This window comes from Bufo gargarizans, chromosome 9, assembly GCF_014858855.1.
Source record: "Bufo gargarizans isolate SCDJY-AF-19 chromosome 9, ASM1485885v1, whole genome shotgun sequence".
Taxonomy (NCBI): domain Eukaryota; kingdom Metazoa; phylum Chordata; class Amphibia; order Anura; family Bufonidae; genus Bufo; species Bufo gargarizans.
This window is the reverse complement of record NC_058088.1, coordinates 28,460,509-28,532,026: the sequence shown is the minus strand read 5'-3', so window position 1 is coordinate 28,532,026 and position 71,518 is coordinate 28,460,509. Positions and strand designations below refer to the sequence as shown.

General features: G+C 44.7%; 4 protein-coding genes and 1 pseudogene across 4 annotated transcripts; 3 read left to right on the top strand and 2 right to left on the bottom strand.

Annotated features, from left to right (window-relative positions):
* Window positions 1-6,493: 6,493 nt before the first annotated feature.
* LOC122919751 (NTPase KAP family P-loop domain-containing protein 1-like) lies at window positions 6,494-22,889 on the top strand. The gene is made up of 6 exons (XM_044268935.1): window positions 6,494-6,541; window positions 6,739-6,791; window positions 14,459-14,514; window positions 16,561-16,692; window positions 20,235-21,949; window positions 22,439-22,889. The coding sequence occupies exons 1-6, from the start codon at window positions 6,494-6,496 to the stop codon at window positions 22,670-22,672; spliced, it is 2,238 nt and encodes a 745-aa protein (XP_044124870.1). The 3' UTR covers window positions 22,673-22,889.
* On the bottom strand, window positions 22,752-28,602 carry LOC122919750 (annotated as a pseudogene).
* Window positions 28,603-30,918: 2,316 nt separating this feature from the next.
* Window positions 30,919-44,699, top strand: LOC122946422 (NTPase KAP family P-loop domain-containing protein 1-like). The gene is made up of 5 exons (XM_044306043.1): window positions 30,919-31,115; window positions 31,628-31,683; window positions 33,722-33,853; window positions 41,977-43,676; window positions 44,167-44,699. The coding sequence occupies exons 2-5, from the start codon at window positions 31,671-31,673 to the stop codon at window positions 44,398-44,400; spliced, it is 2,079 nt and encodes a 692-aa protein (XP_044161978.1). The 5' UTR covers window positions 30,919-31,115; window positions 31,628-31,670; the 3' UTR covers window positions 44,401-44,699.
* Window positions 44,700-50,521: 5,822 nt separating this feature from the next.
* Window positions 50,522-61,863, bottom strand: BLOC1S3 (biogenesis of lysosomal organelles complex 1 subunit 3). Its single transcript, XM_044306416.1, has 2 exons — window positions 61,713-61,863; window positions 50,522-51,197 (listed from the first exon to the last, which is right to left on the bottom strand). Exon 2 carries the CDS (start codon window positions 51,169-51,171, stop codon window positions 50,617-50,619), a length of 555 nt encoding a protein of 184 aa, XP_044162351.1. The 5' UTR covers window positions 51,172-51,197; window positions 61,713-61,863; the 3' UTR covers window positions 50,522-50,616.
* Window positions 61,864-61,966: 103 nt separating this feature from the next.
* TRAPPC6A (trafficking protein particle complex subunit 6A) lies at window positions 61,967-69,091 on the top strand. Its single transcript, XM_044306418.1, has 6 exons — window positions 61,967-62,294; window positions 63,463-63,530; window positions 63,787-63,904; window positions 65,692-65,775; window positions 66,169-66,262; window positions 68,107-69,091. The coding sequence occupies exons 1-6, from the start codon at window positions 62,214-62,216 to the stop codon at window positions 68,136-68,138; spliced, it is 477 nt and encodes a 158-aa protein (XP_044162353.1). The 5' UTR covers window positions 61,967-62,213; the 3' UTR covers window positions 68,139-69,091.
* The last annotated feature ends 2,427 nt before the right edge of the window (window positions 69,092-71,518 follow it).

Here is a 71,518-nt window from a genome sequence, read left to right as displayed (position 1 = left end):
CAAATAGTCATATGCACCCCAAAATAGTGCCAATCAAAATAGTGCCAATATGGAGAGACTAAAACATGATTTTTTGTTTTGTTTCAAAAATGATATTATTGTGTAAAACTTAAATAAATAAAAAAAAGTATACATATTATGTATTGCCACGTCCGTATCGACCGGCTCTATAAACTAAAAAAAAAAGTGCTAAATAAGCCATTTTTTTGTCACCTTACATCACTAAAAGTACAACACCAAGCTATCAATAAGGCGTATGTAATAGTACCAATCTAACCATCACCTCATCCTGCAAAAAATGAGCCCCTACCTAAGACAATCACCCAAAAATAGTCATATTTGGTATTATCGCGTCCGTGACAACCTGCTCTATAAAAATACCACATGATCTTACCTGTCAGATGAATGTTGTAAAAAACAAAAAATAAAAACGGTGCCAAAACAGCTATTTCTTGTTACCTTGCCTCACAAAAAGTGTAATATAGAGCAACCAAAAATCATATGTACCCTAAAATAGTACCAACAAAACTTCCACCTTATCCTGTAGTGATGGGGTCACTTTTTTGGAGTTTCTACTCTAGGGGTGCATCAGGGGGGCTTCAAATGGGACATGGTGTCAAAAAAACAGTCCAGCAAAATCTGCCTTCCAAAAAACGTATAGATTTCCTTTCCTTCTGCTCAATGCCATGTGCCTGTACAGCAGTGTACGGCCACATATGGGGTGTTATTGGGGTGAAAAAATTAATTCAAATGGAAAATCTGCCAAAAAAGTGAAATTTTGAAAATGTATCTCTATTAATTCTTATGGAACACCTAAAGAGTTAACAAAGTTTGTAAAAGGGGTGTAGTTTGTAAAATGGGGTCAGTTTTGGGTGGTTTCTATTAAGTAAGCCTCACAAAGTGACTTCAGACCTGAACTGGTCCTGAAAAAGTGGGTTTTAGAAATGTTCTGAAAAATGTCAAGATTTGCTTCTAAACTTCTAAGCCTTGTAACGTCCCCAAAAAAGAAAATGGAATTCACAAAATGATCCAAACATGAAGTAGACATATGGGGAATGTAAAGTAATAACTATTTTTGGAGGTATTACTATCTATTATAAAAGTAGAGAAATAGAATTTTGGAAATTTGCTAATTTTTCAAAATTTTGGGTAAATTTAGAATTTTTTTATAAATAAAAATTAATTTTTGGGATTCAATTTTACCACTGACATGAAGTACAATACGTGAAGAGAAAACAATCTCAGAATGGCCTGGATAAGTAAAAGCGTTTTAAAGTTATCACCACATAAAGTGACACGTCAGATTTGCAAAAAATGGCCTGGTCCTTAAGGTGAAAAATTGCAGGGTCCTGAAGGGGGTTAACCTTTTTCATTGCTATAAAATCAATAAATATGATTTGATTCACCAAAGATGTGGAGTATTTTTTTTTACTTGGAATTTTTTTTCTATTTATTAAAACTTTTTAACCATTTAATTTTAAAATATGTTGCACTTTTCATGCAGTGAAATGTATTTTACTGTCAGTGCTATATTGACATCCACCAGCAGGCTGCGCCATAGAGGAGCGGCCTGCTAGGACTTGCTGGAGGCAAGCTTGAGGCCTTCCCTAGGGCCCAGCCTGCATGCACAGACATTGGCACCCTACAATCTCATTTGTGAGGTGCTGATGGGAGACAGAGGGGGTCTGCTCCCCCTGTAGCCGCTTACATGCAGTGGGTGCTATTGTCTGTGGCATCTAAGGGGTTAAACGTTCCAGATCGGCACTTCTGCCAGTCCGGCCAGAGCCGGAGCGTGGCTCTCGTATGAGAACCAAGCACATACTCTCTACTGCACTGGAGACAGCCATGCTTAGGCTAGGCTGCCGTAAAAAGGCAGTGGCCTAGCCTAAGGCATACCTCTCAAACGCCCCCGATCCGGCGGGACGGTCCCGGATTTCAGTGGCTGTCCTTGTACAGAAGAGCTATGTCCCACTTTCTGACAGCTGTCTATGCTTCCTGCATTATGATGAAGCAGAGAGCTGACATTGGCTCCCTGCTCCATCATTCTCCCCCCCTGCACAGCTGGACATATTACTGGGGGCACATTTGCGGAACGGCGCAGACAGCTATTAATATAACTGCCTATTTTTGTCCACAAAACGGACAAGAATAGGACAGGTTATATTTTTTTGTGGACCACGGAACGGAGCAATGGATGCAGCCCCATTGAAGTAAATGGGTCTGCATCCAAGCCGCAGATGCTGCGGCTTGGATGCGGATCAAAACAACAGTAGTGTGCATGAGGCCTTAGAATGAGGTTGTCATGTACTATACGATGTCTGATTTTCATTTCTAACATTAATCGTGGGATAACCCCTTTAATAAAACATCAAATCGTTTAATGCAAAGTTGTTGTCATGTGTTTATTACTATTATCATTGGTTATGTTATTATGTTATTATAATGGTGCATACATTGTCAGACATCAGGTCTGAAAAGCGGTGCTGCTATCTTGGCTGTTGGAAGAGGAGCCTGAGAACATAGAGGCTCTGCTCTCTCTACAACTGCTGCACCCTTTCCACTTTAAGGCTACATTCACAAGACCGCATACTGGCCGTGTGCGTTCCGCATTTTGTGGACCGCACATGGCCAGCGCTATATAGAGAATACCTATTCTTGTCCACAAGAATAAGACATGCACTATAATTTTCGCAGGGCCGCAGAACGGAACTTTGAAATAAAATGAATGAATGGGAACGGATGCGGATCCATTTATACGGTCGTGTGAATGCACCTAAACCCTGCCATATTTCACTTTAAGGACCAGACCGTTTTTGGGAAATTTCATGCGTCACTTTATGTGGTAATAGCTTTGGAACACTTTTACTTATCTTATTGTTTTCTCGTGACACATTGTACTTTATGATAGTGGTAAATTTGAGTCTATATTTCACTTTTATTTATAAAAAAAATCCCAAATTTACCAAAAATTTAGAAAAATTTGCATATTTCCAAATTTCTATTTCTCTGCTTTCAAAACAGATAGTGATACCTCCTAACATAGTTCTTACTTTATATTTCCCATATGTCTACTTCATGTTTGGAGTAGAGGAAATTCTGCTCAGGCGCAAAAACCATTACTGTCATTACGGATGTGGCAATACTCAATATGTCTGTTTTTACATAGTTTAACATTTTATTATGGAAAAGGGGATAATTTTATTATGGGAAAGGGGATTTTTTTTTTCTTTAAACTTTTTTTTTATTATTATGAAAAACTCTTTTTGTTCCTTTTTTTTGTGTCCTACTCTGCGACTTCAATTTCTGGGTGTCTGATCCCCTCTGCAATGCATTGCAACTCATCTGTATTGTATTGCATTGCCTGTCAGCTTTACACTGACATAGAGACTATGAGACCCAGCCTAAGGCCTCGTCCACATTTCCGTTTTTCACTGTGCTGTCCGCATTTTCCATGGACAGCACACGTACCCATTGATTTAAATGTGTCTATTCACATTCCAGTATTTTTTTACTGACCGTTGGTCAGTAAAAAAAAATCACATGGTCATTTACTACTTTGATCCGTGATGCGGACCAAACACGCTCATTGAGGTCTATGGGTCCATGAAAATCACTGACACACATCCGTGTTGTGTCTGTTTTTCACTAAAGACCAATAAGAGAATCTTTGGAAATTAATTTTCGGCTGAGCAATGTCAGTGAATTACGGATGACACACGAATGGCAAAAATGGACACACAGTCCAACCACGGATCCTTCAGGGACAGCTTCACGGATGAAACGTGTACGTTTTTTTTTCACAGACGTTATTCTGACTCCGATTGTTGTAATAGCAATTTATCCCTAGTGAAACCTCTATGCCTGGCCTGTATAAGCAGATAATCACTGTGGACAATCGTTATCAGATAGCTTGAACTCACCAACACAGAGTTTATCCATGTAAGTTGCTTTATTCTGTAAGCCAGATAACCGAGTACAGCAGAACAGATGGATTCTGGTATTGTGCAGTCAAAAGATGATGCTTTTGTAAGCATACATGAGAATACATGTGTACCTTGTGCAAATGCCTGGAGCAGAATGAAGATACAGGAAGTAAGGTACACAGAAGAAGGGGTGGAGCAATGAAAAGAGATGAGTCACAGATATAACAGACAAACAAGTGCATTACCAGAAACGACAACTCTCCACATTTAAACTATATAGATTTTAACTGCGTAGCAGCAAACTTCCCGTCTGGCATTGAAAATGTCCCTATTTAAACCATAACGGTATTTATATAATTGCAAATAAACAATAGTGCAATTTGTTTAATGTCCGAGGACCTGAAAAACATAAAGAGAACAGGCATATAATGCAACAACTAAATGTAAGGCTTCAAATGTAACAAGTAAAGTTCAAACACTTCTTGCTTGAAGTTTCAGGCAGGATTCAGCAGCCTAGGCAATAAGTTCATTCTCCAAAGGGCAAGAGCAGAATAAGTTCCGTGATAGGCCTGATGAAAGTCCCTTGTCTTGCAACTTTCACCTCCACCTTGTGTACCTTACCGTCATCACTAGGAACGCTTTTAACAATAAGTCCCATAGGCCACTCGATTCTTTCGGCATGCTGGTCCTTGAGCAGAACGAGATCTCCAACTTTTATGTTAGGGTACTGTCGTTGCCATTTCCTGCGTCCTTGCAGAGTGGAAAGATACTCCATCTTCCAACAGTTCCAGAAGCGGTTGGCAAGGTTCTGTACTCGCTTCCATTGATCAAAGCACAGATTTCTGTCTTTAAAGTTTCCAGGTGGAATAGGAATGGGCCCAAGCTTCTGGGTAAGCAGGGTAGCTGGGGTAAGGATAGTTGGGTTCTCAGGATCCTTGTCAGGTTCTAGAAGACCGAAGACGTCAGCCGTGGTCTCTTCTGTGTGATCCAGCAGGAATTCAGGACCTGTTAACCAGGAAGAATTTGCAGACACTGGCCTAGTAGCATAAGCTGCGATTTCTACAGCTATCACAGTCCCACAAAGTTCAAGCCTAGGAATTGTGTGCTCATTCTTAGGTGCTAATTTGGCTTTCCCAAACAGAAACCCTATGTGGGTTTGATTAGAAGAGTCTCTCACCTTGAGGTAGGCAACAGCTGCAATGGCCTTAGTAGATGCGTCTGAAAAGATGTGCTCTTTTCTCCGGCTTGTAGCAAGGGAAGCTGAGGTGTAGCAGCGTGGTATATGGATTCCATCTAAGGCGTGTAGAGATTGCTTTCAAGACTCCCACTTTGAAAGCTTGTCAGATGGCAGTGGAGCAATCTTTAATAAACTCTGAGAGCTGTCGAAGTAAGGCTTTACCTTGTATGCTGATTGGAGCCACAAATCCCATTGGATCGTATAGGCTGTTTACCACTGACAGAACACCATGCTTGGTAAATGGCTTGTCTGTAGAGCTGACTTGAAAACTGAAAGTGTCCTTTAATAGGTCCCACCGTAGGCCCAGACTTCTCTGTATAGGTGGCATGTTCATTCCCAGATTTAAGTCCTTAAACCCTGTGGCATGATCGCCAGGTTGAAAGGCTTTCATAACAGCAACACTATTTGAGGCCATTTTGTGTAGTCTTAGGTTAGCCTCAGAAATCATACCTTGTGTCCTTTAGAGCAGGTCTATGGCTTCTTCATCTGTAGGTAAAGACTTAAGTCCATCGTCAACATAAAAGTCTCTCTCAACGAAGTGTCGAGCATCCGCGCCATACTCCTTTTCTCCATTAATGGCAGTCCTTCGTAAACCGTATGTTGCAACAGCGGGTGAAGGACTATTTCCGAAAACATGTACTTTCATGTGGTATTCAATAATCTCATTGTCCATGTTGTTGTAACGGTACCACAGAAACCTTAGGAAGTTCCTATAGTCTTCACGTACAATTAAGCAATGAAACATCTGTTCAATATCAGCAGTTATGGCAACTGGTTCTCTTCTAAATCTCATAAGCACGCCTACAAGGTTGTTGGTTAGATTCGGGCCAGTGAGAAGAACATTGTTTAGGGATACACCTTGATGCTTGGCACTGGAGTAAAATACTATCCTGATTTGTTTTGGCTTACGTGGATGATACACTCCAAAGAAAGGCAGATACCAGCACTCATCGTGTCTTTGAAGTGGTGGCGCTGGTTCAGCGTGATCATTGTCTAAGATCCTTTCCTTAAAGGCGATTAAATGGTCCTTAATTGCAGGCCTGTTCCTTAGTGTTCATTGAAGTGAATTGAATCTGGATAAAGCCTGTTCACGATTGGTTGGGAGTTTGGTCCTTGTAGCACAAAGAGGTAATGGTGCAACCCAACTGTTAGACTCATCCTGAAAGAATTCCTTATTCATTATTTTGATGAATTCTCTGTCTTCCACTGACAAGGCTATTTTGTTGTCCTCACTTGTAGTACAAAACACTGTAGAACCTAGGTTGTCATCACAAAGGACAGGACTAACATCAGGTACTTGGATGATGTCAAGAAGCTTCTCCTTTACTTCATAATGGTGAGGGCACTGTTTGAAGTGGGATGCACGTCCGTTTCCCAGCACGTAAGTCTTGAAGGAGTGGATCTCAGATGGCGTACACATCCTGTCCAAGCATACATCACCCACTATTACCCAGCCTAGGTCAAGTCTTTGTGCATAAGGGGCGTTGTCAGGCCCATCGCACTGATTGCGTACTTTATGTACTCTGAGAACATCCCTTCCTAACAGGACTAAGATTTCAGCACTCTTGTCCATTGCAGGAATCTCCTCAACAAGGTGCCTTAAATGAGGATGTTGCTACGCAGATTCTGGAGTAAGAATCTCTTCCCTTTCGTCTGGTATCTGGTCGCACTCGAATAACATTGGTAGGGGTATGCCCTCTTCCTCGTTGATATAAGAGAGCATGAATCTATCACCCTTCTGCCGAAGGTCTCTACATGACCAGAACAGGTTCTGAGAGTATATAGTGTTGCGTGACCCTCTATGCCAAAGAGCTCAAAGAATTTAGGCTTAACCAGGGATCTGTTGCTCTGTTCATCTATTATGGCATATATCCTAGCAGCTTTTTCAGGATGATCCCTTGGGTATATCTTGACTAGGCATATCTTGGCACAGCATTTGTGGTCCTTGCCTTCTCCACAGACTTCTGTACATGAAGAAGAGACATTATCTTTGGTTGGAGCATGACCTTGTTGCTCCCCACCATGATTTGAGACGGGAGTGGAGGTAGGAAGCTGCTGTGGGTTGTCTGGAACTGGAGTAGGATGCATAGCTGTAACATGTCTATCACTACCGCATTCTGTGCACTTGATGACAACTTTACAGTCTTTAGCAAAATGGCTATAAGAAGCACAGCACTGTGTAGCATATGCCAAGTTTCTGGAGAATCTCCCTGCGCTCTTGTAAAGTCTTTGCCCTAAGCCCACAACATTTCTTAAGAGGGTGAGGCTTCTTGTTAATAGGACACTGATGATTAGGGTCTTTATCTCTGTCATACACAACGCCCTGCTCAGTAGGTGAGATTGTGGAGGGTGAGACGTCTGTCCTTTTAACAGCCCTGTTCTGCCCATTTCTCTTGTAGGCCGTATGGCAGTTTAGACACCACTGGGTTGACACCATGAGCGGTGTCCAGGAAGCTTAGTCCAGGTAGACGTGGGTCAGTCTTTGCCAACTCTAGCTCCATGAGGAGGTCACTTAGATCTTGGAGCTTGCGATAGTCTTTGTTCCCTATTTTTGGGAAGTTTTGCAGTCTCTTGAATAGAGCGCTTTCTATGGCTTCAGAGCTACCATAGGCTTGCTCAAGTCTTGACCATACAGCAACAAAATCTGCATCTGGGCGATTAACATGTACTGTTCTGAGTCTTTTAACACGACCTGCAGATTATGGTCCCAGCCACTTTATGAGCAAATTAAGTTTTTCCTTAGCAGTAAGGTTGAGATTGGCAATAGTAGCCTTGCAGGTTGATCTCCAGGCCCTGTAGCTTTCTGGACAGTCGTAAAACCCTGAGAGGCTGGTGTTAATGTGCTCACGGCGTACCATGTATCTGGCAAAGTCATTCATGTCTGGTCTCTCACTCCTTGGTGTCAAAGTAACTTGTGGAACCCCTTGGGGCGTGAAAGTTCTCTGGTGATGTAGGGTAAGGTTTACCGGGGTAAAATGATGTTGCATGAGCATTTAACTGTGTTGTAATCTCTAAGGCTTGTGCTGGCTTTGGTTTGAGCTGCGGCTTATTACCCGAAGTCACCTTGTTGTTGACATGAGTTGATCCGGTTTGCTGCATAGATGTACTTGCGTTTTAGACTTGAAGAGGCTCAGGCATATAGAGCTGAGAGGTCTCTACGTTGGGAGTCAGAACAGTGTTGTTAGTAGGAGGTACAGGAGATGACTCTGTATCTTTGCAGATGTTATGTTTTAGAACGTATTCACTGGTGTGTTCAGCTGGATCTTCCAGTTCAGCTGGGATAAGGCAGTCTTAATTAGTACTTTGTCCCATTCCTTGTTGAAGGACTTTCATTCTTGCTAGGGAAGCTGCTTCCTCCCCTTCCATTTGCAGAATCTTTATTTGTAAATCTGCCTCTGCTTGGAGAGCTTTGCTTTGAGCTTCCATCTTGGCATGTTGAGCTGCCCTTTGAGCTTCCATCTCTGCTTGCTTTCTGGTAACGGAGCTTTGCGCCTTTTTTGATTCGGCATCAGCGCGGGCCTCTATTAACTTCTTGCTTAATGTTGATCTTCTGGAACGAGATCTGTGAGATCTGGTCTCCTGCAGTTGAGTAATGCGGAGTTCTGACTTAAGCTTAGCATTTTGCACTGCGATATCCCTTTGTTGGTTCAGTGCATCAGTCCTGGTCAGTTCTGCTGAAGAATCCTCTATATTAGAGTCCTGCAAGAAGGCAGAGAATTTTGCAGACAGCTGCTGGTACCGTACATACACAGCAAATAAGTGATTTATAGAGTCTCTTATTTCAGCTGGTTGATCATTAGAGTGTGACAAAACTGACATGCAATGTGAGGTTCTGTCCCAGAGGTCTGACAGATTACTGCAGAACTCAACTCTAGTGGCTTGATAGTTTTCTCTGAGTTTCTGTGTTGGTTTTATTGTACGTTGGGGTCTTACACTCTGTTCGGTAATATCTGCAGAATCTGCTCCCTGTACATCTGCCGGTTCAGAGGCATGATGTATCTGCGTTGGTTCAGCCATAAAAGAGTGTTGAGAGCCTTGTCTAGACATTTTTTACGGTTTTACGAAAAAATTGTACTGTCTCTTTAAGAAGACGAACAGCAGATTAGAAAGGTGAGGTAACACAGTGCAATGTAGAGAAACAGTTTTGAACATTCACTTGAAGTGCAGTAAGCTTGTGCGACCATGTGCTTTCACAAGATGGCGGATGGCACTGAGCTTGATAGCAGATTAGGCACACACATATACACAGCAGGCTGTAGGAATTCTATGCATCTTTTGACTATTCTGACTCCGATTGTTGTAATAGCGATTTATCCCTAGTGAGACCTCTATTCCTGGCCTGTATAAGCAGATATAATAACTGCGGACAATCGTTATCAGATAGCTTGAACTCACCAACACCGAGTTTATCCGTGTAAATTGCTTTATTCTGTAAGCCAGATAACAGAGTACAGCAGAACAGATGGATTCTGGTATTGTGCGGTCAAAAGATGATGCTTTTGTAAGCATACATGAGAATACATGTGTACCTTGTGCAAATGCCTGGAGCAGAATGAAGATACAGGAAGTGAGGTACACAGAAGAAGGGGTGGAGCAATGAAAAGAGATGGGTCACAGATATAACAGAAAAAAAAGTGCATTACCAAAAACGACCACTAGATGGGAGCATATGACCAAATATAGAATATATTAATGGTTCAACGAATTAAACCATATAGATTTTAACTGCGTAGCAGCACAGACGTGTCACTGATACCTAAATGTGGATGAGGCCTAAGGGGCTGGATCTCACAGGATCCCATAGAAGGCAGGTCCCGATGCCTATGGAAGGCATCAGGCTGCCTTCTCAGCAATCGGACCCCCGTCACTGCAGCTTGGGGACCCGATGGGGATGAGGAAGGAACCCGTACCCTCCGCAATCCAAGCTGAAGAGTGGGTATAATCATTTTGTTACTTAAAGGTGACGCTCAATTTTGCGCCTTTTCATTGCCGACCAGATCACAGTGCCTCCGGTCGGTAGATACATTTTTCAGGGTTCTAGGTCTTATCTACGATGACCCAGATTGGATCGCCATGGCCGAGAATAAGTTGCGTGGCTTACGGCAGGGAGAGCGTTCTGCGGAGACCTATTGCTCTTAATTTAGGAGATGGGCTACAGATACGGAGTGGAATGATCCAGCTCTCCGTAGTCAATTCTGTCAAGGGTTATCCATGTCGTTGGCGTTTTACGAATATCCTGAGTCATTGAAAGCGGCCCTTGCTGTACGTATTGATAGACACCTGAGGGATCTAAGGTTCCTCACTTTCAGGACATACTATCATATAATGTGGCGGCCTCCTCCGACACTTTGGGTAAAGAGACTCTTGAGTTCATGTCTGGTGATGAACCAATGCAGCTGGGAGGAGCTACTTCTGGACCCGGTGATAAGAATTTTAGGCTTAAGAAGAGACTCAGCTTTTTCTGTGGAAAAAGGGGACATTTTGTTAACGTATGTCCTTATGTTCAGTGTCAAGGTTTAAAAGAAAAAACAATATATAATCCTCATCTCACTTGGTGGTGTGGGTCGAGAATCTGAGAATTTACTTTTGTCATTTGCCGGTAGTACCCGATTTCTCCTGTTTGCCGAGGTGGCGCTAGATTTAAAAACTGTGGGAATTGAAGTGTTTATTGACAGTGGCACAGGGGTTAACCTAGTTGATGGTCAGTTTGTCCGTATGCATGGGTTGACAACAAGTGCATTAGACAAAAATATTTTGGTGTTTGCAATTGATTCCACTCCACTCACACAGAAATGTTTGTCACAAATGGTGCAGGACATCCATTTAAATGTGGGTTATTTTCATCAAGAATCCATTTTATGTTTTGTACTGGAGGGTCTGCCTGCTCCCTTGGTGCTATGGTTACCATGATTAAGCAAACATAATCCTACTATCGATTGGCAAGCGAGACAGATTCTTGATTGGAGTGATTATTGCATAGACAACTGTCTTAGCACATTGTTTCCTGTTGTAACAACTAAAGTTGTACCTTCGTTTATTTCAGATTTTTCTGATGTATTCTCTGAAAGTGGAAACCAGGAGTTACCTCCACATTAGGAGTATGATTGCCCCGTCAACCTTGTTCCTGGAGCTTGGTTGCCCAAGTCTTGGTCATATAATCTTTCTGACCAACAGAAGAAATGGCATTGTGTTAAACAAGCAGGAAGTGCTCAAACCCATATGCAGTTGTGCATGTGTATACAGGGGAAAAAATCCTGCACTTGTAGCCCGTTGCTAATAGCGACCCCCAGCAAAAATGCATACATGGGGGATGTACCACAATAGGCATCCTACACAAGACATCTATTATGTTTTTGATAACCAATATAACAATATAATAACATTTGCAAAGCCAGATGCACTCTGCGGTCTTACTAAACCCTCATACTGATGTTAAAATTGAGAGATTAGCCAACATATCCTACTATGGAGGACATGTCTGAGCCCGAGCACTGCACCAAGGTTTCTCAAATAGCTCGGGACCTAACACTCACTTAACTGTGCCATATGGGCAATACCAGGAGACAGTACTTAGTAATTTGCCCAGTGACTCCTGATATTGCCCATACGGTACAGGTAAGTGAGTGTTAGGTCCCGAGCTATTTGAGAAACCTTGGCACGGTGCTCGGGCTCAGACATGTCCTCCACAGTAGGATATGTTGGCTAATCTCTCAATTTTAACATCAGTATGAGGGTTTAGTAAGACCGCAAAGTGCACCTGGCTTTACAAATGTTATTATATAATCTTTCTGAACCCGAAAGAGCAGCCATGCGAGAATATATCACCGAGAGTTTGGCTAAAGATTATATAAGACCATCCAAATCCGCAGGGTTCTTCTTTGTTAAGAAAAAGGACGGAACTCTTAGGCCATGTTTGGACTTCCGTAAGCTTTTTCGCATTACTGTCCGTGATCCTTATCCCCTTCCTTTGATTCTAGATTTGTTCAATCAGATTGTCGGTGCAAAGGTGTTCTCTAAGTTGGATTTGATAGGGGGCATGTAATCTGGTAAGGATCAAGGAGGGGGACGAATGGAAGACGGCCTTTAAAACCCCTGAAGGTCATTTTGAGAATATGGTCATGCCTTTTGGGTTAACCAATGCCCCTGCGGTTTTTCAACATTTCATCAATGACATCTTTCATCATCTGGTAGGCAGGTTTGTGGTGGTGTATCTGGATAATATTCTAATTTAATCTCCTGACATGGAGATGCATCAGGATCACGTGAGACAAGTGTTACAGATCCTAAGAGAAAATAAAAAATGTATGCTAAGTTCGAAAAGTATGCATTTGCAGTTCAGGAAGTGCAGTTCCTGGGTTATTTACTCTCATCTTCAGGTTTTCGTATGGATCCAGAGAAGGTCCGTGCTGTGTTGGTCTGTGATCAAAACAAAAATCTGAAAGCGCCTATGCGGTTTTTAGGGTTCACCAACTACTACCGTAAATTAATTTTGAACTACTCAACTGTGGTTAAACCTTTAACGGACATGACTAGGAAAGGTTCGGATGTCTCAGCCTGGTCTAATAAGGCATAAGCCTTTTCAGCGGTGAAGGAATGTTTTGCTTCTGCTCCTATACTGGTGCAACCGGATGTGTCATAGCCACTCATTGTGGAAGTTGACGCATCCGAGGTAGGGGTAGGAGCAGTCTTGTCACAGGGCCCTTCACCTAGTAAATGGCGCCCATGTGCTTTCTTCTCTAAGAAGCTCTCAACTGCTGAAAAAAATTATGATGTAGGTAATAGAGAGTTGCTAGCCATTAAGTTGGCTTTTGAGGAATGGCGTCATTGGTTGGAAGGAGCGATTCATCCTATTATGGTAATTACCGATCACAAAAATCTGGCTTACCTGGAGTCGGCTAAACATCTGAACCCGAGGCAGGCCAGATGGTCTTTGTTTTTTACCAGATTTAATTTCGTTGTCACCTATCGCTATGGGGTTAAGAATGTCATTGTGTCACAGTTTTTTGGGGCATATGGGTTCCATCCGTAGTTTGGCACATTTTCTGGTATTTAGACTTCTGGTATACCTGAAGAGGAAAGATGTTCCTCTTTTTTTGTCATCTATTTGGCGGAAAATTCAAAATAATAAAAAAAATATGGGAAACAAGTATAAACTGATGGCTGACAAGAGACGTATGAGTGGTCCGGACCTGAGAGTGGGTGATTCTGTGTAGCTGTCCACAAGAAAAATTAAGTTGAAGGTACCTTCTTGGAAGTTGGGTCCAAGTTTTTTTGGTCCATATAAGATCTCTGCCATTATAAACCTGGTAACCTTTCGTCTTGAACTTCCGCAGGCGTCAAAAATTCCTAATATTTTCCACAAATTATTGCTGAAGAGATATGTCGAACCTGCTGAACCGTCCTCCTTGCCTCCCGCTCCTGCCATGTTGGACGATAATCTTAAATTTGAGTTTGCCAGGATAGTGGATTCACAAATTCTCTGTATATCCCTTTAGTACCTCGTTCACTGGAAGGGTTACGGTCCAGAGGAGAGAATGTGGGTTCCAGCGGCCGACGTTAATGCTAGTCGCCTTGTGAAAGCCTATCACAGGGTCCATCCGGATAAGATCGGTCCTGGGTGTCCAGATGTCACCCGTAGAAGGGGGGGGGGGTACTGTCACGGTCCCTCCAGTGACAGAGGTTACAAGATCTAAGAGAGTGACTGCACATTAGGTTAACTGACAGTCTATCTGTTTTTACTTGTTGCAGTGTTGTACTTGCAGTGAAGTGTACTTCTCTTGGTATTTTGTTGCTACCATTTGCTCGTTGTTTACTAGCCCTCAGGAAGATGCTGGTTCATTTATCTGGGAAGGAACCAGTAGTCTCAGACCCTGTCACTAATCCTAGGGATTTTCAGGGTTACTAGGGCCTAGGTTTCCGGTGTATGAATATTCCCACCTTCATACCCACAGGAGTCAGGGCTAGTTTAGGGTTTCCTTAGGTGGTCACCATTTCCTTTTCCCTAGCCTTGAGGACTAAGGACTAGTTCCTGGGCATTTTCCTTCTGTTGTCATTCTGGTGTTACTCCCCTCCCCCTACACTGTGACATTTATATGTTTTAATGTTAATCTGTATAATACATACATCTCCCTATGTATACATATGTCCATCTGAAATAATAATGAACGCATAAATTATGCTATATTCTGTTTGCACAAGGCATAATTCTACAAGGGAGGAGCACAAAGGGGGTATATGTGCGGTTGGTCTTGATCTGACCGAGAGTTCTTGTTAATAGAATTTTCTCTGTTTTCCACAGGTATAAGGTCCTCTGGAGAAGCTGCACATTACAAAGCGATGACATGGTGTGTCCTGGTAAGGAGATCCTTTTTTTGTGTTATATACTGCCTTTATTCTGTTTTCCTCTCCCCCCATGCATACATACTTCTCCCACTTAACTAATTTCTACATAGTCATGGTCGGTGTTAATATTGTCTCTCCATTAGAGTAATGTTATCTCATTTGGAAAATATTCACACACCGAGTTTTCCTTATTAATCCATAGATTATCCCATTTTTTTTTCTAAAGCTTGCCATACTGCTTTGATGTATGTCAGCCGAACCTGCCGACGATCTAGTGTGTATGTGGCCTCCCGACTCTCCCCTGATGGTAGATGTTATGGGGAGATAAGGATCGGCATTGTTGGATTTCAACTGCTTGATCACTTTGCTCCTAAATTTTTAGACGGTCAAGAAGAGACACTTATGGTTCACTGTGTGCAAGCTACATTTTTTTTCCTGCACACTTTTACACAATATTAGCACAAAAGTTATCTGAATATAGATTTTTTAAGAGCCAACTTGCACCAAATTATGGAATAATACACATGCCGGAGTCTAATAATCAGCTAGGAACCAGTTTTTTTAACTAAATGGTGAGTTTATTATTGCAAATCTATTTTCCATGTAAAAAAAGAGGAATATTTAAGGAGCAAAGAGGGACAGAGGGACTTCGGTCAAAATGAGGGACTGTCCCTCCATAATAGGGACACTTGAGTGGTGTGCATTTTATTCTCAGGGCGACAGGGAGCTGCCAGAGGAGCCTTGCAGTGCTTCCTCTCCTCTTCCTACTAGAACATGTTTGGTTAGGGAGGCAGCTGTGTGGGAAGCAGGAGCTAAGTGGGTGCCATCATCTATATGAGGTGCCCCTGCTTTACACGTTGGATAATCCCTCTAACTAGCATTTGGCAGACTGCTATCTTAAAGGTATCTAAAAAGAAAAAAAAGGAAGCTTCCTCCGGGGCTGAACATGCTGTAAAAAAAGAATATATGGACCATCCTTGTCTTCGCTTTTCTAGTGGTCCATATATTCCATGGTCAGTGCCCTGGAGGAAAATTTTGGGCAGTGCCATCTCTCTATTACCCCCATTATAACAGCAGATCACTGATGTTTTCCAGGGTCAGACCTGCTGCGATCAGCTGATCTCTAGGACGGTTTTCTTTAGAGACGGAGTCGTCTCTTGAATATATCGCTTTACTGTAGGATATTAGAGTCAACAGGACCCTTGAACCTGTACACTCACCAAGTGCCAATTTTTCAGTCCCAAGCACACTCTCTATTGTGAAGTTGTCTTGTGTTTGCTGTCAGGGCCGGACTGGTAATACCCCCGACAGGGAGATTTCACGGTGGGCCGATGCCCAGGGGGGGCGCCCAAGCCCTCCTCTCGACCGTTGGTGGGGTACATAATGATCCTATGCTCTTAGCATTCATTAATGCTGGAAGCAATCAGCACTTATGCACCTGGCTTGGACCACAGGTGTCCTCCTGCACTCAACTGTATCATTGTCCTCAGGACAGCGATACAGTTGAATATTGTGGCAAGGGTAGCAGTATTTTGTGCTAGACTATGGTATTGCTGGCCCTGCCTACTGCTGTTGTCCGTGCCTACTTGTGTTGGTCCTGCCTTCTGTCAATTTGAACCTGCCAGTGCGACTTTAAATGACCCCTATAATGACCCCCATAATGTCTAGGCCCCTCATATAGATTATATTTATCCCACTCCCCGGCACCCATTGTCACTCCTGCTCCCCGCACGGCTGCGACGGGGATGAGCCTCTCTAGTGTCGCCCGCGATGCTAGGGAGGCTCGTCCCAGTTGCGGCCTGCTATTGGCTGCAACCCCCCCCCCCCCCTTCCTGGATGTTTTAATCCGTGCATGTGGGGAGCAGGAGCAACGCAGGTGTCAGGGAGCAGAGTAAGTATAATCTATATGAGGTGTCTGGGCATTACGGGGGGTAATTATAGGTGTTGGATAACCCCTTTAAGTTCCTAGTCAACCCATGTTTGCTGGTTCAGTTTACGCGGCTATGCTGTGTGCATGCACCCTTTAGTCATACTCTCTTTCTTACTCTCTAACTTAAGGTTTTGAGACAAAAGATGACATCTACTGCTACTCTCTGGCGAAGGCTTTGCATTACGCTGTATCTCCTCTGACAGTCGGGTTTTACGCACCATGGGGTAGGCGCGAAGATTTCCTTATCAACAAGGTTGAGTGTGAGTATATGGCTTTCTTTGTCAACTGTATGTTGTTGGCGGACTACCTAGGAAAAATCTGTTATAGAAATGGCACACAGAACCATACACTTCATACCACCTTATACCTGACACTCTTCATTTTTTAGCTTTATTATGTATATGACTGTTCTGCATACACCTGTTCCCCTGAATATACCTACAGGTTGTCATGTGTTTTACAATCTATTTGAATGCACAACCAAGCTGGGCCATATTCTAACAATAAGCCAAATTGTAGACTAGTAGACCTCCATAAAGCTGCACCCCACCGGAGGAGGAAGTTTAACTTGTATTAGGGCTCATTCAGACAACCACATCCGTTTTTGCAGTCTGCAAATTATGGATTAGCAAAACGCGGATACCGGCCGTGTACGTTCCTCATTTTTGCGGACTGGAACAGCCAGCCATATGAGACAAAATGCGTATTCTTGGCTGCAATTGCAGACAAGAATAGGGCATGTTCTAGCTTTTTAGAAATGAATGGGTCCGCATCCGTTCCGCAAAACTGTGTGCCGCGCTGTAGTACCATTCATGGTGACTACCCAGCGGTGGTGTTTCAGCAGACAGTCCAGCAGACAGATGATCTAAGGGGGGGTAGTAGTTGGACCCTCACCGATCTGATAATAATGACCTATCCTATGGCTAGGTTGTCAATATTACAGTCCCGGAAAACCCCTTTTAAAGGAAATACTTGAGGAAGGAGATAAAACCAGTTGTAATTATCTAGGTGCCCTTTGCTGATTGCAACTACCTTTACATTGTTGGCAATAGCGTTCACGCAATAGCGTTCACCTGTACTAATTCCATAGCATCATTCAAAGGGATTCTACAATTTAAAGCAAAATTCCACCAAAACAGAAAATTCCATAAAGCAAAAAAAAAAAAAAAAAGTTTATACTTTGCGTAACTATTTTTGTATTGATTAAAAAAATTCTCGCACTTTGAGTTGCAGTTTATCAGCTGACTATACAATATCTAATGTATTGTTTCAACAGTTTATGTTAATGTCAGACCCCTGCCGTGCCTGCTTCAGTTTACACAAGTTATGTGGTTCCTTGTCATATCCGTGTTCCCTAACTGAGCGCAGTGTAGGTCACATGCAAGTAAAACATCACATAATTATCAAACTGAACAACAGAGCAGGCCATGCATAATGTTACTTACGTTCTTGTGAAAACCTAAAATGAAGGCAACCCTTTTTTATAGGAGTTGTCTGATCTGGCAGTAAACTGCGCGTTGCACTCTCCATTAATATCTGTTGGACTTCTGAAAATAGGCGAGTGACTGGAGAGCATGCCGCGCATGCGCTTTGTGCTCTTGTTCGTTTTGGGGATTTCATTCTAGAGATAGGTGCGGGTCCCAGAGTTGAGACCTGTACCTATCTGACATTGGTAGCATATCGCTAGGATATGCCTCCAATCTGTGAGATGGCACAATCCCTTTAAAGGGAGTCTGTCACCAAAATATTACGCTATACACCACTTACATGGCTCTCTAGCACACCTATCCATGATTCAAATTAATAGCACCTTTGTAATTTTCTTCTGACTTTCACCAGCAGGAAAAACGCAGTTTAATCCATATGCAAATGAGGGCTTGCAAGTGCCCAGGGGCAGGGTGCGGTGTGTAGATGCCCAGGCTGTTCTACATTTTTTTTTTATATTACTCCTCCCCAGCCTCTACCTTGGCCCGCCCTGCAAGTCCCTTGAGTCATCTATAGGAACGGCCGATATCCCGCGCCTGCACAGTGCACCGCCGGCCCCGGCATGCGCACAGTAATGGCCATTGTGGGCACGGCATCGTTACATTAGTGCTCATGCGCCAGCAAACGGCATGAAACCAGTGACTAGGGGGCGTACCAGAAGCAAACAGGAGGACTGGAGGCCGGACCACTACATGTAGAGACTCCGTGCCCACAATGGGTATCACAGTGCACATGCCCGGGCCGCCCTGCAAGTCCCTTGCATCATCCACACGACCAGCCGAGGAAGAGGCTGGGGAGGAGTAATGTAAAAAGAAGGCAGAGCAGCCTGGGCACCTACACACCGAATGCTGCCCCTGGGCACTTGAGAGCCCTCATTTGCATATGGATTAAACTGCATTTTTTCCTGCTGTTGAAAATCAGAAGAATATTACAAAGGTACCATTTGAATCATGGATAGGTGTGCTAGAGAGCATGTAAGTAGTGAAAAACGTCATATTTTGGTGACAGACTCGCTTATGTCCAACAGAATAAGGACCGCTCTTTTTGAGTGACTCTCCATTCTTGTTCATTAAAGAGGTTACCGAGTGTGGGACTCTCCTCTATTATGCCCATTTTAATACAACTCAACCTTTGAATCCCAAATGGCAGGGCATTTCAATTGCCACCTTTCCGGGAAATACCCCCAAAACGGTCAGAGATTCTTTTTTTGTGCAATTCTGTATAAGTTCTAAATCTGTTAAAGTGAGTCTGTCACCTGCAAAATCAGTAAGCATGCCCCATGTGAGGTGCCCCTAAACATAACCATACATTTCTTAAAGAGTCACTGTACTTTCATACAATTTTATTTTGTTTAATAGAAAATTTCTAAATTACTTCATTTAAAAATCTGCCTGCATCTAACTAAAAAAAATAAAAGCCACTAAGGGTCTCACTTCCACGATTAGTTGCGGTCCACTGCCTTTTGTAAGAGAAGAACCACCCCTAGTAACACAGACTCAGAAGATGGCTGAGAGGAAATGGGAGCGTGTCAGAGCTAGCTGAGATCCTGATAAAAGACCTGCTTCTACACTGCTTCTAAGGGTCACAGGAGTGTCCTGCCTTTCTGTGTGATCTTCCCCTCTTTATCTGTTTTGTGAGCTCCAGAGCAGAAAAGAATCAAAGTGGGCAGTAAAGGAAAGGACGCTCCAGCTGTATAGTGCTGGCAGATTCCACATAAGGGAGATACCTCCTGCTTGTGAGAGAAATGCAACTAGCTGTGCAGCTGAAGAAGGTAATAATTAGACTGAAAAAGACATTAAGGAAGCCCAAAAAAGACATATTCCTTCACAGGTTTGATTGTACAATTAAGCACAGCTATTATGCCAACTTTTTTTTTTTAAAACTCATGTACGCTTTAGGAAAATTAAGTCCTGTAATCCTTAGAAATGCATCTTTTTATTTTCATGCAAACAAGCTTTTCGGTGGGACCATTCTCTTCAGTGTCTGCATCATTGCTAGAGGCTCTGAAATCTTAGGGACTGTCAATCTAATAAGAGTGACATTACTGACTGAGAAATGGTGCACCAATAACCTTATTGGCATTAAAATAAAAATAAGCATTTCTCAGGATTAGAGGACCGAATTTTCACAAGAAAGGTATGGTAATGTTTTGGGGTACCTACCCTACAAGGAGGTATATTTGGAGCCATTTAAATGAACTGAATAGACGGCAATGGTAGTGATGTCACATTTTAAAAATTCTAGGAAATAATCGGTCACAAAATATTAATAAATAATTCCTAAAGATGTAGAATTTCATTTTACACTTTGGTTGCAGCGTACCTTTGTATTGAAGGATGGAAGAAGGATCGACTAGAAGAAGAGAGAACTGGACTGAGGATAAGAAAATGCACAGGAAAAGACCTCATCAAACTCATCTTTCTTATGACATTTTACCATCCAGTAATCACAGAAACACACAAGCAGCGAACGAATATACATTATTGCTTCATCCGCTTTAGTGCATGGGAGTTCGCTGGTAGTGACCAGCTTTGGGCTGGGCTAGTTACCACACTTTGTGATGGTATTGAAAACTGTTTTGGGCTGGCACCTATGAGCATTTATAGAGCAGTAAGTGAAAAAACCAAAATCATAGATGCTCCACTCAAACAGGAATGGGTTAGTAAGAAATTCCTATGTCTCCCACTTTGGGTTGCTATTCTGTTGGCGATCTTTATTGCAGTTGCAGTGGGTGCTTCAATCCTGATTTTTGGCTTTCCATTGGGTGATCTCTCAGGAAATATGTTAGCTGCTGCTCAAGGTGTTGGGTCATCTGTGGTTGGCATATCTTTGGTAATAGCACTAAAACTAGGTTTTAAGGTGGTCAAAAATGTCATTGTCACTCAGAAGGGTACAGTGCAACAAAAAATGAATAGAACAGATATGAGCTCCCAGTTGGGTTTCATGAGTGATGTGAAGAAGGAGGTTAAAACCATCACCAGTTACCTCCAACTCATGGAAGTCTTCCAAAGGCAAAAAATTAGAGTCGTCCTTGAGATCACCAACTTAGACAAATGCATGCCGGACAAAGTGGTTGGGGTTCTAAATGCCATGAATATCCTCCTCTCTGATGCAAATGCCCCATTTATTTGCATTTTGTCTGTGGATCCAAGTATCATTGTAGAATGTGTCGAAAGCTCTGACCTCTTGAAAGGTATGGCCAACAATGGCTATGAGTTCTTGAATCGCATAATAACATTACCTTTTTGTATCCCGAAAATGGACTGTGACACGAAATTATCCTTGCTAAGAAGTATTATTGAAGGGACAGATGAAGTAATTAGAGATAAAGAACAAGAACAAAAAAAAACGAACACAGGTGTTAATACCGTTGATATGCCAACAGCAGTAAAAGGTTCATATGAGCTGGAGCCAGACAGCTCCTTCCTAGATAAAGGACCAAGCGCAAAAAATCTAATAGATGAAGCCCTTGGGTATTTTTTTCAGGAGCATATGCGTGAGTATATTACTGATAACGCTGTTCATATCAAAAGGATGGTAAATACTATCACCATAACCATCAGACTGATGATCCGGGAAGTACCAAGAAGCCAAATACAACCACGCAAAGTTACAGAATGGGTGCTCCTGGCAACCCACTGGCCATGTCGGCTCAGCTGGATATTGCAGTGCATTGAGGATGAGCAACAGAATATTTCCCTGGAAGGACAACAAACTGACTCTTCATACTCCAGAACGTTCCTTTGGGATGTTTTTGAGAAGACTTTGGAGGAACTTAACGCCATAAAGACAAGTCTGAAACAACTACTGGAGTTGGATGGTGATCCACAGATCTTCCACCATTTATTACGTGATAACTTTACTGTAGAAGATGCCAACTTCTTTCTGCCATTTACTGTTAATTTAGACACCTCCATTAAAAGACAAATGGAACTGCTAAGAGGCAGTAATAGCATGTGGGAATCCAAAAAGAGCAACCGACTTACCGTAAAGTCTCTGCTGAACATGAGTGTGGATGAGGTGTGCGAAGAGGTAAGTGTGAAATCTTTTGTCTGTTATTTACTATTATATTAGGCTGGGTTCCCAACTAACTGAACTGAATGGAGTAGAACAGACCCCATTGACTATAATAAGGTCTGTTTGGTTTCTGTTTAGGGTGGCTTTTTTATTTTTTACCAGACAGAGTCCTGCATATAGCGGAACGCCGCCGCCTCTTCATAAAAAAAAAAATATTAAGCAGCACACGGAAGGGGAGTTGACAGAGAAAAATGGAGGGAGGGGGACTCAAGTTGGGTAGAAAGCCCCGAGTCTATGATGCACTTAATCCACCCTTGAGCGTAGGGCGAAGGTTGGCCAGAGTAATGCCTCATACAGGTCCGTTACTGTATACTGGAGCTTGTGTTTACTCTTCTACTCCAAGTCCTGAAATAATGGATTATCCACATATTTCTATCTTTGATGAGCATCACTCATCCAGTGCAATGCTTCTCTATGATAAAACCTTTATTTTCTATTTTTCAGATGAACAAACTTGGTTTTCGAGAAGAGAACGTCCAAATGTACAAGCAGAAGATTAAGGACCACAACTTGAATGGCAAAGCACTTGTCTACAGTGATATTAACGAGATAAAAAATGTGATGGAAATGGGTCTCGGAGACTGGACATTGTTCAGTGTGTACTTCTTTGGGGCTCTTCCGTCAGCTCCTACCGCCCCTGCAACTGCCCCAGTTATTGGAAAGCAAGAGGCGCCATAACTTGCTGCAGGATCTACAGAGAATGTCTTAAAAGGGAGTAGGATCTCTCTGTATTTATCAGATGAGAACTTTTAACATTTTACATGTTCGTTGAATCCTTACTCTCATTATCTAAGTTCTGGTTAATAGAAATGGATAAAGTCATATTACACCCTCTCCACTCCAGGGCCAGGTGCAATGATGTTTTCACAGCCTGGTCCTGTCAATCAAAGTGCAGAGGGCGCGGCAGTTGCAGAGAGAGTGGAGCCTCTAAGAGTAAAGGCAACGTCCCTGTTGCTCCTAGAGGCTCATTTGCATATAATAAAACATCATTTTTCTCAGCAATGTAGGCACATATGGACATGGGACCAACACAGATGTCTTCAGCTGCTAAGCGCACATGTAATAGGTTAGCCAGTGTCATAGGTACAAATCATCTGACAGATGCCCTTTAAATATCATTATTATATATATATAGTCATCTAATGGCAGGGGGTAAATAGTGAAGCACATCACATACTCCATAGTTTGTTACATTTTTCCAGGCATCACATCACCTTCCTTTATAAATTGTTCTATTAAAGGGAATAATTGAATAAAGATTCCTGTAAAAAGATCCTCTTCAACTATCCCAAAGAGACCCACTTTAGGCAGAAAAGGTATTGAAATTCCAATAATCTTAGAAAGGTCTCTGATCTCATGCAAACACCTAGGATACAAGCAGCAAATGAGATCCGACCCATCTTACTTAATCTGAGTGGTGTTAGCATTGATTAACAATATAGAGGTGAATACGTTGATTGTTGGTTGGTAGGGGGAAAAATAAAAATTATTCCAAAACTTCATGAAATGTTTCATTTTCATCTATTCAAAAGGGGAATGAGACATTTTTGCCATAAGTAAATGGGAAAATAAGGTTGAACTTAAACCATGGGGGCCCTCAGATTTGTTGGATGCCAATCAGATGATCGGCAGCACATCCCTGATTACATAGAGATGTGCTGCCGATAATCAGCTATTTTTCATCCTGATCAAAGATTCCCATCAGCTGATGAACGAGCGTTTGCCCCTTCAGCTGCTCGATTATTCAGGCAATTATCGGGAACGAGCATTCGTATTCCTGATAGTTGTCCTGAAGTCGTGCAGTCTAATAGGGTCGTAAGAAAAGCCTGGAGGCTTTCAAACGACTTTGTGAATAGGCCTCGGGGCCCACCAGAGGATCCCATGTCACCCTAAATCTAAGATGTCTTAATAGGCCAATGAGTCGTGTGTGAAGAAACCCAAGTTTGTGCAGGTAACACCATGAAAACACATGGAGAACATCAAAATGATATGCATATGCTGACACTGGCCAGATTCCAACCGAGGACCCCAGTGCTGAGCACTGAGCAAACACAGATATGAACTAATAGGAAATGATGACTATGTGGAGTGCTGAAGAAAAAGCACAAGGCAACAGCATTCTGCAAACCAAATAAAGTACAATAATGCCATAATTATAGAAAATATTCGTTGCTAATGCTACGCTTATTTTGTAAAAATGAAAATGTATTTGCCAAGAATCTCAAATTTACTAAATAAGCGTAGCATTAGCAACAGAATATTTTCTATAATTATGGCATTATTGTACTTTATTTGGTTTGCAGAGTGCTGTTGCATCGCGTTTCTAGCCATGGCAGCGCGCACTTGCGCAGTTATGTGGAGTGTTGGTCAGCCATCATGACATCGTTGAATAGCACTCACCACTTCGTATTAGGGCTCATGCGCACGGCCGTTGTCTGGGCACCGGCCGTGTGCACACCGTGTCACGGATGCGGACCCATTCACTTGAATGGTTCAGCAATCCAGAAGGGGTTTCAGCTTCCGTGGGGTTTCTCTCCGTGCATGCACTACTTTTTTGTGGTGCGGTCCATCGGATGAGAATCGCGGACCCCATTCAAGTGAATGGGTCCTGCGTCCGCATATGGCGGCCCTACGGTCGGTGCCTGTGCATTGCGGACCGCAGCACGGGCCCGGCCAGCACACGTTCGTGTGCGTGAGCCTGTATATTATAAACTGTACTGGCACTTTGCCCCTTGAGTTCAGTAGTCATCGTGTGCCACAGAATAGTGACACAATCCAAGGCAAGGTTAGCTTGGGTACATGACAGATCGATAGGATGTGCCATAAATGTCCGATAGGTACAGGTTCCCTGTGCTGCTGGAGGAAGTGTCTAATTTATGACAAGGCCCTACTGGAGTAGCTTTCACTCCTCTTTTTTGCCTGCTTTCAGGCGTAAATGTAAATTTGCCGGGACAAATATCCCAGTTCCCGGAACCCATTGTTAAAAAAACTGGGGCAAAATATTGTTGCATGAATGTTTAAAAAGTCGCAAAAAAGGGGACTTTTTACGTGATGCTGACACTTCCTGATCCCTCTTGCCCCAGGAAATTTGACTGCTCGGATCCCACTTCTTGTATCGAGAGGATGAGGAAAAATGGGAAGGATAAGAATGGGAGTGACGCAGGGGAGGTATTACTTTTTTATTTTATTAAGCAACTCTGCCCCCCCCCCCCCCCCAAGCCCTCCCTCCCGGCCCTGACTAGACAATCCCTTTAAGGAGGCTGTCATTTAGGAATTAATATTTTAAAATACGACATACATCATATAAACAGCAGGTAAGCACTAAATGCAAAGCCTAAAAGGAAGAACTGCACAGAAAAGGTATGCAGCCTCTCCATCATGGGGGCCACACCCTCACCTGCGAACTGCTGTCCAGAAACATTTAATCTTTATGGGGACAAGCAATGGCAGCAGTGGTCGCTCGTCCCGATATAGTGGAGGTGATTGCAGTATGTACATGCAGCTCTCACCCCCTCTGGCAAGCAGGCGGGTTATCAAGAAGAGACGGTTCCTCCTAGACAATTACCTGCTCAGATAGCATGTGCAAATGTCCTGCAAAGTCTCATCACTACTGAGGAGATGAAAAGATGACAAGAAAAACTATAACCAAATCAGCGTTAAAGTTTTACTGACAAGACAATCAGGATTGGATCATAACAGGAGAGAAAGCATTAGGGACAGACAAGGCTTCTCCACTTTTTTCAATCCACTCCTGGTTTTGGCTTCAAAAACTGCATAAAAAAACCTGAACATGTGGCCGAACCCTTAGGCCCCTTGCAGACGAGCGTGAGCAGATTAGGTCCGAAAACGTTGCGGATGCGTTCAGTGAAAAATGTGCGATTTCGCAAGCAAGTTCATTCAGCTTTGTCTGCGATCGCGTTCAGTTTTTTATGGCACGTGATAAAAAAAACTGAAGGTTTACAAACAACATCTCTAAGCAACCATCCGTGAAAAACGCAAGGAAGTGCAGATGCGATTTTCTCGCAGCCCCATTCACTTCTATGGCTCCAGCGTTGCATGAAAAATCACAGAATATAGAACATGCTGCGATTTTCACGCAACGAACAAGTGAAGAGTTAAACCCAACGTTCATGTGCACAGACCCATTGAAATGAATGGGTCCGGATTCCGTGCGGGCGCAATGCTTTCGCATCACACATTGCACCCGCGTGGAATACTTGCGCGTGTATTAGGGTACGACCACATGAGAAATTTGTGATCCGTTCAGGTCACGGCCAGCTGCAGTCAGGAACTGCGTGGCCAATTGGGCTGCAGCAGCCTGGTATGTAACTGAAATCTCCATGGCCGGGCGGCACCTTTAGTTAAATATCAGGCAGTAGCTGGCCACGACCCAAATGGATCACAATTGCGCCGTGAGGTTTTGTGCAACCCATGGAGAACACAGAGAGCACACATCCATGATTCAGTAATCTTTCCATTATTCTTTTTCTCTATAGGTTCCACTTCTGGTTTTGCAGAAAAAATTACCAAATACTGACCATGTGAAAGTGGCCTTAGGCCTCCCGCACGCGGCCATTAGTGTTTCGTGGTCCGCATATCATGGATCCACAGAACACGGATCCTGGCCGAGTGCACGCCACTATTTATTTTTTAGCTTCTGTAGAAATGTCCTATCCTTTTGCAGGATCCGCAAAATACGGCAAAATATAGGATATGTCCTACCTTTTGCAGTGCAGAGGCAGGAACCCGAAAGCCCGCAGAAGGCTTCCGAGTGTTTCCGCGGGCTTGCTGTCCGTGCCTCCACTGTGCAAAAGACAGCACATGTCCTATCTTTTGCCATTTTTTGCATATTGCAGAACCATTAAAAGTCAATAAAGACTGGACATTCGCTTTAAGGAGATTTTCATTTGGGAAACAAATAGTTTAAAGAACAGTTTGAGAAAGACGCCTCAAATGTAAAATTTTCTTCTTAAACAAGGGGAAAGCTTTCAGGACCACAGCTATCATGTTTCCTTCATATACCCACCCATAGGTGCTATAGCTTTGACCACGGATGTATGCAATTAAAGGGGTTGTCCGGGATAAGAATGGCTGCTTTCTTCCAACAACAGCAACACCTGTCTATGGATTGTGTATGGTATTACAGCCCAGATACATAGAATATCACACACAACCCATGGAGCGCTGTTTTTGAAAGAATGCATCCATGTTTTTCTAATGCTAGGCAAGCCCTTTAACCCCGAGAGCTGCATTCAAGGCCATCAAAATGAACTGTGAATATACAGATCCCCTTTAAAGGGATTGCCAGGGTGTTTAATATTGATAACCTACCTTTAAAGGGGTTGACCCATGAAAAATATTCTACATTTTTCAAATCAGCACCTGGATCTGAATACTTTTTTGTATGTAATTAAACATTTTGATAGAACATGCAACTTTTTCATAAAACGTGCGACTTTTTCGTAAAGATGTGCGACTTTTGTAAAGCTGCTTACTGACGGATAAACTGCTACCGTCAAACCACATTTATTACAGTCTTAAAGGTCCGATCATAAATCTGACTTGGCTAAAACTGACTTTAGCCATATGTGAAAGTGGAGTGAGCTGTCAGAGTCATGATAAATCTGGCCCTTTGTATAGCCACTGAGTTATTCACTGAAATCTGTGTAGCGCCACCTGCTGTTTGCTCTTTTTGTAAATTCTCTGTCCTGCTCACTGAGGGTGACATGCATGCTCAGTTCCATCCTTCACCTTTCACCAGCTGCAGCAGAAAGGACACATCCCCTGAGCTGCCAGCCTGAAATAAATCTAGCAGAGCAATTAATGGGAGGGAGATCTCTGGATCCTTTTAAGGTACAGGCAGGGGCATAGCTATAGGGGGTGCAGAGGTAGCAGTCGCTACCGGGCCCATGAGCCTGAGGGGCCCCAAAGACCCTTGTACCACATGAGAAGACACCTGTTTTCTAGAAGGGGCATGCCGGACAAGTTACACCTCTGGCTGGAGGGAAGGTGTTAGATCAAGAAATTGGCATGGTGGGGGTGCAGTTTAAAATTTTTGCCTCAGGCAGCAGGAAGGCAATGTTCTTCCATGCCCCTGGCCACAAAGCGATGAGGTATGGGGGGCCCAAGCTAAACTCTTGCACCAGGGCCCATGAGCCTTTAGCTACGCCCCTGGGTACAGGGCTGGTTCTAGGTTAGTTAGGAGACTACCATGTACTATATGATATCTAGGGATAACCCCTTTAAGGTAGACTTGCCGGATGGTGTTGTTGACGTCATGGTAAAGACGAGCATTGCTTTCCAAGAGTTTCTGCTGCAGTAATGTGCTGTAGCGTCCAGGCTGCTTCAAAACCAACTGGAGAACCTTCTCCATCATTTCTGATGACTTCTAGAGGAGGAAGGTCCTTCTCTAAACTCTTGGAAGGAGCCTTATTTTTCTCAACACCTTCATTATCGTCTTCGTCAGTCTCTGAAGCTTCTCCTTGGATTTTTACACCTTACGTACCAGAGAACGACCTAGCGGGGACAGAAGTCACATACATCTCTTCTTCATCATCAGTCTCATAAGCTTCCCCCTTTATGACTGTTTGAAATCCTCGAGCAGACATCTCTAGATCATCCAACCAGCTGAGAACTAAAAGAACAAGGATGTTTTAAACATACATAAAAAACTTGATGAGAACAGATACCTTACGGATGCCATAGATGACAGACATCTTAAATGGCTTTTTCCAGTTGTGAGAAGTTATCCATCCACAGGATAGGTCCTAACTATCAGATCATTGTGGGTCCTACTGCTGGAACCCTCACCGATCATGAGGAAGGGGACCCAATACCCCTCTGGCTCTCCAAAATGAATGATGGGCCAGGTTTAGTATGCACACTGCTGCCCCATTTATCTCTGTGGTTCTGGAAAAAGTCTGTACTCTGCTGACTCCAGAACTCCTGTAGAGATGCTCGGCCAACTGTTCCATTCATTGTGGGTTAGCCCTGAGGGTTATAGGGACCCGGTCTCATGATCGGTGGTGGTCCCAGTAGTAGAAACCCCAACAATATAATAGTTTTCCCCTATTCTGTGGTTCGGACAAGGTTGACTGCATGAGGCCTTAGTGACATTCCCTAAAAACATTCAAGGGTTGAAGACCCAACCCAACTGAATGTGTTGAGGCTTCAGGGGAGCTCAGCCAGTGCTAAGTCTATAGCTGAAGAGACTAACTGAATATACTGACAGCCGCCAGCAATGGGAACCAACGAATAGTAATACATGTGCCTGCAGCTCATACAACACGTGCACAAAACCTACAAAAGCAGTCCTCACAACACCCTTTATGTATATATAAAAAATATAAAATCAAATTTTGTTTCAAGAAAAAAAAGTTATATGAAATTACAATAAATAATGATGAGGATCACATCAAGACACAGAAACAATACTCATAGAAATGCTGTGCCAAGTACGACATCCTAAATACCCACAAAACCCCCATAGAACAGAATAACCATATGGAATAGAAGGTGGCTGTATTTTTTGCATTATAATAGTATGATATGGGTAGAATGATTTCTATTCACTATGTTTATGGGCCTATAGATTTAGGCTTTTTGTATAATGCGCTCTCCACTTGTCATTTTACCTCCTGACGAAGCTCATCGCAGCAAAACAAGCGTCAAAGTTTTGTGTCCTTCGGGATCCACATTCCCTTTCCCTAGGGAATGCTGTGAGAAGGCCACGGAGCTACTGCCAGGGCCTTCTCCAACAGCTGATTGGCGGGGGCCCGGATGTCAGACCCCCACCGATCAGATACTGATGACCTATCCTAAGGACAGGTCATCAGAAGTAAAATGTCGTAAAACCCCTTTAAGTGTGTTGCCTTTGTTCTTTGCGGGGGACTGTTTTTTTTTAGGTTTTGTGAGGTACACTGGGTACTACTGCTTTGGAGGCACTTTTTGGTGTTACATACATGTGTAACACAAAGAAAAGAGCTGCCATCTAAAACAGAAGTCAACCCCCTCCCCGTTCCCACGACAAATTTCACTGTATACTAGGGCAGGGCGATTAATCTGGAAAAAAACCAAATTGAAATGCAGCCCAATTAATCGATATGCCAATTATTTTGATTATTCTGGTTTCAACCAGCACTGCTCCACGCTGAGTCTCTCCTCCCTGTCTCCGCCCACCGCCCCGACTGCGGCCGCCTCCTCCCACCGCTCCGACTGCGGCCGCCACCTCCCCGACTGAGGTCGGCTCCTCCCACCGCTCCAACTGAGGCCGCCTCCTCTCACCGCTCCGACTGATGCCGCCTCCTCCCACCGCCTCATTGAAGCCACCTCCTCCTACGGCCCTGACTGAGGTCGCCTCCTCCCAATGCAGCTTGTTGGGAGTTGTAGTTTTACCATAGCTGGAGAGCCATAGTTTGCAGGCTGCTATAGAAGAAATGGGAAAGCCAATCCGTTCATTTAAAGAGATTCTGTCACCTCTTTTTACCCTATAGAGCTGCGGACATGCATAGCTAGATCGCCGCTAGCATGTCCGCAATATACCTGTCCCATATCTCTGAGTGGTTTTATTTAGGGGAAAAAATGATTTTTTATATATATATATATATATATATATATATAAATATATGTAAATCAGCCTGGTATGGAGCCCAAGGGGCTGCACTAACCGTTCTGGAGCCCAGCCTGGCCCCCTATTTTTATTTTTGTACTGTTGTTTAGTAGGGCCATGTGCTTATATGTCTATTTATTTTTTCTAGATATCACAATTTTCTGTACATGTTCTTGTATCCATTTGTATTAATTTATTACACTGAGCTTAGCTTTTTAAGTGTTAACAGTTATTGTGCAGGGTGTGTTCTCTCTGGGCCATGTGATCTGCTGATTGCATGGTCAGGTGCTTGGGGAGCACATAAGGCACAATCCTTTGCAAGTTTCACATGTCATGAGGAAGGACCAAAATTGTTATATGGTCTGAAACGCGTTGACGAAACTGTCTTGTAAGAAGATTTTAACCGCATCAATAAAAAGTTTTTCCTGCTTAGTCGTGGAGCTGGATTTTTCTTCCAAAATTTGTTCAACTGCATCCAGGTGCGGTATCCTTGCTCGTCTAGCAGAGGAAGAGGTGAGAGCTGCCTTTACCATTATTGTTCTCAGGGAGACGCTGGTTTGTTCATCTGGGAAGGAACCAGTAGTCTCAGACCCTGTCACTAATCCTAGGGATTTTCAGGGTTACTAGGGCCTAGGTTTCCGGTGTATGAATATTCTCACCTTCAGGGTCTATTCATACTGACAGGAGTCAGGGCTAGGTTTAGTGTTTCCGTAGGTGGTCACCATTTTCCTTTCCCTAGCCTTGAGGCCTAGCTCCTGGTCATTTTCCTTCTGTTGTCATTCTGGTGTTCCTCCCCTCCCCCTACACTGTGATACTTATATGTTTTAATGTTAATCTGTATAATACATACATCTCCCTATGTACACATACATCCATCTCAAATAATAATCAACGCATTAATTATGCTATATTCTGTTTGCACAAGGCAGAATCCTACAATGGAGAAGCACAAAGGGGGTATATGTGCGGTTGGTCTTGATCTGACTGGGAGTTTTTGTTAATAGTATTTTCTCTGCTTTCCACAGGTATAAGGTCCTTTGGAGAAGCTGCACATTACAAAGTGATGACATGGTGTGTCCTGGTAAGGAGATCCATTTTTTGTGTTATATACTGCCTTTATTCTGTTTTCCTCTCCCCCCATGCATACATACTTCTCCCACTGTACTAATTTCTACATAGTCCTGGTCGGTGTTAATGTTGTCTCTCCATTAGAGTAATATTATCTCAATTGCTGTGTATTACCCTTTAGATATCATTACGGGCCTGGCAAATGTTCACACACCGAGTTTTCCATATTAATCCATAGATTATCCCATTTTTTTCTAAAGCTTGCCATACTATTTCGATGTATGTCAGCCGAACCTGCTGACGATCTAACGTGTATGTGGCCTCCCGATTCTCCCCTGATGTCAGCGGGAGATAAGGATCGCCCATGTTGGATTTCAAACTGCTTGATCACTTTGCTCCCAACTTTTTAGAAGGTCAAGAAGAGACACTGATGGTTTACTGTGTGCAAGCTCCAGTTGTGTGCAATTTATTCTCAGGGAGGCAGGGAGCTACCAGAGGAGCCTTGCAGTGCTTCCTCTCCTCTTCCTACTAGAACATGTTCGGTTAGGGAGGCAGCTGTGTGGGAAGCAGGAGCTAAGTGGGTGCCATCATCTATATGAGGTGCCCCTGCTTTACCTGTTGGATAACCCCTCTAACTAGCATTTGGCAGACTGCTATCTTAAAGGTGTGCAAAACAGTGCAAAAAAAAAATAAAAAATAAGAAAGAAAAAAAGATAGCTTCCTCCAAGGCTGAACATGTTGTAAAAAAAGAACAGAACGTATACTCACCTCACCCATCCTGTTACAGTGGTCCATATGATCCATGGTCGGTGCCCTGCTGAGGAGGAAAATTTTGGGCAGTGCCATCTCTCTATTCCCCCATTATAACAGCAGATTACTGATGTTTTCCAGGGTCAGACCTGCTGTGATCAGCTGATCTCTAGGACGGTTTTTTTTAGAGACGGAGTCGTCTTTTGAATATATCGCTTTACTGTAGGATATTAAAGTCATCAGGACCCTTGAACCTGTACACCCACCAAGTGCCCATTTTTCAGGCCCATGCACACTGCTCTATTGTGAAGTTGTCGTGTGTTTGCTAACAGGGCCGGACTGGTAATACACCCTACAGGGAGATTTCATGGTGGGCCGATGCTCGGGGAGGCGCCCAAGCCCTCCTCACGACCGTTGGTGGGGTACATAATGATCTGATGCTCTTAGCATTCATTAATGCTGGAAGCATCAGGCACTTATGCCAGAAGAAATGCACCAAACGGATATGCCACTGACTATACTGGCTAGTCATAAATGCAGATATTAAAAGCTGAGACTTTTGCCAATATATTCCTGTCAGGAAGATATCGGAGCCCACATGCACCACGTCACGGCTCTCAGCATGGCTCTCAGCATCAGGCACTTATGCACCTGGCTTGGACCACAGGTGTCCTCCTGCACTCAACTGTATCATTGTCCTCAGGACAGCGATACAGTTGAATATTGTGGCAAGGGTAGCAGTATTTTGTGCTGCACTGTGGTATTGCCGGCTCTGCCTACTGCTGTTGTCTGTGCCTACGTGTGTTGCTCCATCCTTCTGTCAATTTGAACCTGCCTACAACATAAAAACTGTCTAGTTTTTTATTTTTCCAGGGCCACTTTAAAGGGGTTATCCAACCCCTATAATGACCCCCCTAATGTCTGGGCCCCGCATTATACTTACCCCACTCCCCGGCATCTGTTGTCACTCCTGCTCCCCGCACGGCTGCAATGGAGATGAGCCTCTCTAGTGTCGTCCGCGATGCTAGGGAGGCTTGTTCCTGTTGCGGTCTGCTATTGGCTGCAACACCCCCTTACTGGATGTTTTGATCCGTGGGTGTGGGGAGCAGGAGCGACACAGGTGTCAGGGAGCAGGTTAAGTATAATCTATATGAGGTGTCTGGGCATTAGGGGGGTCATTATAGGTGTTGGATAACCCCTTTAAGTGCCTAGTCAACTCATGTTTGCTGGTTCAGTTTACGCGGCTATGCTGTGTGCATGCACCCTTTAGTCATACTCTCTTTCTTACTCTCTACCTTAAGGTTTTGAGACAAAAGATGACATCTACTGCTACTCTCTGGCAAAGGCTTTGTATTACGCTGTATCTCCTCTGACAGTCGGGTTTTACGCACCATGGGGTAGGCGCAAAGGTTTCCTTCTCAACAAGGTTGAGTGTGAGTATATGGCTTTCTTTGTCAACTGTATGTTGTTGGTGGACTACCTAGGAAAAATCTGTTATAGAAATGGCACACAGAACCATACACTTCATACCACCTTATACCTGACACTCTTCATTTAGCTTTATTATGTATATGACTGTTCTGCATACACCTGTTCCCCCGAATATACCTACAGGTTGTCATGTGTTTTACAATCCATTTGAATGTGCAACCAAGCTGGGCGGTTTGAACACACTGGTGGGCCCCAATCTCCTCACCTATTCCCCACCCTCTAGACCAGGGCTGGCCAACCTGCGGCTCTCCAGCTGTTGCAAAACTCAACTCCCAGCATGCCCAGTCTGCCTACAGCTATTAGCCTACAGCAGGGAATGGTGGGAGTTGTAGTTTTACAACAGCTGGAGAGCCACAGGTTGGCCAGCCCTGCTCTAGACAAACTTCATGGTTTGTGGTCATGTGCGATATAGCGAGACGTCACTGCTACAGCCAAATAATCAAAGATTGGCGAGTATAGCTACGTGTTGGTTTGTTACCTAGCAGGGACTACACCTGGGGCTTCCTCTCTCCAACTTCCTTTTGCTCCTTCTTTCCAAAGAATCTTTGGTTCTCTCCAACTGCTCCTGGAGGACCACATTCCTTCTCATTATGTTTGAATGGCTCTTTGCTCCACCACAGCTTTCAGTTGTGTCTGCTTCCAGAGGATCTGTATTTGTTGCTACAGTAGCGCACGTTTATTTGCAGGACCTATGTGGCTGCGGTACCGCAGCAGGACCGCACAAACTGCTGCATACAATAAACTAAGGCACTTACAATATACTATTGGTACCACGCTCAGACGAGAAAGGGGATAACTGTATGTAATGTGTGTACACAAGTGGGTAATTCTATGTGGTTACAATCACTCAATACCTCTACAGTATCTTGTGAAGATTACCTTGTCACCGATGCCATCTTGTTGAGGTGCACTTCATACTTGGTAGGTACGGGGTCCTTAACAGTCTCCACCATACAATACATGCCCCAGCCAGTGGCGTGATGCTGGTGTTAGATCAGAGTTTTGCAGTGCGCGCTCTCAATGAGCAGCTAGTGACGTCACTTCTGTAGCTACGGGTCGCTACAGCTGCCAGAAAGGTCTCCAGTGCGTTTCGGACAGACGCTGTCATAATACATAACATAGTACATAAGGCCAAAAAAAGACATTTGTCCATCCAGTTCGGCCTGTTATCCTGCAAGTTGATCCAGAGGAAGGCAAAAAAAAACCTGTGAGGTAGAAGCCAATTTTCCCCACTTTAGGGGAATAAAAAAATTCCTTCCCGACTCCAATCAGAATAACTCCCTGGATCAACGACCCCTCTCTAGTAGCTATAGCCTGTAATATTATTACACTCCAGAAATACATCCATAGGGCAGGGAAACCTGGAAAGTCTCTCCCTATTATGAGTTCATAGTGGATATTTGTGGCGACTGCCACTTTGTGGACCTAGCTGCCAGCCACCGTGGTTAGAGACACCAGCGCAGTGGGGTAGTCTTTCAAGTCTCCATGAATGCACATCACCCTAACGTTCCACCCAGTATACTCAGCGGCCCTTACCAGGGTCACCAAGCTCCCTGAGTCCAGCAGCGCCTCCACTTGAGTGTCTCCCACTTCCACCTGGCACAAGTTGCCACCGTTGTCCTTCCTCAGGGAGTTACAAGGCCCTTCTAGTGCTGCTATTTATGCGCCACACTTATTGCTGTTAGTACTGAACCTTGTGCATTTTTACTCAAATGCAAACAGTTCTATTTCAGTGTTTAAACCATTTAGTATTAGGTTATTGATATTAAATATCCATTCTGTTTCTGTTTTCGACATTTATTTAATGAAACCCCCCCCCCCTTTGTTTCTTCTCACTATTTCCACCCCACAAAACCTTGAACCTATGTATTTCCCTCCATGTCTTTCTTTGTAGAATTTTTTCTGTATATTGTATATGTGCTCCCCTATTCTTTTCTTCAATTGTCTTTTCGTACGGCCGACATAGATTTTATTGCAGTGGCAGGTTATTGTATATATTATTCCGCTAGTGTTGCAAGTTATGAATTGATTAATACTTTGAATGAGCCCTCTGTGCTTTCTATATGCGATCTAATCTTATTATCCATTCATTTTTTACACCCTATGCATTTCTTGCATGGGTAAAAGCCTAGTGGTTGCTCATCTTTTTTAGCCAGTTTACCTCTCGTTGTGATTTGCTGTTATACATCTATGTGTAGGTGCTATGAGGTTGCCGATATTCCTAGGTTTACGATATACAAATTTTGGTATCGAGAGAATAAATTCACCAATTATTTGTTATTTTGAATTCCTCCTCCCCCAATTCAATTTTATTTTTATTTATCTCCCCCTCCTCCAGTAGGGTTGATCTATTTAATTGGCCTATTTCTATTCTTTGTTGTTCTAGCTTCCCTTTGTCATAGCCTTTATATTCAAATTTATTTTGCAAGCATTTTGCCTCTCTTTCGTAGTCGGCTTCATCAGTGCAGTTTATTTTAATGCGTAGAAACTGGCTTCTTGGGACCTTTTTTAGCCAGCGTGGTAGGTGGCAACTTTCCACGGCAATAAAACTATTTGCGTCGGTTGGTTTGTTGAACATTTTAGTGCAAATCCTGTCCCCTTCTATCTAAATAGTTAAATCTAAAAAAATGTATTTCTTTCTTACTGTAGGTTGATGTAAATTCCAAATAAAATTTGTTTTTATTAATGTTATTTTAAAACTCTTGCAGACTATCTTCCCCCCCACCCCATATAAAAACAATATCATCTATAAAACGTCGGCTCGCCTTTGGGGTGAATGTACTGCTGCTCCCACCACCCCACATATAAATTTTGCGAACCCTGGTGCGAATCTCGTCCCCATCGCGGTCCCCCACGTCTGCAGGTAAAATTTATGATTATATGTATAATAATTTTTGGTTAAAATAAACATTATACATTCCCCTTAAAAATGTATTTGCGCCTCTGGCATCTCCCCTTTCATACTCAAAAAATGTTTTACAGCTTCACTGCCTTTTTATTATTTTCAATCACTGTGTAGAGGGACTTAATATCTAGTGAACCAATAATATAAGCCCCCTTCCATCTAACTTATATTTCGTGTCCTTTAGATATGTGGGGAGCGCCTGTACATATGGCTGTAGCTGTTGGTCTACATATCTCGACAAGGAACTAGTTAGGCAGTCTATGCCTGACACAATGGGTCTCCCTGGTGGGTTTTTAGGGTTGTGATAAAATACCGCAATTTTCGGGTGTTCTACATTTATAAACGCTGCGTTTGGTAAAGAAGGACAGCAATCGAATTTACACTCCACGAATGCGGCTCGAATACAGGAGCTATTAACAAGTATTCGAATTTTAAACAATCGATTTTTCCGATATAGCGGAGGAGTTTCAGGATCGAGAAAACACGCCCTGCTTCCTGCTGCCGTCACGTGGGACGCCACGAGAGGACGGCTGGATCACGTGGGACGCCGCGTAGGTCCTAGCAGGCCAAAAAGGAAGAAGCATATCGGAGAAGCCACATACGGCGTGGAGTGGTAAAGTACACATATAAACTGTGCAATATAACTCTGGATGAAAATATGAAATAGAGAATGGTATTTTTTTATTCATCATATGAACAGATAAGCATGGTTGTAACACAGACACACCCTAGCCACTGCTGGACAGTCATTTTTTTTTTACAACGTTTTTTTACTATGATTTTTATATTATGACTTTGCTGGTTTTCCTATCTTGATACACATAAGACTGCTGCTGACCTATAGTTATCTATGCTGCTGATATATTGATGCTAACGCATATAGCGCTTTTCTATTGCTGCTGACTCGGATTCATTGGTTTTATTCTGTTTTATATAAATAGTGGTTCTACTCATATCTATTGCTGCTGATTTTTAGTATTTACGTTTATATCATATTACATTTTTTATTAATGTTTACCAACTTTATCTGTTATGATTGATGGTCCATGTGGCCCTGATAACGGAGTGCCCCCCCCCCCCCAAACACATTATTTAAATTTTTTATATCTAAACGGGCTGTGGGTGAGCCAGAGGGGTGTGCACCTATTTCATCTTTACCTTGGCGGGTGAGCCGCTTGCAGCTTTTCCTGTTAAAGAATAGGACATGTTCTAGCTTTTTAGAAATGAATGGGTCCGCATCCGTTCCGCAAAACTGTGGAACAGATGGATGCGGACACAAACATAGGGTCGTCTGAATAAGCCCTTAAACAGATTTCTGATTACCTACTATTGGATCGATCCTTAATGTCAAATCACCAAAGTCCGACTCCTGACATACACAGTGATCACCATTTAAGTGAATGGGAGCTGCGCTGTAGTACCATTCATGGTGACTACCCAGCGGTGGTGTTTCAGCAGACCGTCCAGCAGACAGATGATCTATACGGGTGCTAGTAGTTGGACCCTCACCAATCTGATAATGATGACCTATCCTATGGCTAGGTTGTCAATATTACAGTCCCGGAAAAACCCTTTTAAAGGAAATACTTGAGGAAGGAGATAAAACCAGTTGTAATTATCTAGGTGCCCTCTGCTGCTGACAACTACCTTTACATTTGTTGGCAATAGTGTTCACCTGTACTAATTCCATAGCATCATTCAAAGGGATTCTACAATTTAAAGCAACATTCCACCATAACAGAAAATTCCATAAAGCAAAAAAAAATAAAGTTTATACTTTGCATCACTATTTTTGTATTGATTAAAAAAGTTCTCGCACTTTGAGTTGCAGTTTATCAGCTGACTATACAATATCTAATGTATTGTTTGAACAGTTTATGTTAATGTCAGACCCCTGCCGTGCCTGCTTCAGTTTACACAAGTTATGTGGTTCCTTGTCATATCCGTGTTCCCTAACTGAGCGCAGTGTAGGTCACATGCAAGTAAAACATCACATAATTATCAAACTGAACAACAGAGCAGGCCATGCATAATGTTACTTACATTTTTATGAAAACCTAAAATGAAGGCAACCCTTTTTTAAAGGCGTTGTCTGATCTGGCAGTAAACTGCGCGTTGCACTCTCCATTAATATCTGTTGGACTTCTGAAAATAGGCGAGTGAATAGAGAGCACGCCGCGCATGCGCTTTGTGCTCTCGTTCATTTTGGGGATTTCATTCTAGAGATACTGTAGGTGCGGATCCCAGAGGCGAGACCTGCACCTATTTGACATTGGAGGCATATCCTAGCGATATGCCACAATCCCTTTAAAGGGAGTCTGTCACCAAAATATGACGTTATACACCACTTACATGGCTCTCTAGCACACCTATCCATGATTCAAATTAATGGTACCTGTCACGATCAGTGTGGGGGGAAAATGCCACACTGAACACAGGAGGGAAGGGGAACAGTAACTGGGCCTGGAAACTAAGGAAGAAACAGGTCACCTCCTAAATAACCCTAATCCGGGCATTAACTACCTATCAATATGAATAGACCTTGAAGGTAGGAATATTCATATGCAGGATACCTAGGCCCTTATATCCCTATAAGGCCCGGGAATGAGGTTAGGACCAGAGACAACCCATTCCTCCCCAGATGGACGAATGAAAGTCTCCGTCTCAGGCCTAGATACAAACAAGGAATATAACAAACAGAAAACAATAAGAAAAGACAAGACTTATCTGAAAGTAGAAAACTGGCAACTTCAGAAGCATCAGTACAACCAACCAGCTAGTTAGAAGTCAGGAAGAAAATCTATAAACCGCACCTCCAAAAGTGAGAAGCAGCTACATATGGGAAAAGTAAATTACCAACAAGCAACACCTGAAGAAAGGGCTGTGGCATTCACCAAAACACAGACACAATAAGATCCACAGTGAACTTGTCAATTTAACACCCACGAGTTGCCAGTCTCTGCGATCTCCTGGTACCTGCCACGGGAACGTCCGTGACAGTACCTTTAAAATTTTCTCCTAACTTTCACCAGCAGGAAAAACGCAGTTTAATCCATATACAAATGAGGGCTCACAAGTGCACAGGGGTGGCGCTCGGTGTGTAGGTGCCCAGGCTGTTCTGCCTTCTTTTTACATTACTCCTCCCCAACCTCTTCCTTGGCCCGCCCTGCAAATTCCTTGAGTCATCTATAGGAAAGGCCGATATCCCGCACGTGCACAGTGCACCGCCGGCCCGGGCATGCCTATAGTGGGCACGGCATCGCTACATTAGTGCGCATGCGCCAGCAAACGGCGTGAAACCAGTGACTAGGGGGAGGACCAGAAGCAAACAGGAGGACTGGAGGCTGGACCACTACATGTAGGGACGCTGTGCCCACAATGGGTATCACAGTGCGTATACCCGGGCCAGCGGTGCACGCGCGGGATATCGGACGGTCCTGTGGATGCCGCAAGGGACTTGCAGGGCAGGCCAAGGAAAAGGCTGGGAAAGAAGCAATGTAAAAAGAAGGTAGAGCAGCCTGGGCACCTACACACCGAACGCCGCCCCTGGACACTTGCGAGCCCTCATTTGCATATGGACAGCGATTTTCTTGTTGGTGAAAGTTAGAAGAAAATTACAAAGGTACCATTTTAATCATGGATAGGTATGATAGAGAGCCATGTAAGTAGTGTATAACATCATATTTTGGTGACAGACTCCCTTATGTCCAACAGAATAAGGACCGCTCTTTTTGAGTGACTCTCCATTCTTGTTCATTAAAGAGGTTACCGAGTGTGGGACTCTCCTCTATTATGCCCATTTTAATACAACTCAACCTTTGAATCCCAAATGGCAGGGCATTTCAATTGCCACCTTTATGTTTCCAGGAAATACCCCCAAAGCGGTCAGAGATTCTTTTTTTGTGCAATTCTGTATAAGTTCCAAATCTGTTAAAGTGAGTCTGTCACCTGCAAAATCAGTAAGCATGCCCCATGTGAGGTGCCCCTAAACATAACCATACATTTCTTAAAGAGTCACTGTACTTTCATACAATTTTATTTTGTTTAATAGAAAATTTCTAAATTACTTCATTGCCTGCATCTACCTAAAAAAATAAAAAATAAAAGCCACTAAGGGTCTCACTTCCACCTTAGTTGCGGTCCACTGCCTTTTGTAAGAGAAGAACCACCCCTAGTAACACAGAATCAGAAAATGGCTGAGAGGAAGTGGGAGCGTGTCAGAGCTAGCTGAGATCCTGATAAAAGAACTGCTTCTACACTGCTTCTGAGGGTCACAGGAGTGTCCTGCCTTTCTATCTGATCTTCCCCTCTTTATCTGTTTTGTGAGCTCCAGAGCAGAAAAGAATCAAAGTGGGCAGTAAAGTAAAGTACACTACAGCTGTACAGTGCTGGCAGATTCCACATAAGGGAGATACCTCCTGCTTGTGAGAGAAATGCAACTAGCTGTGCAGCTGAAGGTAAAAATTAGACTGAAAAAGACATTAAGGAAGCCCAAAAAAGACCTATTCCTTCCCAGGTTTGATTGTACAATTAAGCACCGCTATTACGCAAACTTTTTTTTTGAAAACTCATGTACGCTTTAAGAAAATTAAGTCCTGTAATCCTTAGAAATGCATCTTTTTATTTTCATGCAAACAAGCTTTTTGGTGGGACCATTCTCTTCGGTGTCTGCCTCATTGCTAGAGGCTCTGAAATCTTAGGGACTGTCAATCTAATACCGTAACAGCGACATTACTGGCTGAGAAATGGTGCACCAATAACCTTATTGGCATTAAAATAAAAATAAGCATTTCTCAGGATTAGAGGACCGAATTTTCACGAGAAAGGTATGGTAATGTTTTGGGGTACCTACCCTACAAGGAGGTATACTTATTTTCAAACAGATTTTGGAGGTGACAGACTCAATTTAAGTCATGCCTACGATAAAGTCTACAAAAGATGGGCCACCAGTTATACAGTCAATTTAACTATGATTTCAGAGCAATCAGCACAATCAGTGACTGATGCCTGTAGTTAAATGTTGGAGCCGTTTAAATGAACTGAATAGACGGCAATGGTAGTGATGTCACATTTTACACATTTTAGGAAATAATCAATGTCACAAAATATTAATAAATAATTCCTAAAGATGTAGAATTACATTTTACACTTTGGTTGCAGCGTACCTTTGTATTGAAGGATGGAAGAAGGATCGACTAGAAGAAGAGAGAACTGGACTGAGGATAAGAAAATGCACAGGAAAAGACCTCATCAAACTCATCTTTCTTATGACATTTTACCATCCAGTAATCACAGAAACACACAAGCAGCGAACGAATATACATTATTGCTTCATCCGCTTTAGTGCATGGGAGTTCGCTGGTAGTGACCAGCTTTGGGCTGGGCTAGTTACCACACTTTGTGATGGTATTGAAAACTGTTTTGGGCTGGCACCTATTAGCATTTATAGAGCAGTAAGTGGAAAAACTAAAATCATAGATGCTCCACTCAAACAGGAATGGGTTAGTAAGAAATTCCTATGTCTCCCACTTTGGGTTGCTATTCTGTTGGCGATCTTTATTGCAGTTGCAGTGGGTGCTTCAATCCTGATTTTTGGCTTTCCATTGGGTGATCTCTCAGGAAATATGTTAGCTGCCGCTCAAGGTGTTGGGTCATCTGTGGTTGGCATATCTTTGATAATAGCACTAAAAGTAGGTATTACGGTGGTCAAAAATGTCATTGTCACTCAGAAGGGTACAGTGCAACAAAAAATGAATAGAACAGATATGAGCTCCCAGTTGGGTTTCATGAGTGATGTGAAGAAGGAGGTTAAAACCATCACCAGTTACCTCCAACTCATGGAAGTCTTCCAAAGGCAAAAAATTAGAGTCGTCCTTGAGATCACCAACTTAGACAAATGCATGCCGGACAAAGTGGTTGGTGTTCTAAATGCCATGAATATCCTCCTCTCTGATGCAAATGCCCCATTTATTTCCATTTTGTCTGTGGATCCAAGTATCATTGTAGAATGTGTCGAAAGCTCTGACCTCTTGAAAGGTATGGCCAACAATGGCTATGAGTTCTTAAACCGCATAATAACATTACCTTTTTGTATCCCGAAAATGGACTGTGACACAAAATTATCATTGCTAAGGAGTACTATTGAAGGGACAGATGAAGAACAAGAACAAAAAACCCCGAACACAGGTGTTAATACTGTTGATATGCCAACAGCAGTAAGAGGTTCATATGAGCTGGAGCCCAACAGCTCCTTCCTAGATAAAGGACCAAGCGCAAAAAATTTAATAGATGAAGCCCTTGGGTATTTTTTTCAGGAGCATATGCATGAGTATATTACTGACAATGCTGTTCATATCAAAAGGATGGTAAATACTATCACCATAACCATCAGACTGATGATCCGGGAAGTACCAAAAAGCCAAATACAACCTCGCAAAGTTACAGAATGGGTGCTCCTGGCAACCCACTGGCCATGTCGGCTCAGCTGGATATTGCAGTGCATTGAGGACGAGCAACAAAATATTTCCCTGGGAGGACAACAAACTGACTCTTCATACTCCAGAACGTTCCTTTGGGATGTTTTAGAGAAGACTTTGGAGGAACTGAACGCCATAAAGACAAGTCTGAAACAACTACTGGAGTTGGATGGTGATCCAGAGATCTTCCAACATTTATTACGTGAAAACTTGACTGTAGAAGATGCCAACTTCTTTCTGCCATTTACTGTTAATTTAGACCACTCCATTAAAAGAAAAATGGAACTGCTAAGAGGCAGTAATAGCATGTGGGAATCCAAAAAGAGCAACCGACTTACCGTAAACTCTCTGCTGAACATGAGTGTGGATGAGGTGTGCGAAGAGGTAAGTGTGAAATCTTTTGTCTGTTATTTACTATTATATTAGGCTGGGTTCCCAACTAACTGAACTGAAAGGAGCAGAACAGACCCCATTGACTATAATAAGGTCTGTTTGGTTTCTGTTTAGGGTGGCATTTTTTTTTATTTTTTATTTTTTAACCAGAGTCCTGCATATAGCGGAACGCCGCCTCTTCATAAACAATATATTAAGCAGCACACGGAAGGGGAGTTGTCAGAGAAAAATGGAGGGAGGGGACTCAAGTTGGGTAGAAAGCCCCGAGTCTATGATGCATCTATATCTGCCCTTGAGCGTAGGGTGAAGGTTGGCCAGAGTAATGCCTCATACAGGTCCGTTACTGTATACTGGAGCTTGTGTTTACTCTTCTACTCCAAGTCCTGAAATAATGGATTATCCACATATTATATCCTTGATGAGCATCACTCGTCTAGCGCAATGCTTCTCTTTGATAAAACCTTCATTTTCTATTTTTCAGATGAACAAACTTGGTTTTGGAGAAGAGAACGTCCAAATGTACAAGCAGAAGATTAAGGACCACAACTTGAATGGCAAAGCACTTGTCTACAGTGATATTAATGAGATAAAAAATGTGATGGAAATGGGTCTCGGAGACTGGACATTGTTCAGTGTGTACTTCTTTGGGGCTCTTCCGTCAGCTTCTACCGCCCCTGCAACTGCCCCAGTTATTGGAAAGCAAGAGGCGCCATAACTTGCTGCAGGATCTACAGAGAATGTCTTAAAGGGAGTAGGATCTCTCTGTATTTATCAGATGAGAACTTTTAACATTTCACATGTTCGTTGAATTATTACTCTTATTATCTAAGTTCTGGTTAATAGAAATGGAGGAAGTCATATTACACCCTGAAATAGCCAAACTATGGCATTTATCTGCCCATTTAAAGGGCATCTATCAGCAGATTTGTCCCTATGACACTGGCTGACCTGTTTCATGTGCACTTGGCAGCTGAAGGCATCTGTGTTTGTCCCATTTTTATATGTGCCTGCATTGCTGGAAAAAAAATACCGTAAGTCTTAATATATGCAAATGAGTCCCAAGGAGCAGCAGGGGTGTTACTGTTACTCTTAGAGGCTCTGCTGTCTAAAACTGCTGCACCCTCTCCACTCCAGGGCCAGGTGTAATGATGTTTTCACAGCCTGGTCCTGTCAAAGTACAGAGAGTGTGGCAGTTGCAGAGAGAGCGGAGCTTCTAGGTGTAATGGCCACGCCCCCGTTGCTCCTAGAGGCTCATTTGCATATAATAAAACATCATGTTTCTCAGCAGTGCGGGCACATATAAACATGGGACCAACACAGATGTCTTCAGCTGCCAAGCGCACATGTAACAGGTCAGCCAGTGTCATAGGTACAAATCTGCTGACAGATGACCTTTTAAATATCATTACAATTTCATATATATATATATATATATATATATATATATATATATATATATATATATATATATATATATAGGGAAAAATGTGGCAGCACCAATTCACAGCATAAATGGCGGGCGCTATGTCCAGGGGTGTCACTGCTTACCCACGAAATGTAGACGAAAAAGGACAGCACATCCAGTAGATAAAAAGTGGTAGTTTATTGGGCCACAGTGGCACAGTGAGGTGACATTTCGGCTCAAAACACAGAGCCTTTCTCAAGCCACTGTGTTTTGGGCCGAAACGTCTCCTCACTGTGCCACTGTGGCCCAATAAACTACCACTTTTTTCTACTGGATGTGCTGTCCGTTTTCGTATATATATATATAGTCATCTAATGGCAGGGGGTAAATAGTGAAGCACATCACATACTCCATACTTTGTTAAATTTCTCCAGGCATCACCTTGCTTTATAAATTGTTCTATTAAAAGGGATAATCGAAAAAAAAAAGATTCCCATAAAACTATCCTCTTCGAATATCCCAAAGAGACCCACTTCAGGCAGAAAATGTATTGAAATTCCAATAATCTTAGAAAGAAGGTCTCTGATCTCATACAAACACCTAGGAGACAAGCAGCAGATGAGATCCGACCCATCTTACTTAATCTGACTGGTGTTAGCATTGATTAACATAGAGGTGAATACGTTGATTGTTGGTTGGCGGGGAAAAAAATAAAGATCGTTCCAAAACTTCATGAAATGTTTCATTTTATCTATACAAAATAAGGGGAATGAGAAATGTTTGCCATAAGTAAATGGGAAAATAAGGTTAATCTTAAACCATGGGGATTTGAGGATGCCAATCAGAATGTATTCAGACACACAAGGTCTGGGGTTGGAGACTCAGGGCCGATGCTATAATAAGGCAGACCAAGCGGCTGGGCGCAGAGACGGGGCGGGGGGGGGGGGGGAATGAAACTTTAAATTTCTTTTTAAATACCCCATATTTTTCGCCCCTGGGTCTTATGGGGCGAATACTAATGAAACGCTTCCATTTTGGAAGGGCTTCATTAGTACCTCAAGACCGGGAAGCGATAAAGGATCTGTACTCACCGCTTCCTGGTCCTCCGCTCGGTGGTCTGCTGTAAAGGGCTGTGCACCATGTGACCTCACTGTGCGCAGCCTTTACAGCTGACAGCCGAGAAGAACCAGGAACCAGGAAGAAGAGAGAGAGAGTGCTGGTGGTGAGGAGCGGCGGCGTCCAGGAGCAGGAGAGGCAAGTTATTTTTTTATATTTTGTGCTGATTGCTGACATGGGGGCATGGCGGCTGACATGGGGGGCATGATGGCTGACATAAAGGGCTGATGGCTGACATGGGGGGCTGATCTGAGGCATTGCTGGTCTGACCTGAGGTGCAATGGAAAATATTTTATTCTTATTATCCTCCTCTAAATCCTAGGTACGTCTTATAGGGTGAAAAATACGGTCCTTAACCAGCTCCCGTCTCGCTAACGCCGAAAGGCGCGATTGCTGCGGTGCTGCCATGTCACACTAACGCTGATCGGTGTCATCTCGCGTGAGCCGAGATTTCCTGTGAACGCGCGCTCCCAGGATCGCGCAGTTCACAAGTTCATCTGCAGCCTGCCGGCCACGATCATTGGCTGGCAGGCTGTGGATTTTTGAAATGACCAATGAAATCGGTATATCAGATGTTATTTTGAAAATAACATCTGATATACCTGCTACCTGCTCCTCTGGTGGTCCCTTTTGCTTGGATCGACCACCAGAGGACACAGGTAGCTCTGTAAGTAGCACCAAATCACCACACTACACATTAGATATTACCCTGTCATTTATTAACCCCTTATTTAGCACCTGATCACCCATATTAGACACCCTGATCACCCCCTTGTCCACCCCCCGTCATTGATCACCCCCCTGTAAGGGTCCCTCATCCCTGCCAGGTAGTTAGCTACTGCTAGGTAGTTTAGCGCCCAGCCCACCGCACCGCAGTCACTGATTAGTCGCTGATTAGCGTCATCGCTGTCGCTAATCAGCACTAGTACTATGTAGTATCTGTAAGTGATCAAGACTGATCACATTCAGATCTATATAAGTACATTAGGGTCACCTTAGGCTCTACAAAACGCAGTGATCGCCTGATCAGGCCTGATCTTGTGCGCACACTTGCGTTCAGTCCGCCCCACCGCAGTGACAGAATTTATTTTTTTCTGATCACTGCAAAAACACTGTAAAATCGCTGCGGCACTATAAAAGATCACTTTTGAGCTTTTTGGATCGTTATTAGCGATCGCAGCTTTACTTCGCAAGCACTCCTTTTTACTAGGTAGGTTTGCTCTTTTTCCTGGGTAGTCTCAGAGGAATACCCCCTAAATTTAGTGAACCCAAAATGTCAAACAAGGGAAGGGGTTCAGAATATGAACCTGTAGACAGCAGTGGCACTCTAACCGCTAGCGAAGAGGACGAGGTTGAGGTCCCTGCTACGGTCAGGCGTACCCGATCCCATGTCAGGGTTCTGCATACCCCGCATGATGAGCCTCATTTGCCTCAGAGTGGTGCTAGCGCTGATCTTGTTTATGGTGCGGCATACACCAGCAGCGCAGCACACCCTGGACCTTCTACCAGCACTGCCGTATTCCCTGGTGAAGTGGCGAGCACCAGAAGGGCAGTTCCAGCTGGTACGGTGGCACGTGCAATAACTCCCCCGTCGCAGCCACCGCGTTCACAGGCCTGTAGAACCCTTAGTCTCCCAGAGGTGCTGGCAAATCCTAATTGGCAATCCCCTGCATCCGCCGCACCCGTATTGCCCCCTTTCACCGCCCAGTCTGGAGTTTGCGTGGAGACGGCTCATTTAGGATCGGCCCTTCAGTTTTTTGAGCTGTTCTTCACCGCGGATCTCTATGACCTAGTTGTGGCAGAAACCAACCGCTACGCCACACAGTTTATTACCACCAATCCGGAAAGTTTCTATGCCCAGCCTTACCGGTGGAAACCAGTCACAGTTTAAAAAATTTTTGGGCCTTATCCTCAGCATGGGTCTAACTAAAAAAAATGTATTGCGGTCATATTGGTCTAAAGACCCAATACATTACATGCCCGTGTTCTCTGCTGCAATGTCCAGGGCACGTTTTGAGGCCATCAAGTGCTTTATGCATTTCGCTGACAATAGCACCTATCATCCAAGAGGCCACCCTGCTTATGACCGACTCCACAAAATTCGGCCCCTCATAGACCATTTGTCATCCAGATTTGCAGATGCGTATACCCCTAATCAAAACATCTGCATAGACGAGTCCCTAGTACATTTTACCGGACGCCTTGGCATAAAACAGTACATCCCCAGCAAGCGCGCCCGGTATGGGGTCAAACTGTATAAGCTCTGTGAAAGGGCCACAGGCTATACATATCGTTTTAGGGTCTATGAGGGAAAAGACTCAAAACTGGAGCCGGTCGGATGTCCTGACTACCTGGGGAGCAGTGGCAAGATTGTCTGGGACTTGGTGTCACCCTCACTCCACAAGGGGTACCACTTATACGTGGACAATTTTTTGTCAAGCGTGGCCCTCTTTCGGCACTTACATCTAGTCGGAATTCAATGCTGTGGCACCGCGCGACCTAGTCGCCGGGGCTTCCCCCAATGGCTCGTTAGTACCCCACTTGCACAGGGGGAGAGGGCTGCCTTGTGTGACCAAGAACTGCTTGCGGTGAAGTGGAGGAACAAGAGGGACGTTTACCTTCTGTCCACAATTCACGCAGACACGACTGTCCAAATTGAAAGGGCAACTGGAGTCATTGTGAAACCCCTCTCTGTCCACGACTATAACCTTCACATGGGAGGGGTGGACTTCAATGACCAGATGTTGGCTCCCTATTTAGTTTCCCGACGCACCAGACGCTGGTATAAGAAGGTGTCTGTATATTTGATCCAATTGGCTGTATATAATAGTTTTGTTCTCTACAGTAAGGCTGGGAGAACAGGATCCTTCCTAAAATTCCAGGAAGAGATCATTTCAGAAATCCTGTATCCAGGAGGGTCCGTGCCCCAAGGCCCTGATGTAGTGAGCCGGCTACATGGCAGACACTTCCCGTCTGTCTATCCTGGTACCCCAACTCAACGTTCCCCAAGAAAAAGATGTCGTGTCTGTAGCAGGGGTGGAATAAGGCGTGACACCACCTTTTACTGTCCTGACTGCCCTGACGAGCCTGCCCTATGCATAGGGGAGTGTTTCCGCAAGTTCCACACTCAGGTACACTATTAGTATAAGGATTGCGTGACACAGGACAGGCACACAGGGGTCTTAGGGCCCTTTCACACAGAGCTGCCACAAACTTCTCCTTTCACCTGGGACAAAGTGCATAATGTACTTCGCCACATCTCTGGGCGATTTGCGCTTTGCACATTGTCCCATGGGGAAGGAGAGGTTTGTCCTATAAAAAAGGTAAAAAAAATCAAAAAAAATCACCGGTAAGCAAAAAAGTTATTGTTCTGTTTCAAAAGTTTAGAAAAGTTAATGTTAATAAATTTATTGCGTTGCGGCCTGTTTTTTTTTGTTTTTTTTTACCTTCTAGGTGGACCAAGCGATCAAGCAGCTGCAGCACTGATTTGCATTCTGACAGAAGCATTGCGCTGCTGTCAGATTACACAAAAGTTGGTGTATGCGGCGCTGCAAGACGAGATTTCTCCTCTGCAGTAAAAAAGATACGTTTGCTGAGGATTATAAGCTGAGGGGGCGGCGGTGTTCATATGCTTTGGCAAACATTTTTTATAAAAAATAAATAAAAATCCCTCAATTGATGTGAATGGAGAAATCGGGTTTGCCAGGGCATACGAGCCCTTTCCCCTCCTTTTTTTTTTTGGGCAGCGATTTTTTTCATCCACATTGATCGATGCGAATGAAGAAATCTGTGCCGTTCATTTTTTCTTTCAGCCCAGAGACTGAACGGAAAAAAAAAAATCTCATTACCTGTATGCTCAATATAAGGAGAATAGCAGAAACTCCTAATGCTGGCCATACATGTAATGATTGCGAAGACCCTCAAATACCAGGGCAGTACAAACACCCCACAAATGACCCCATTTTGGAAAGAAGACACCCCAAGGTATTCGCTGAGGGGCATATTGAGTCCATGAAAGATTGAAATTTTTGTCCCAAGTTAGCGGAAAGGGAGACTTTGTGAGAAAAAAAAAAAAAAAAAACTTGTGCCAAAAAAAAAAAAAAAAATTCTATGAACTCGCCATGCCCCTCATTGAATACCTTGGGGTGTCTTCTTTCCAAAATGGGGTCACATGTGGGGTATTTATACTGCCCTGGCATTTTAGGGGCCCTAAAGCGTGAGAGGGGGCGTCATTATGAATGGAGGATGCGGCTGCTAGAGAGGTAATTTGCATATTATAAAAGTCAGTTTTTTTTTATATAACTACTGAACCAAACAGAGTAATAGCTATATATATTGAGAAATTGCAGCATAAGGATTTTAAGGAGACAAAAAAAAAGTTTAGTGGAGTGACAGAAGCCCTTTAAGTCCTTAGATCTTTATATCGGGAAGTAAATTACAGCTGGTTATTATGTCGATCTTCTCAGACACCCCTTTCAAGTCCTCCAGGGCGAGTCGAATGTTGTGGGACGCATTAATGATCCCATTCTGGGAGTTGCTCAGTTGACCGGTCAGCGTCCGGATCTCGTTTGTGGTCGTATGGTAGACTTGCCGGATGGTGTTGTTGACGTCATGGTAAAGACGAGCATTGCTTTCCAAGAGTTTTTGCTGCAGTAATGTGCTGTAGCGTCCAGGCTGCTGTATATTGACTATAGGCTTTTCTTCAAAGCCAACTGGAGAACCTCCTCCGTCATTTCTGATGACTACTAGAGGAGGAAGGTCCTCCTCTAAACTCTTGGAAGGAGCCTTATTTTTCCCAATACCTTCATCATCGTCTTCGTCAGTCTCTGAAGCTTCTCCTTGGATTTTTACACCGCATGTACCAGAGAACGACCTAGCGGGGACAGAAGTCACATACATCTCTTCTTCATCATCGGTCTCAGAAGCTTCCCCCTTTATGACTGTTTGAAATCCTTGAGAAGACATCTCTAGATCATCCAACCAGCTGAGAACTAAAAGAACAAGGATCTTTTAAAACATACATAAAAAAACTTGATGAGAACACATACCTTAGAGATGCCATAGATGACAGACATTTTAAAGGGGTTTTCCAGTTGTGAGAAGTTATCCATCCACAGAATAGGTCCTAACTATTAGATCAGTGTGGGTCCTACTGCTGTAACCCTCACCGATCATGAGAAAGGGGACCCTGTACCCCTCTGGCTCTCCAAAATGAACGATGGGCCAGGTTGGGTATGCACACTGCTGCCCCATTTATCTCTGTGGTTCTGGGAAAAGTCTGTACTCTGCTGTCTCCAGAACTCCCGTAGAGATGCTCGGCCAACCGTTCCATTCATTGTGGGTTAGCCCAGATAGTTATAGGGGCCCGGTCTCATGATTGGTGGTGGTCCCAGTAGTAGAAACCCCAACAATATAATAGTCATCCCCTATTCTGTGGTTCGGACAAGGTTGACTGCATGAGGCCTTAGTGACATTCCCTAAAAACATTCAAGGGTTGAAGACCCAACCCAACTGAATGTGTTGAGGCTTCAGGGGAGCTCAGCCAGTGCTAAGTCTATAGCTGAAGAGACTAACTGAATATACTGACAGCCGCCAGCAATGGGAACCAACGAATAGTAATACATGTGCCTGCAGCTCATACAACACGTGTACAAAACCTACCAAAGCAGTCCTCACAACACCCTTTATGTATATAAAAAAAATATATAAAATAAAATTTTGTTTCAAGAAAAAAAGTTATATTATACCACAATAAATAATCATGAGGATCACATCAAGACACAGAAACAATACTCATAGAAATGCTGTGCCAAGTACGACATCCTAAAAACCCACACAACGCCTAATAGAACAGAATAACCATATGGAATAGAAGGGGGCTGTATTTTTTGCATTATAAGGGCATGATATGGGTAGAATTATTTCTACTCACTACGTTTATGGGCCTATACATTTAGGCTTTTTGTATAACGCGCTCTCCACTTGTCATTTGACCTGACGAAGCTCATCGCAGCAAAACAAGCGTCAAGTAGGGCTGAAACGATTATTCGAATAACTCGATTAAATCGAGTCAAAAAATTCATCGATGCAGTTTCCCTGCATCGAGTAATCGTTACATCACATGATCACGGAGCGGGAGTGAAATTAAGCGTCTCACTCACCGCTTCCGTGTCCTCCGGAGGCCAGAGAGGCAGGACTGAGCCGGCCGGCACAGAGGAGGAGAAGGGAGTCTCTCCCTCCCCACTGTGCGCGGCTGCCGCTGAAAACCAATGAGGACAGAGTAGGAGGAGGAGGAGGGGAGGGACTGTGGCCAGTGCGCCACCAATGAATGTGCCGGCCATATCCCACAGGGTCCCCCTCCCCCCCCCCCCCATCATTGGTGGCAGTTTGCAGTTCCGATCGGTTACCATGGCAGCCAGGAGTCATGCTACTGAAGTCCTGGCTGCCATGGTATGTTAGTGAGCAGAGAGCAGCGCATTATACTCACGTGCGCTGTGGCCGCCGGTCGCTTCTTCTTCTGTCTGTGTGGCGGATTGCTAATGCTTACAGCAATAGCAATGCGCCGCACAGACCTATGAGAAGGAGCGACCGGCGGCCACAGCGCACGTGAGTATAATGCGCTGCTCTCTGCTCACTAACATACCATGGCAGCCAGGACTTCAGTAGCGTGACTCCTGGCTGCCATGGTAACCGATCGGAGCCCCAGCATTACACTGCTGGGGCTCCGATCGGAACTGCAAACTGCCACCAATGATGGGGGGGAGGAGGGGGACCCTGTGGCCACTGCCACCAATGATTGATACTGGGGAGGGGGGGGGGGGTTGCGTTACCAGAGGGGGCAGATCAGAGGCTGGGGGGAGGCAGATCAGAGGCTGGGGGGAGGCAGATCAGAGGCTGGGGGCAGGCAGATGGAGAGAGAGTGGTTAATGGAGGCTGCAGGCACCACCTTGGCATGTATAAAGTTATTGGTTTAGAGAGGGGTTAATGAAGGCACCTCCAAGGTGCTTTCATTCACCTCTTCAAACCAATAACTTTATACATGCCCATTGGGTTTGGAGGGGTTAATGGAAGCACCTTGGCATTAGGCATGTATAAAGTTATTAACCCCTTCAAACCAATAACTTTATACATGCCTAATGCCAAGGTGCTTCCATTAACCCCTCCAAACCAATACCTTTATACATACCTAATGCCAAGGTGTTTCCATTAACCCCTTCAAACCAATAACTTTATACATGCCTAATTACGTACGTTATTTTAAGTAGCTTTTTCTTATTAGATTACTCGATGAATCGAGAAATATAAATCGATAGAATACTCGATTACAAAAATATTAGTTTACTGCAGCCCTAGCGTCAAGGTGTTGTGTCCTTCGGGATCCACATTCCCTTTCCCTAGGGAAAGCTGTGAGAAGCCCGCAGATCTACTGCAAGTTCCGGTGCCTTCTCGAACAGCTGATCGGCGGAGGTCCCAGCTGTCAGACCCCCACCGATCAGATACTGATGACCTATCCTAAGAACCCCTTTAAGTGTGTTGCCTCTGTTCTTTGTGGGGACAGTTTTTTTTTAGGTTTTGTACACGTATATTGAGGTACCCTGGGTACTACTGCTTTGGAGGCAGTTTTTGGTGTTACATACAGTGCCTTGCCAAAGTATTCACCCCCCTTGACTTTTTTTGTATTTTGGTACATTACAGATTTAAGTTCAATGTTTTGTTAACCTGAATTTCATGTGATGGATCAGAACACAATAGTCTAAGTTAGTGAAGTGAAATGATAAAAATATAGAAATAAAACTATTGTTCAGAAATAGAAAACAGAAAATTGGCATGTGCGTATGTATTCACTAGGGATCGACCGATTATCGGATTTACCGATATTATCGGCCGATATTCAGGATTTTGAACACTATCGGTATCGGCATCTATTTTGCCGATATTCCGATAGTGTATGGGGAACACAGATCTCGCTGCTGTTGGCGCTCTCCGTGTTCCCCTTAGCAGCACAGGGGAGAAGGAGCAGTGTCTCCTCCCCCTGTGCTGCTCCTGCCGCTGCTGCCAATGTAAGGACAGGGGACAGGAGGAGGGGAGGAGCTATGGCCACTGCTCCACCAATGAAGATTAATCTATCATTCATTCATATACAGGAGGCGGGAGCTGCAGAATCACATAGCCGGCTCCCGACCTCTATGAGCTGTAGCTGCGATCTGCGGTAGTTAACTCCTCAGGTGCCGCGGATCGCAGCTACAGCTGATAGAGGTCGGGAGCCGGCTATGTGATCCTGCAGCTCCCGCCTCCTGTATATGAATAAATGTGAGATTAAGCTTCATTGGTGGCGCAGTGCGCCCCCCCAAGCCCCCCAGTATCAGACATTGGTGGCGCAGTGCGCCCCCCCCCCCCCCAGTATTAAGCATTGGTGGCGCAGTGCGCCTCCCCCCCAAGCCCCCCCAGTATTAAGCATTGGTGGCGCAGTGCGCCCCCCCTCCCCCCCAGTATTAAGCAGTGGTGGCGCATAGGGCCCCCCCACCCCAGTCGCAGTGCGCCCCCCCACAGGATTCCCTCTCCCTTGCTCCTCCGATCGGAGCCCCAGCAGTGTAATGCTGGGGCTCCGATCGGTTGCCATGGCAGCCAGGACGCTATTGAAGCCCTGGCTGCCATGATAAGCTCCATGCTGCTGTGTGCACAAAGCACACAGCAGCAGGGACAGTGTGAGCTCCTATTCACCCTGATAGATCTCTATCAGGGGGAATAGGACAAGGGTTCTAGTCCCTAAGGGGGCTAAAAGCTAGTTTAAAAAAAAAAGTTACAAAAAAAATAATAAAAACACCAAAATATTAAATATAAATGAAAAAGAAAGATTTACAAAAAAAATAAATACACATTAACAATAAACATTAATTTTCAGCAGATTTGTGGGAATTTTTATTCAAAAATGAAAATTCCCAGAATATCGGTATAAATTATCGGCTATCGGCCTGAAAGTTCACAAATTATCGGTATCGGTCCTAAAAAATCAATATCGGTCGATCCCTAGTATTCACCCCCTTTGTTAGGAAGCCCATAAAAAGCTCTGGTGCAACCAATTACCTTCGGAAGTCACATAATTAGTGAAATAATATCTACCTATGTGCAATCTAAGTGTCACATGATCTGTCATTACATATACACACTTTTTTTTTTTTTTTTAAGGCCCCAGAGGTTGCAACACCTAAGCAAGAGGCATCACTAACCAAAAACTGCCATGAAGACCAAGGAACTCTCCAAACAAGTAAGGGACAATGTTGTTGAGAAGTACAAGTCAGGGTTAGGTTTTAAAAAAATATCCAGATCTTTGATGATCCCTGGGAGCACCATCAAATCTGTCATAACCAAATGGAAAGAACATGGCACAACAGCAAACCTGCCAAGAGACGGCCGCCCACCAAAACTCACGGACCGGGCAAGGAGGGCATTAATCAGAGAGGCAGCACAGAGACCTAAGGTAACCCTGGAGGAGCTGCAGAGTTCCACAGCAGAGACTGGAGTATCTGTACATAGGATGACAATAAGCCGAACGCTCCATAGAGTTGGGCTTTATGGCAGAGTGGCCAGAAGAAAGACATTACTTTCAGCTAAAAAGAAAAAGGCACGTTGTGAGTTTGTTAAAAAAAAATGTACATGGGAGACTCCCATAATGTATGGAGGAAGGTGCTCCGGTCTGATGAGACTAAAATGTAACTTTCCGGACAAAGAAAACGCTATGTCTGGCGCAAACCCAACACATCACATCACCCAAAGAACCCCATCCCCACAGGAGCTGGAGCAGTTCTGCAAGGAGTAATGGGCAGAAATCCCAGTGGTAAGATGTGGCAGCTCATAGAGACTTATCCAAAGCAACTTGGAGCTGTGATTGCCGCAAAAGGTGGTTCTACAAAGTACTGACTTTAGGGGGTGAATATTTATGCACATTTACTTTTTCTGTTATTTTGTCCTATTTGTTGTTTGCTTCACAATAAATAAATAAACATCTTCCATGTTGTCGGCACGTTCTGTAAATTACATGATGCAAATCCTCAAACAATCCATGTTCATTGCAGGTTGTGAGGCACCAAAATACGAAAAAAGTCAGGGGGGGGGGGGGGGGGATACTTTTACAAGGCACTGTAGATGTATAACACAAAGAAAAGAGCTGCCATCTAAGGCTACTTTCACACTCGCGTTTTGTGCGGATCCATCTGTATCCGTTCAGAACGGATCTGTTTATATTATCTTTAACATAGCCAAGACGGATCCGTCTTGGACACCATTGAAAGTCAATGGAGGACAGATACGTTTTCTATTGTGTCAGTGAATACGGATCCATTTGGCTCAGTTTCGTCACGCTGCAAGCAGCGTTTTGGTGTCCGCCTCCAGAGCGGAATGGAGACTGATCGGAGGCAAACTGATGCATTCTGAGCGGATCCTTTTCCATTCAGAATGCATTAGGGCAAAACTGATCCGTTTTTGACTGCTTGTGAGAGCCCTGAACGGATCTCACAAACGGAAAGCCAAAACGCCAGTAACCTAAATCAGAAGTCAACCCCCTGCCCGTTCCCACGACAAATTTCACTGTATACTAGGGCAGGGCAATGAATCTGGAAAAAACTAAATCAAAATGCAGCCCGATTAATCGACATGCCAATTATTTTGATTATTCTGTTTTCAGCCAGCACTGCTCCACGCTGAGTCTCTCCTCCCCTGCTATTTAGAGGTTTGTATTAGACTTCTCCACATACTTCAGCTGTAGCCGCCTCCTCCCACCGCCCCAACAGCAGCCTCCTCCTTCCACCGCTTCGACTGCGGCCGCCTCCTCCCACCGCTCCGACTGAGGGCGTCGCCTCCCACCGTCCCAATGCAGCATGCTAGGAGTTGTAGTTTTACCAGTGGCATACCAAGGGGGGGGCGGGCCGCCCCGGGTGCCACTCACAAGGGGGGTGCCAGGCCGCCTGTCTTTAAAAAAAAAATAATTATTTTTTATTCTTCAGGGCCGCACCGCCGATCGCCACAGGCGGCGCGGCCCTGGATGTAATTGCGGCCGTGCTGTGTGCTGTGGGGCAGGGGAGGGAGAGGCGTGTCCCTCCCCTGTTCTTCTGATAGGCCGCAGGCACTAATGCCTGCAGCCTATCAGAGGCCGGCTCAGGCAGCGATGATGTCATTATCATCGCGACGCCTGAGCCCGGCAGCACACAGCAGGGACACAGGCCAGAAAAGGCTTGCATCGCTGCTGAGCTGATGGAGGTAAGTATTAGTTTTTTTGTTTTTTTTTTCCCTCTTTGCAGGGGGGGGGGGGGCTGGCACTATGGGGGGAGATCTGGCACTATGGGGAGGGGGGGAGCTGGCACTATGGGGGAACTAGCACTATGGAGGGGCACTATGGGGGGGCACTATAGGGGGAGCTAGCACTATAGGGGGAGATCTGGCACTATGGGGGGAGATCTGGCACTATGGGGGGAGATCTGGCACTATGGGGGGAGATCTGGCACTATGGGGGAACTGGCACTATGGGGGGAGCCGACACTATAGAGGGAGCCGGCACTATAGGGGGGAGCTGGCACTATAGGGGGGAGCTGGCACTATGGGGGGGGGGAGCTGGCACTATGGGGGGGGGAGCTGGCACTATGGGGGGGGGAGCTGGCACTATGGGGGGGGAGCTGGCACTATGGGGGGGGAGCTGGCACTATGGGGGGGGAGCTGGCACTATGGGGGGGGAGCTGGCACTATGGGGGGGGGAGCTGGCACTATGGGGGGGGGGAGCTGGCACTATGGGGGGGGGGAGCTGGCACTATGGGGGGGGGATACTTTTACAAGGCACTGTAGATGTATAACACAAAGAAAAGAGCTGCCATCTAAGGCTACTTTCACACTCGCGTTTTGTGCGGATCCATCTGTATCCGTTCAGAACGGATCTGTTTATATTATCTTTAACATAGCCAAGACGGATCCGTCTTGGACACCATTGAAAGTCAATGGAGGACAGATACGTTTTCTATTGTGTCAGTGAATACGGATCCATTTGGCTCAGTTTCGTCACGCTGCAAGCAGCGTTTTGGTGTCCGCCTCCAGAGCGGAATGGAGACTGATCGGAGGCAAACTGATGCATTCTGAGCGGATCCTTTTCCATTCAGAATGCATTAGGGCAAAACTGATCCGTTTTTGACTGCTTGTGAGAGCCCTGAACGGATCTCACAAACGGAAAGCCAAAACGCCAGTAACCTAAATCAGAAGTCAACCCCCTGCCCGTTCCCACGACAAATTTCACTGTATACTAGGGCAGGGCAATGAATCTGGAAAAAACTAAATCAAAATGCAGCCCGATTAATCGACATGCCAATTATTTTGATTATTCTGTTTTCAGCCAGCACTGCTCCACGCTGAGTCTCTCCTCCCCTGCTATTTAGAGGTTTGTATTAGACTTCTCCACATACTTCAGCTGTAGCCGCCTCCTCCCACCGCCCCAACAGCAGCCTCCTCCTTCCACCGCTTCGACTGCGGCCGCCTCCTCCCACCGCTCCGACTGAGGGCGTCGCCTCCCACCGTCCCAATGCAGCATGCTAGGAGTTGTAGTTTTACCAGTGGCATACCAAGGGGGGGGCGGGCCGCCCCGGGTGCCACTCACAAGGGGGGTGCCAGGCCGCCTGTCTTTAAAAAAAAAATAATTATTTTTTATTCTTCAGGGCCGCACCGCCGATCGCCACAGGCGGCGCGGCCCTGGATGTAATTGCGGCCGTGCTGTGTGCTGTGGGGCAGGGGAGGGAGAGGCGTGTCCCTCCCCTGTTCTTCTGATAGGCCGCAGGCACTAATGCCTGCAGCCTATCAGAGGCCGGCTCAGGCAGCGATGATGTCATTATCATCGCGACGCCTGAGCCCGGCAGCACACAGCAGGGACACAGGCCAGAAAAGGCTTGCATCGCTGCTGAGCTGATGGAGGTAAGTATTAGTTTTTTTGTTTTTTTTTTTCCCTCTTTGCAGGGGGGGGGGGGGGCTGGCACTATGGGGGGAGATCTGGCACTATGGGGAGGGGGGGAGCTGGCACTATGGGGGAACTAGCACTATGGAGGGGCACTATGGGGGGGCACTATAGGGGGAGCTAGCACTATAGGGGGAGATCTGGCACTATGGGGGGAGATCTGGCACTATGGGGGGAGATCTGGCACTATGGGGGGAGATCTGGCACTATGGGGGGAGATCTGGCACTATGGGGGAACTGGCACTATGGGGGGAGCCGACACTATAGAGGGAGCCGGCACTATAGGGGGGAGCTGGCACTATAGGGGGGAGCTGGCACTATGGGGGGGGGGGAGCTGGCACTATGGGGGGGGGAGCTGGCACTATGGGGGGGGGAGCTGGCACTATGGGGGGGGGAGCTGGCACTATGGGGGGGGAGCTGGCACTATGGGGGGGGAGCTGGCACTATGGGGGGGGAGCTGGCACTATGGGGGGGGGGAGCTGGCACTATGGGGGGGGGAGCTGGCACTATGGGGGGGGGAGCTGGCACTATGGGGGGGGGAGCTGGCACTATGGGGGGGGAGCTGGCACTATGGGGGGGGAGCTGGCACTATGGGGGCATTTCTTACTGGCACATTATGGGGGGGCACCATGGGGGAGAGGAGCACTATGGGGGTATCTGTGGGCTTTTTTTTTAATTATTGGCACATTCTGGGGGGCACTATAGGGGAGAGCAGCACTATGGGGCATCTGGTGTTACTATAGGGGCATTATTTGGGGGCACTATGTGGAAGTGGGGGCTCTAAAGTGGTCTTTTGTATTGGAACATTATGGGGGGCACTGGCATTTGGTGGCACTAAGGGGGCATTTTTTACTGGCACATTATGGGAGGCACTATAGGGGAGAGCGGCACTATGGGGGAGTGGAGCACTATTGAGGCATATGGTGGCACTAAGAAGGGGCATTTTTTTACTGGTACATTGTGGGGGAGGAGCACTATAGGGGGCATCTGCTGGGGGCACTAAGGGGCATTTTTTTACTGGCATATTATGGGGGACACTATGGGGAAGGGGGAGAGGAGCAGTATGAGGGCATTTACTGGGGCACTATATAGGGGTATTTTATACTGGCATACATTATGGGGACATTAGCTCAACTGCGGGCACTAAGCGGGGGTATTTCATGTACTGTCATATTATAGGGAAAATTAGTACTACTAGGGGGTACTATGGGGAGCTTTACTACTACTGGGGGCTATGAGGAACATGATTACTAGGGCACTATAGTAGTATTTCCAGGGGGACTGTTTCTGCAGTATAGTATTGGGGGTGGCAGGAAACTAATGTCTGTTTCTCAATCTCTGCAGAGACGGGAGATGGCAGAAAAATCATCATGGCGGTCTGGTCTGAATGGAGAAGATGAGGAAAGAGAACGTCTACATCAAAGGTGACATCACTGGATGTAAGAGGTATGTGGCGCTATGTAGGAGAGGAGATGCCCCTTATGAACCATTGATCACCCCCGTGTAAGGCTCCATTCAGAGGTCCGTATGATTTTTACGGATCCACTGATACATGGATCGGATCCGCAAAACACATGCGGATGTCTGAATGGAGCCTTACAGGGGGGTGATCAATGACAGGGGGGTGATCACCCATATAGACTTCCTGATCACCTCCGTCATCGATCACCCCCCTGTAAGGCTCCATTCAGACGTCCGTATGATTTTTACGGATCCACTGATACATGGATCGGATCCGCAAAACACATGCGGATGTCTGAATGTTTTGTAATAAATATTATTGAAAACATTGAAAAAAGTTTGTGCATGTTTTCTTAACTTTCTTGGGGGGGGGGGGGGTGCCAAACAAAGGGTTCGCCCCGGGTGCCAAATGCTCTAGGTACGCCCCTGAGTTTTACCATAGCTGGAGAGCCATACTTTTCACGGTGCTGCTATAAAAGAAATAGGAAAGCCAATCTGTTCATTTAAAGAGTAACTGTTGTATCAAAAACTTTTGCCATGTCAAAAGTATTGAAGGTGGCGGGGGCGACACCCCAGAGATCGCTAAATCGAGGAGGAACATTCCTTGCTAGCTGCAGGCGGGCTTCTAGACTTTCTAATGAACCGTCTTCAGCTAGCACAGTGGTCCCCAACTATTTCAAAACTACAACTCTCATCATTGCCTGAAGCTTATTGAGGCATGCCTCCATGTTTTAGCACTTGAAGGAGGGGAAGGGGGGGGGGGGGGTTCAGCACCCCCACCGATCACAGCCTATGACGTCTGTATAACAATGCCAAACTTTATTCTAAAAGAATGGTTAGGCTCCTGTTCACACAAGGTTAGAATTGGACACCTGTAGAGTACAGGGCCCCTAGTCCTGTGATATGTGGGGGTCCCAGCACTAGGGCCATAACTGCTCTAATGGTAACGACCTTTCACAAACAGAAAAGCCGTTTCATAGATCAGAGAAAAAACACAGGAAGCGCTCAATGCAAAGCTATAAGGGGGTAAGAGGAAGAGCCATCATGGGGACCACACCCTCACCTGGCAGATCCCGGGTAACGCCACACAAGAGCAGATCAGACGCTACACAGCCACGTGATTGTACAATGTCACGTGACACTGTCACAGGCCGTGGAGCATGCGATTTAGTCACTGCCCTTCAGGCAGGTGAGAGGTCACGTTACCGGAAGTGGGGAATGAAGGCTTTCCCACCGCGCCGGAAGTGGGGCATCGCCTAACCATGACGTTACACCCAGAACCGGAAGATCAGTTTGTGTAACCCGGAAGAAGGGAATTGGAGAGAATTTGTTGCTCCCCTGTCATCTTTACCCGTCACAGACTCCTGTGGGGATACGGTCTGTTCTAAAGCCCCGGGTGTGGTCATTTATATGGGAAAGTTTTATTGAAAACATATATATATAATTAAGCACCTTTCTGCCATATGTTACACTGATGATAATGTGGTCAGATAGCCCAGGACAGAGAGTGCTGACATAAGGAGGTGACGGCTAATGAGACAGTGAACCTCCTGGGAGGCTTACGATGGCGGACGAGACCTTATTCGCACTGTTACATGTGGAGATGATCTCTCATGCTCATAAGAGCGCTGGGCAGGATGATGAGGTAAGGCAGCGACGGCGTCCGCAGCAGGGGAACAGCACGTCATAAGCTTTACGGGGGTTTTCTCTCCTCAGCAAATAGGCTTTATCATGTAGAGAAAGTTAATACGAGACACTTACTAATGTATTGGGATTGTCCATATTGCCTCCTTTGCCGGCTGGATTCATTTCTCCATCACATTATACACTGCTCGTTTCTATGGTTACGACCACCCTGCAATTCGGCAGCGGTGGCCACGCTTGCACACTTGCACACTATTGGAAAAAAGCACTAGACTATCTGGACTCCCACAGTCCCGGTTACCAGAGAGGCCAGCGCCTTTTCTTATAGTGTGCAAGCACGACCACCGCTGCTGGATTGTAGGTGGTCGTAATCCCTGGATGTGAGCAGTGTATAATGTGATGGAAAAAAAAGCAAAGGAGACATAATGGCCAATCACAATACATTAGTGAGTGCCTTGTTTTCACCTTGTCTACATGATAGATGCCGTTTGCTGAAGTGAGACAACTCTTTTAAGGCTAGGGCTACACGGTTTTTTAACCTGCCGCGGTGATCCCATGCCTTTCTATGGGATCACCGATCCTGGCCGTGACAGGTTTTGCCGTGTAACCCTGGCACACACCCCTTCCTTTAAAGCCACGCACCCTTTGAGACTAGGCACAGTTAATTTCTCAATTTACTCAAAAATCTAGGTGCTTTCACATTAGTAAATATAGGGCAAAAATGTCCCAAAAATCATTATGATTTTTGAATGTTTTTTTTTTTCTTAAAAAAAAAACAAAAAACATAATCCAAAAACTGTGTAATGTGAACCTTTTAAACTGGATGCAGACAAGCGATCAGTCTTGGTTGAGAAATGTTTTCAGATGTCATAGCAACTCCCATATAAACGTGCCTAGTTGGCGCAGCTCACAGTGCGTATTTTTCAATAGGACTAGGTCAGTAAGCGGCCCACAGGAAATATGGCGCCCCCTTATCTATGGAACGTTATAGTATTGGAAGGACTAAATTCCATTGTATTGGATCCCTTTTTGTGATCGGGTCAGCCAGCCTTTATATACATCAGAATTTGTGCGGAACTTGTCAGGACTGTCTTGGATGTCCATTGCCAGGTTGGACAGAATGACACTAATGTCTTCTGTCTTTTCATCATGACGTATTCTTTTTATAGGATCAAGGGAAACACATCAGGATCTTGGAAGGGATGGGATTCCGTGTGGGTCAAGGACTGATTGAAAGGCAAGTGTTTTACTCATTTACCTTTCAGGCGTATATTCATATGTTTACTCTGCAAAACCTGCACCTAAGGAACAAGAATATTCCGATCACCTGGATGGTCTGCGTACTCTGGGTGTCTGTTAGGGTGTGCTGGGTAGTACATTGAACACTGTAAAAACACGTATTTCCACTGCTGCTTAGGAAATAGATTGGAGCAGGAAGCTTATTTCGGTATATACCGACGTCCAGTGTGGTAATTTTCTCTTCTGGTCTCTAGGCTGACCAAGGACAGTCCATCTTTCAAGGATGACCTGGATACTATTAAATTTATTTGTAAAGACTTTTGGACCATCGTTTTCAAGAAGCAGATTGATAATCTGAGAACAAACCATCAGGTATAATTGGGCCGTGTACTATATGTATTGTCCAACTGGAAAAGCCCCGATATTGATATTCTCTAATTGATCAATCATGAAAGCACATCTGTCAGCAGTTTTGTACCTATGACACTGGCTGACCTGTTACATGTGCACTTGGCAGCTGAAGGCATCTGTGTTGGTCCTATGTTCACATGTGCCCTCATTGCTCAGAAAAGTGATCTTGCAAATAACCTTGTACTTACCTGGCTTCCGGGCACCCACGTCGCTTCTGGCTCCTGCATGGCCGCCGCTGCATTTCCCTAGCTTCACCTGCGATGCTACAGAGGCTCATTCCTGTCGCGGCCTGCTATTGGCTGCCCTCCCCCGGACACTGGATGTTTTCATCCGTTCAGTTGGCAGATGCAGTGGCTGTGCGTGCGTCAGACTCGACGCAGGGTTCGCGGTAGCCAGGTAAGTACAATCTCTGTGAGGGGCCCGGGTGTATGGGGAGGCATTTTAGGGGTTCATTAACTCCTTTATGGGTTTGGCTACACAGCGACATTTCATTTAATGTTTGTCAATGGTGTCGCAATGCAACACCTGACATGCTGCGACAGTCTAAAAAAATCCAGACATGGGTTTTTGTATCACAAGTTGCATGTGACTTTTCCTCCATTAAATTTAAAGGAAGTCACACAACACATGACTCGCCTGCGCCTTGGGTGCAAGTTGCAGACAAGTCGCACATAGTTTTGTGTTGTATAGCCAGTCCCTCATACAGGGCTAATACTGTGATTTTGTGATTGGCCAAATATTGCTCATACCTTGTAATGACTTGCATTGTACTGGAACCTGAGAGGCTGAGATCTGATGTGAATCCTGATTAAAGGGTTATTCCTAGTTACATCTGGATTAGGGATAACTAAAAGATCGGCGGGGGACTGGCTGCTGGGACCCCTTTTATGTGAAGCACTACAAATCCGTGCAGATTTACCAAGGTAACAGTCTGATGCAGTATTCAGTTACCAGCACATGCATTACATTCAGTCACTGTTTTTGTAATTGCCATTTTTGTGGTGCCCGCTCCAACCTGTTAACAGTCCCTGTTTTTGTCTTAGGCCTCATGCACACAGCCGTTGGGCGGCCGTTCCGTGCATTGGGGACCGCAAATGCGGTCCCCAATGCACGGGCAAAATCCGTACAGCGGGCTGGACCCATTCAACTTGAATGGGTCCGTGGTCTGTCCGCACCGCAAAAAAATATGACCTGTCATATTTATTTGCGGTGCAGAATAACGGAAAGAAACCTCATGGAAGCACTCCGTAGTGCTTCCGGTGTTCCGTTCCGTGACTCCTTTTTCTGCATCTCCGGAATTGCAGATCCATTCAAGTGAATGGATCCCCATCCGTGATGCGTGGTGCACGGCCGTATGCATGAGGCCTTATGCTGAACCCTCTGAAAAGGTTAACAACTGCTGTTCCCAATCATTTCAGAAGTGCGGCAGTTTTGCCTCTGCTTGTACCAGACCGTCACGCAATCATTCCACTTTCTCATCCCATTCCATCTTTTGGAAAAAAAAACTGATACTAGCGGTTTTATTTGGCCTTGTACCTCCTAGTGATCTGATGTCAATACCTGTGTAATAATAACAACTTTATGTAAAATGTCCTGTTTGTCCTAATAAATGTATCCTGCACAATAGTGCATCATAAATAAGTTTGGGAAGGTATTCAGTATAGTAACAGCTAAACAATTTGAATATTACTAAATCCTTCAAATGCAATGTACCTGATTCTTCCACGTGTCTGTGTTTCTTTATGTAGGGTACATATGTCTTACAAGACAACAGATTCCAGCTTCTGACTCAGATCTCCTGCAGTAAACAATATCTAGAGGAAGCACCAAAGGTATAGTATATAGTATAGCCATCGATTACGTATGCTGTATAACAGCTCATGCACACGGCCGTAGTTTCAGTCCACGTCCGAGCTGTGTTTTTTGCGGATCGGGTGCGGACCCATTCATCTAAATGGGTTTGCCAAAGACAGACAGAACACCCATATGTTGTCCGCATCCGTAAGTCTGTTCAACAGCCCCACAAATTTTTTTAGAAACTTGTCCGTTTTGCAGACAAGGATAGGACATTTCTGAAGAGGGGAAAATAATGGCAGCAGGCTCTCGGCCGGTATCCGTGTTTTGCAGATATGCCATCTGCGGACCACAAAAATGGACACGGCTGTGTGCATGAGCCCTAACACGTGACTTGTCACACCCTCACTGTATCGCCCACTATCTTACAGTTTCTGGCTTACACTTGTGGACTCATCAAAGGTGGACTCTCAAATCTAGGAATCAGCTGCACTGTCTCTGCTGAGGTTCCTGTGATGCCGACATGTAAGTTCTTATTTCTATACACCGCACAGCTCTGTTGAAGGAACCCTTTAAAATGTACTCATGAAGTTCCATTTAGTTTTTAAATATATCGATCTGATATTCTGTGCTGATAAGTTAATGATACATCCTTGCAGGGCTCGTAGCTGAGTTTCCCTTAGGCCTCATTCACATGGCAGATTTTGTGTACGGGTTTCAGCAGCAGAAACCATAGCCATCGATGCAGCTGCCAGTAGCACTTTACTCCTTTACTGAGTTCATTATCAGCAGTGAGCTCCCACTGATGGCGGCCGCAGACAGACGTCATTTTATGGTTGACATTTTAGTAATTAAGGTTTGTGATAGATAAATGGGTAGTAAATATACATCTATTCAGAGAACATAGTGAAATTAAGGCTTTTAGCCATGTTCTCTTAAAGGGAACCTGTCACATCATTCAAAACCGGCGTTGTTTATGCTGAAAAGTATTGTCTTTATGTCAAGAATCGACTCGGAAAATGTACCTGACGTCATCACTGGGTAGCTCATGAAGTCATTGGGGCGTTGCACTGGATAAGGCGAGTCATAAGTCATGCCCCCTCTTTCCCGTCCATGTCGCTCTCACAGTCCGCCCCTTGTCTTTCTGATGTCAGAGCCCGGCCAAGCAAGATCTTACGCAGAAGACCTCCTTGCAGTCCTGCAGTTCAGACATGCGCACTGAGAGAAGGTGCATATACCTCGGCTTCAAGCCGACCTTTGTCTAGGTGCATGCACAGTCAGGCCCTGGTGCCCAAGGCCCCTTTCAGACGGAACAGGTGTCACGCTCCAGACTCGCAGCTCAACACCCGTCCTGAACTTCCAGCACTGACTGGGTCGCATAGTATTATATTGATTTATGATAGTATGTAACCCTTACAGTTCTGGAATGTATTGTATAAGGCCGAATGCACACGGCCGTGAGCGGTCCGTGGAAGCACGGGCTGGATTCCTGCTGAGAGCAGGAGCCCACGGCGTCATTGGTTGCTATGACGCTGTGCGCTCCCTGCTGCCGCCGCACTAAGGTAATACACTGGTATGATCTATACCAGTGTATTACTGTACTGTGGCGGCAGCAGGGAGCGCATGGCGTCATAGCAACCAATGACGCCGTGCGCTCCTGCTCTCAGCAGGAATCCAACCCGTGGTCTCACGGACGTGAAAAACGGCCGTGTGCATTCGGCTATATCAGTGTCATCTAATACATTCCAGAACTGTAAGGGTTACATAGCATCATAAATCAATATAATGCTATGTGACCCAGTCAGTGCTGGAAGTTCAGGATGGGTGCTGCGCTGCGAGTATGTAGTGTGACACTCGCTCGTCTGAAAGGGGCCTAAGGGGACCCAGATGCCCTTCAGCTGTGCACCACTATTACAATTGGCACATGGTAGTGAGATATATCCCCATGTATTCCCTTTTGAGGAGCTTCATGTATTTTTTTGGTCTGTTTCCATCCATTATAAATTATGGGGGTAATTTATCAAACTGGTGTAAAGTAGAACTGGCTTGTTGCCCACAGCAACCAATCAGATTCCACCTTTCGTTTTGGACAGCTCTTTTGGAAAATGAAAGGAGGAATCTGGTTGCTATGGGCAACTAAACCAGTTCTACTTTACACCAGTTTGATAAATGACCACCTAGACCAGTGACGGCTATCCTCCGGCAGCTGTGTTGAAATGACATCTCCCAGCGGGGTCCTGAGAACAGCCAAGCAAGTGTTCATCTTTGAAGCTGGACTGCCGAAGGTTAGCCATCACAGCCCTATACCTTTTGCCTCCGTTATGGTAAAACACAGGCAAAAACAATGACCTTCTATTTCTCATTTTTAGGTAAATTCCATGTTGTCATCTCCAAGAACTAAAGAAAAAAACATCCAGAATTCTTATGAAATCAGGAACCGTGTTTAGTGCTAAACACAAAAGGTTGACGAAACCAGCAATATTGGCTATGCAATGCGTTTCACGAACTCCAGATAAGCTGTTACCACATGTAGCCTTCCTCAGAAATGACCACTCGGTAGATCTTTTATTGCACTTTTCTGCCCATTTAGTTTCATTACGCCACAGTTCTCTGTTCTGCTGAAGAATGTTACTTTATCCTGTCTACACTTTGCCTCTTCTTCACTGCCAAGTTACATAATCGGAGCAGCTGCAGGAAACACTGGCATTCTGATTCTTCAATATCGAGCACGCACAAGACTGTAGTGTTTGCTTATGACTGTGCATTGTATAGATCAGGGGTCTGCAGCCTGCGACTCTCCAGCTGTTGTGAAACTACTACTCCTAGTATGCTTTGACAGCAGCAGGTACTCTACTTTCGTGGTGCAAGTGGGTGGCAATCAAGCATGGAAGACTCTGTGGAGACCGGACATTGTGAGTGGCAACGCCCTCCTGACCCTTCAGTTGCCATCAACATAGAGCGCAAAATTCATTTAGTAAGTTCACAACGGTTGGAAAGCCACAGGCCTGAAGGCGACTGCGTTAGATGTTAGGTAAAGTTTACTCCGTGCCCTGGCATAGCTCACCACTAGGGATGAAACAGCTGAAGTCGAGTCGCATAAAACTTTGTTCTAATACTGTACGGAGCAGGAGCCCCGTACAGTATTAGAATGTATTGGCTCCGATGAGCCGAAGTTATTGCTTCACGAAGTCTTGCGAGACTTCGGCAGTCTATTCGCTCATCCCTACTCGCCACCTACTACTGTTTTCTACCTACTTTGAACTGTGATTGTTTGTTAGTTTTATGAGCCTGCACTGTTTTGTAAATCGTCGTTCCAAATTCTTGGTTTGCTAATAAAGTTTAATTTAATACAAACCTATTGCTTACTGATCTGGTCTTGTCTTTGGAGAAGTGTCCTTCCTAAAGGTAGAACAGAAAGCTAATGGGAACCGACCTCATGAGCTGCTCGCTACCCCTCATAAGCACATTTCTTTATATGCTAAAGGGGATTTACATTGAATATTGCACTGAATTAATTTTTTTGTTCATTTGATAAATGATAAAATACATTATATATATATATATGTGTTAGACAGGATTAGCGGATGCAGTATAGAGGCAACAAGTTCTTTGGATCAGACAGTTCAGTGTTTTATTCACACTTTAGGCAAGTGACACAACAAGCAGTCATATTCAAACAAAGTCCTCTTGTGGTGTTGGTGGTCATTCACACCATGCGGCAATTCTGCCTCCGAGTCCTTGCTCATAGCAGCACCAACCTGTTTTCACACCAAACAGGTAGCAAGCCTTCATCCAGATCCCAACACAAAGACCTGGCTTCTGAGCCCAGCTGCCTGTTTTAGGGTACTTTCACACTTGCGGCAGAGGATTCCGTCGCCGGAACTGCCTGCCGGATCTGGCAATCCGGACGCAAACGGATGCATGTGTGAGACGGATCTGGATGCATTGCAATACCGGATCCGTCTTTCCGGTTGTTGTCCGGAAAACGGATCCGGTATTTATTTATTTTCTCATTTTTAAAGGTCTGCGCATGCGCAGACCGCAAAACTGGGTCAGTTTTGCCGGAACACTTCCGGGGTCGGTCCGGCATTAATGCATTTCAATGGAAATTAATACCCGATCCGGCACTCCGGCAAGTGTTCAGGATTTTAGGCCGGAGAGAAAACTGCAGCATGCTGCGGTATTTTCTCCAGCCCCAAAAACGTAAGAGGGACAGAACTGATGCATCCTGAACGGATTGCTCTCCATTCAGAATGCATTAGGATAAAACTGATCCGTTTTTTTCCGGTATTGAGCCCCTAGGGTGGAACTCAATACCGGAAAAGAATAACGCTAGTGTGAAAGTTCCCTAAGAACAGCGAGGTGCTGGCAAAACCTGGACCAGCATTTAAAATCCGGTCCGGTATTTGACCCTTACCTGGCTGTAAATCAGCCTAGCAGCACATGCCGGGAGGAAAATACCTCTTTTCCCAGACCAAACCGCTCACTGTGTCACAATATACACACAAACACACACAGTGCCTTGAAAAAGTATTCATACCCCTCAAACTTTTCCACATGTTTTCATGCTACACCCATAAACCTTTCCCCGATTCTGACATTACCATATAAATACCTGCCTGTGTAGAGCATATTGATAACATGATATCGCAAATTTATTTTATTTTTCTGTGGGCTACTCCGTTCCCCCTGTTGTGCCCCCCGTTCTGTTTTCCAGACTTGTATGTAAATCCATACTATCGATACAGGGAGAAGGAGACGGCCATGTTTCTGAAGGGGCGTCTCCTTCTCCCTGGCGGTGAGCCACCCAATTGTAACAGAGAGCGTCACAGCCATGCAGAAGGTAGGCTTTTTTTCTCAGAAAATAAAAGCTCGCCTTCTCCTTGGCTGTGACATGATCCACTGCTCATTGTTACAATGCCTGTCCTCGTCCACAAAACAAGACAAGAATGGGGCGTGTTCTACTTTTTTTTTTTTTGGAACGGAAATATGGATAAGGAATGCACACAGAGTAATTTCCGTTTTTGTTTTATTAGTTTTTTTTCAAGTGAATGGTTTTGCATACGGACCTATAAAAAATTATAACAAAAAAAAAATTTGTTCGTGTGCATGAGCCTTAAGACTGCACGTCACCCTGAACATGCTATCCCCAACATGAAACATGGTGGTAGCAGCATCATGCTAGGGGGATACTTTTCTTCAGGGAGGGGGATCAGAGTTGATGGGAAGAAGGATGGAGCTAAATACAGGGCAATCCTAGAGGAAAACCTGGTAGAGGCTGCGAAAGACTGGGAAGGATGTTCAACTTCCAGCAGGACATATAACCATACAGGCAGAGCTACAATGGAATGTTTTAGATCAAAGCATATCCATGTGTTAGAATGGCCCAAAGTCCAGATCTAAATCCCATTGAGAATCTGTGGGAAGACTTGAAAATTGCTGTTTACAGATGCTCTCCATCCAATCTAAACGTATTTGGTTCCGATGGTGTCATGCATGTGTGGCGGGGACCAGGTGAGGAGTACATCAAGCATGGTGGTAGGAGTGTCATGGTTTGGGGCTGCATGAGCGCTGCCGGCTGTGGGGAGCTACAGTTCATAGAGGGAACCATGTAGGCCAACATGTACTGTGACATCCTGAAGCAGAGCATGATCCCCTCCCTTCGGAGACTGGGCTGCAGGGCAATATTCCAACATGATAACACACCTCCAAGATGACCACTGCCTTGCTAAAGAAACTGAGGGTAAAGGTGCTGGACTGGCCAAGCATGTCTCCAGACCA

Coding starts and splice junctions, on each gene's coding strand:
- LOC122919751 (XM_044268935.1), top strand. CDS start 6,494: ATGGTGAGGGCACTGTTTGAAGTGGGATGCACGTCCGTTTCCCAGCAC. Junction 6,792..14,458: donor GTTGCTACGCAGATTCTGGA/GTAAGAATCTCT, acceptor TGTTTTCCACAG/GTATAAGGTCCTCTGGAGAA. Junction 21,950..22,438: donor TGGATGAGGTGTGCGAAGAG/GTAAGTGTGAAA, acceptor TCTATTTTTCAG/ATGAACAAACTTGGTTTTCG.
- LOC122946422 (XM_044306043.1), top strand. Junction 33,854..41,976: donor CCTTCTCAACAAGGTTGAGT/GTGAGTATATGG, acceptor CTTTGGTTGCAG/CGTACCTTTGTATTGAAGGA. Junction 43,677..44,166: donor TGGATGAGGTGTGCGAAGAG/GTAAGTGTGAAA, acceptor TCTATTTTTCAG/ATGAACAAACTTGGTTTTGG.
- BLOC1S3 (XM_044306416.1), bottom strand. CDS start 51,171: ATGTCTTCTCAAGGATTTCAAACAGTCATAAAGGGGGAAGCTTCTGAG.
- TRAPPC6A (XM_044306418.1), top strand. CDS start 62,214: ATGGCGGACGAGACCTTATTCGCACTGTTACATGTGGAGATGATCTCT. Junction 63,531..63,786: donor GGTCAAGGACTGATTGAAAG/GCAAGTGTTTTA, acceptor TCTGGTCTCTAG/GCTGACCAAGGACAGTCCAT. Junction 66,263..68,106: donor GGTTCCTGTGATGCCGACAT/GTAAGTTCTTAT, acceptor TCTCATTTTTAG/GTAAATTCCATGTTGTCATC.